This window comes from Lutjanus erythropterus, chromosome 23, assembly GCF_056507025.1.
Source record: "Lutjanus erythropterus isolate fLutEry1 chromosome 23, fLutEry1.hap2, whole genome shotgun sequence".
NCBI classification, from domain to species: Eukaryota; Metazoa; Chordata; class Actinopteri; order Lutjaniformes; family Lutjanidae; genus Lutjanus; species Lutjanus erythropterus.
Window position 1 is genome coordinate 26973325 of NC_139339.1, and position 72089 is coordinate 27045413.

General features: G+C 39.5%; 1 protein-coding gene and 1 pseudogene across 1 annotated transcript; one reads left to right on the top strand and one right to left on the bottom strand.

The window, feature by feature from the left end:
* Positions 1–8370: 8370 nt before the first annotated feature.
* Positions 8371–34364, top strand: LOC146306288 (uncharacterized). Its single transcript, XM_084711767.1, has 7 exons — positions 8371–8778; positions 9308–9476; positions 23387–23531; positions 24471–24499; positions 30554–30682; positions 31970–32003; positions 34296–34364. Exons 1-7 carry the CDS (start codon positions 8451–8453, stop codon positions 34362–34364), a joined length of 903 nt encoding a protein of 300 aa, XP_084567893.1. The 5' UTR covers positions 8371–8450.
* A 37240-nt stretch (positions 34365–71604) lies between these two features.
* LOC146306289 (uncharacterized) overlaps positions 71605–72089 on the bottom strand; it is an 867-nt pseudogene continuing 382 nt past the window's right edge.

The following is a 72089-nucleotide window of genomic DNA, read 5'->3' on the forward strand; positions in this document are numbered from 1 at the left end:
TTTTTATCTTGACAGACACTGCTGGACCGTGGGTTTTCAGGTGTCTTTTGCACTCCATCTTAATTAGGAGTGTAAGAGAAAAGTGTCCACAGACAGGACAATTTGTTGCTTATATGTTTTTCATTTATGTCATTGTGACAATTTAGTCATCAAATAAAGGATATCATGAATACTTTTTGTTGACAGAGTTAACCCTTGGCCCCTTGGAACCCCTTCATCTGGTTGACACAGACTGAACTCTTACTGGTATAACAGTCCGTAAGTACCCGGAGTCGTGAAACCCTGAATCATAAAGTCCCCAAAGACTTACCGCTGCTCTTTAAGCTCATTGCTTTGTTTCTAACTAAAGACAACTCAGATGATGTTAGCAACATTTTTATCAACTCCTCTCTCACCTGGACTGTGACAAAAAAATAGGATTTTAAAAATTAGGGGCAGTGGTGTCATGTAAGCCAAAATTTATGCTGCAGGGGCGCAATTAGAGTCGGGGACGTGTCATTCTAAAGTGTTACCAGATATCATATTATCTGATCAGACCGGCTTCATTAAAAATAGATTTTCATTCTTCAATGTGAGATCACCCATCGGAATCCCCTGTCCCTGAAGTAGTAGTCTCCCTAGATGATGAAAAGGCTTTCGATAGGGTCGAGTGGAGCTATTTGTTCCATAACCTAGAAACCTTTGGCTTTGGTGAGAAGTTTATATCATTGGTCAAGCTACTATATGCATCTCCAGTCTCCTCAGTACGCACTAATCATTCCTCTTCTGAGTATTTCCAGGTAGGTTGTGGTACGAGACAGGGCTGTCCTCTCTCACCTCTACTTTTTAACTTGCCATTGAACCTCTTGCACTAAAACTCAGACAAAATACATAAATAACAGGTATTATTAGAGAAGGCTATCAACAAAAGCTCTCTTTGTACGCTGATGATTTGTTGCTATACATATCTAATCCTACCATTTCCCTCCCACGTTTTTCATATTTTAGACCAATTCCATATCCTCTCAGGCTACAAGTTAAATTTACAGAAAAGCCAATTGTTTCCCATTAATGATGCTGCCCATTGGTATTCATTCTCATCCCTTCCATTTAAGGTAACACATGAGTTTACATATCTTAGTGTCTGTGTTACAGACAAATTTTCTAAACTTTTCACAGCTAACTTTCTCCCTCTTATACATCAGACAGAGCTTACTCTTAAATGTTGGATGCCTCTACCACTCTTTACTGCAGGTCACATCAATTCAATACGAATGAATATTCTCCCTAAATTTATTTACCTATTTCAATCCATTCCAATATTCATACCTAAATTATTCTTTCGCAGACTAGACTCTATCCTTTCCTCTTTTATTTGGAATGGTAAAACTCCCCAAATAGCAAGAAACATTTTACGACATCCAAAATGTCTTGGGGGAATGGCAGCACCAGACTTCTTAGCGTCCTACTGGGCAGCCAACATCTGTCCCATTGTGCACTGGCTTTATGAAGACACTGGCTTTATGAAGACCCTGGCTTTATGAAGACCCTGGCGCAGACGCACCATCATGGTATATTCTTGAATCCTCATCGTGCCTACCCTCTTCTCTGCCAGCCTTGGTCTATGGCCCAGTTCTTGCAGTAGATTGCACTAAAAACAAAGTTGTGAAGTCAACCATTAAAATTTGGACACAGATATGACGCCATTTCGGATGGTTGTCTTTAACTTTGAAATACCCCATTCACTCAAATCACTTTTTCAAGCCTTCCTTACTAGATAAGACATTAATAGACTGGCAGAAAACAGGCATTAAATCCTTCAAAGATTTGTATTCTGAGGGCGTGTTTGTGTTTGAGTCATTTGAACAACTTTGCCTTGAATTTACTTTCCCTAGAAGCGACTTCTTTCGTTAACTTTAGGCCCGTGACTTTGTTCACAAAACCCTGTCCCACTTTCCTGCCCTACTCCCATGCAACCCAGGCGACGCACTCTTGGAGCGGCCTCCATCGTTCAGAGGGATAATCTCCATACTTTATAACAGGATCACACAGGCACACCAGTCACATCTCTCTCATATTAAGGCAGACTGGGAACTGGATTTGGGCGAGAGTATCCCAGAGGAACTATGGCAGTCTATCCTGAAACAAGTTCATACATCCTCTGTATTTGCCAGGCATGGTGGAATACAGTGCAAAATTGGACAAAACAGAAACTGTCTAAATACTTCACAGATGTTAATCCTTCATGTAACCATTGCAACTTATCTCCCACTACTCATGCCCATATGTTCTGGTCATGTGCTAATCTTCGAGAACTCTGGTCTCTCATCTTTAAAACTATCTCAGAATCCCTGAACAAAATTATTGACCTTGTCCATTCATAGCCATTTTTGGCACCCCTACAGAGCCTCACAGACTGTTCAAGTCTGAGGAGAACTGTGTCGCTTTTGCTACCCTGCTTGCCAGGTGCCTAATGTTACTTAAATGGAAAGATGCATACCCACCTTCCTTTATTCACTGGATAAGAGATTTATTGCACTTTCTGAAATTAGAGAAAATAAAATACTCATTGAGGGGCTCCACAAAGAAGTTTTATAAAGTATGGAATCCCATTCTTAACTATATCAAAGAAAAGGTCCAGCTGCCTGCTGTTCCATAAAGGAGTCAGCCATAATTACTTCATACAGTTTTAATGCACTGCTGTTTTCTCTTTCTTTACAAGTACATACCTGATAGCCTGCCATATGTATCTTTGTTACTTTGTACCCAATTATGTCTTTCCAGCGTATTCATCAATTAATCAATACTGTTGATTTTCATTTGGGGAGGGAGCTTGCTTTTTTTTTTCTTTTTTTTTTTTTTCCTTTTCTCTGCTTTGTCTCATTTATTTGCCTAATGGTCTCTCTTTCTTATTTCTTTTTTCTTTCCTCTTCCCTGTCTAGGTTGTTTGTCTTTTGTTCTTTTCTATAATTGATATTGTGTATGTTCAGAGTGTGTTTTCTTCTTATTCTTGCACACAGTGTTGTGTACTGTAATCTTTGTTGAAAACCACAATAAACAGAGTTGTAAAAAAAAAAAAAGATGTGACAAGACGAAAAGAATGTAACAATATATAAATAAGACAAAAATGACGTAAGAAGACAAATATGAAGAAATAAGAAAAAAAACTGAGGAAATGGTATAACATGATGTACGAAAATTGTGCAACAACACACAACAAGCTGAAAATGACCTATAAGACATAACAAGACACAAATGATGTAAAAATGTAACGAGACATAAGAGGCAAAAATGCCATAAAAGATATGACAAGACGAAAAGAATGTAATTATACATAATAAGATGAAAATGACGGAAAAGATGTGACAAGATGAAAAGATGTAACAATACATAACAAGACAAAAATTACGTAAAAGATGAAACAAGACAAATATGAAGTAATAAGAAAAAAAAATAAGTAAATGACATAACATGACAAAAACAATATACAAAAATTGTGTAACAACATGCAACAAGCTGAAAATGACCTGTAAGACATGACAAGACACAAATGACTTTACAAGAAATAACAGTAGAAAAAAGAACATAACATGATGTAACAAGACAAAAACAAGATAAAATAAGTAACAGAACATAACAAGAAGAAAAACAACAACAATATGAAGCAAACAAAGAGAAAGATTGAACTGTGGAGTAAAGGTGAAGTTCAGTTAGCTTTGCACAGAAACAGTCAGTAAAAATGTCCAAAGGATGACTTTTTACTTTTATACTTTGTACTTTTGCCACCTCTGAAATGTACTCACACATTCTTTACTTGAGTAAAAGTACAGATAATTATGTAAAAAGTGAAATGAAGTAGAAGTACTGATTAAACTTCTTTACTCAAGTAAAAGTATAGAAGAACCCACAAGAACCAGAACTGAGTCTGTACTTTCTTGTTATTTTCATCTTGTTACGTCATGTATTTGTCATGTTACACCTTTTACATCGATTTTGTCTCGTTACGTCTCTTACTCATTTTGTCTGATGTCATTTTCTTGTTACCTGTTTTGTACCATTTTCATTTTGTCGTGTCTTGTTCTGTTGTTTTTGGCTTATTATGTCTTTTAGGGTTAGGGTTAGTCTCTCTTTGTCCTCTGTCGTTTTTGTTTATCTATATTATATAAAATATAAAAAAAAATACTCAAGTAAAGTTCAGATACCTGAAAAATCTACAGAAACTATCTGTATCTGTAGCTACTTCCTATTTCTAGTACTCTTTCACGTTGACTGCAGTAAAGAAGTTAAATCAGTACCTCTACTTTTATTTTTTTACACAAGTATCTGTACTTCTACTTAAGTAAACAATGTTTATCTTTTGTGCTTCACTTAAAAATTTTAAGGGACATAAATTCACATAAAGAGACTATTCATACAATGCAAACTAACTTAGAGAACATATTTAATGAAAGGAACCTGGAAATAGTTGTATCTCCAAACACAATACAAGAAGCAGCCTGAATACAGATGAGCCTGCTCTGACGTCATGTATTGTCTGCTACACTGCCAGTAAAAGCTCTCGCTGAGCAGTTTTAACCTATTTTCCAAACTGCTCAGGCTCCATGAAAGATCCATCATCGCCGCTGGCCTGAGTACACACATACATTTCCATGAATGGAAAATAGTCTATCACGATAAATCTCACTGAAGATAGCACACCTCTCGCACAGGCCTGAAACTTTCTGCTGCCTGTCTGACCAGACTTTTACTGTCAGTCTGAAGAGGTTAGCGTAAATATAGCATCAGTTATATCAGAAGTGGAGAGTATTTCTTCATTGAAAGAAGAGCAAAGAGTTTTTCTACATGGAAAAGATGTTTTTTCTCTTCTCCCGAGCAGCAAGAGTTTGATCTGATTGGTTGAAGTCAGCCTGTGTAAGAGGTGATAGATGGATGGTTCATCCAGTCGCCTGCCAAGTGTTTTTGAAAGTGCCTGCCCTTTTCCAAACAGGGATGACTTCCCAGATGGTTCTTTGTAACAAACCTAACATATCAGTATTTCAACTGTTATATTTAAATACATTATATTTGATTTATTTAATTTCATTATTAGGTTATTCTCCTCTAATTCTAATTTTAACCTCATTTTCTATCAATGTTGCTTCAGAATTGAAAGGGTTACTGTCCTGAAAACAGTGAAAATGGGTTATCCAATCAGATTTTTTGTTGTTGTCCCTAGGCAGAGACAGGTTACAGCTGGGTCACTCAATGGTTAGAACTTCATCACTTGGACAGAAGGCCACAGCCTGTGAGTTTGTTTAGAAAGTGAACAGTCGCTTTTTGATTTACAGTGGCTGGAACCAAAAATAAGATCAAAGGCCAGCGATATTTTGCTCGAGATGAAGCAGACGAGACGGATGCTGTTGCTAGGTGGCTAACTTGATAGTGATGCATTGCTTATATTTGCTAAATAGCTATGATAGGTAATGTTAGTGAAGATAAAAATAATGTTTGTAATACCTAAACCATTTACAAAATACTGTAAAAAATGTCTGTGAAATAAACAGTGAAATACTGTAAAATCATGACATCAAAAAACTGTAAATAGAATAACAGTGAAGCAGTGTTTATTTTGCAATAATGTGTTGTAAAATACTGAACCAAATATAACCATTAATTTTAAAGTAAGAATATGTTGAAATTATCTTTTTTTTTTTGTAGAATTTACAGATTACTGTAGTTTAATCACAGAAAAACAATACAGTCAAAATTTCAACATGGCAGTGTTAAAAAAATGATTTTGTCCATGTAGATTTTTTTAAATACAGAAAAAAACTGTATTAAATTTGACAAATTTATAAGTTATATGGTTAAAAATATGTACAAATACAGCAATATTATGTTAATTATAATATTAAGTGCTGTGTCTTGTTAAAAACAATATAAGTAGGTTAGTAGCCTAGTAAAACCTAACTTAAATTTATTTTGCTAGCCTGTCAGCATTTTGGAAATGAAGGAAAAATTATTATGATTTTCTGCTTTTACTGGTTAGCAGAACATTTACCTTTGTATTACAAATCACTGTTGACAGTTGTTCATCAGTTCTTTTGCATCATATTAATTGTTAATAAAATGTAAACTGAAAAAATGAGAAGTTTCTTTTTTTCATTCAAGAATATTGTTGCTGTAAATGTAGTATCTGTATGCTCTCAGACCATGAATCTAACTAATGATTTTTAAGATAAATTGTACATTCCCGCAAAATGTCTGTGTTTCAGTTTCAAACTCACCTCATCCAATCACAGAGCAGCACAGTCTGTTTCTGTTTAGCTATTGGACTCGACTTAATTATCGTGGGAGCAGCTTGTTGAGCAGCCGCTGTCGTCGCCCTCTGACACCTGCTTTCCTGTCTGTCTCCAACAGCACATCTAGAAGCATCGACGACAACACAGACATCTGTTGCAAAGGTAAATGTATAATTTTCTTTTAAGTTTAAACTCATGAGCCTTTTTCCAAAAAATGTACTAGCTTGTCTTTGTGAGCGAGGGTGTATTTTGCAGTCACAACGTGGATTGAGCAGAGGTTAATTGAAGTTAATTAGCTGCTATTGGTTTCATGCTAACACTGAGCTTTTATATTTGAGTTTTGTTTTTTGTCGTGACCCTGAACTGTGGTTTCTTACAGCATCGTCTGAGGAGAGTAAAATCTTGAAAAAGCCGAAGTTTTGTTTTCCTACCAAGGCTGTTTTTTGCAGTCATGGTGTGGAGGAAACAGTTTAATTGAAGGTAATTAGTTTGCTACTGGTTACATGCTAAAGCTAAACTGTGTGTGTGTGTGTGTGTTTTTTTTTTCATGCCATTGTGAAGTTGTTTTAGGCAGCGTCATCCATAGAGGGTAAAAACTAAAAAATGAATTAAACTGATTTTTTGTAATGATGCAGCTGTGTATTTTGTGATGGATATACATAAAGCTGACTATCATTCAGAGACCAGATACCATCTGTACTCTGTGACAAAACAGAATACAAGGTTGCAGTGTCTTAACATCAACGACCTGATTCTTATCCGTTACCATCATACATTGTTAATGGACACCAAGTCATTCCACTGAAACACAGCGTGTTGTCAAAATAAATATGATCTTGACCACTGTAGTGGAGAAACCCTGCTAAAAATGAATGTGTGCTTAGTAAAATGATTTGACTCGAAAAATATGTAGGTAGGTGACAGATGTACAGAAACAAAAGTCATATTACACAGTAGAGGTTCCTATTTCAGTGCCTGCAGATTTCATTAAGATAAACAGAAATGATAATTCTCACTTTATTTTCTCAAAGTAAAGGTCCCTTTTATATGTGTGTATGTGGACCATTACATGACTACATGGTCAATTATTTTGTTTTGTTTCATTTGTGATCTTGACAACTGGTTGTCATTCTTCCTCATTTCCAGAAATGACTGACTTCTAGCAAACATTTCTAGGCACCACCATCACGAGGTCTTGCCTGACCTTCCAGAAATGACAAAAGACGTTTTAGAAGAGGCCTTACAGTCCATTGGGGTGGAGACATATGATGATTTCCTGTTTGTTGAGGAAGCATATTTGCTGACAGCTTTGAGGCCAGTTCAGGCCCGAAAAGTCCGAGCTGCTTTGAAGCAGAGATGTAAGACAAATATTGCTGTACAAAACCAGTGTCAAAAATGGTCTGTGTAAATGATCAATCTGAAATATAAAACATCTTATGTGTGTATCGGTCTCTGTTTTTTTTTTTTTTTAGGCCAGACTCCTGAAACAAGCAGCTCATCTTTTTTCACCACCAGGGCCTCCCTCATCCTTGGAGTCTCTTTCACCCAGAAGTTCTTTCTCAACCTCTTCCAACAGCAGCCAAAGCCCTAATGTAGACTGGGTGGATACCTCCACAATACCCTGGGATAAGTTCCCAGAGGAACTGATGCAGTCACTGGAGAGAGGAAAACGAATGAGAAGAGAGATGACCGGACTTGTGGTGCGTGAGATGATGCAAACAAGTCATTGCATAAGTAAAAGGAACTCTACTGAAGTTGCCAAAAAAATGGTGGCAAAATACCCCAAATCTCTGCAAGATGTAATTGAGGGACATGTGATTGGGCCAGAGTATCACTCTCTTGTAAAGCAAATACAAAATAGGTTAGAGAATGTTAAGAGATCTATGACCCCAAAAATAAGGAAATGAAAGCATCGCACCGAGGATTCTGACACCGATGTAGTCCCACCAGAACAGAGAGCAGCAATCCAGGACACTTATGGATGCATCAACTGGGATGTGAAATTCCTACCCCTTGGAGAGACCCCAGAAAGCCAGGAGGAGAAAAAAAAATGACTGAAGATGATGTCTCAGCAGACTGATGCAAATACAGAGGAGGTCAGACATCTAATGACAGCGTAAGCAAGTCAACCAGGGTAAAAACATAGAAGACCTCCTGAAAGAGTGGCCACTTTGGTTCAGCGAAGTTGCCATGGCAGTCCACTTCAGAGAACTCACTGGAATTGGACTTCAAGAAACATTCACCCGGAATGTGGATCTGAAGGGCAAACGCCTCCTGAACTACATGAATGTGGTTTGTGTGAACAAGGGCAAGAGGTTCGTCCTGGTGTTCTCAGAGTTGAAAGCGATGAGGGGAGAGCTGAGTGGCTGCTCTGAAGATGTTAAAGAGATGGTCCTGCTCCTGCTGGCCTACTTTGACGAGAAGGAAGATGTGATGTTCTGCTATGTGGAGGACACATGCCTGGCAGGGGAAATACAGATGGACCAAGTTCACTTGACTCCCACCATTGTTGTGTGTGGTAAGTGAACATTTTTTTCTTCTTTGTCATGTCTTTCATTCTCTCACATTTCTTTATTCTTGATTCCTTCTCTCTCTTTTCTGTCTATTTTGAATCACATTCATGTTGCAATCTTTTGTAACTTCAACCACTTTAAAGTTATTCAAATTGGCCTTTGAAAAGCCTCACGTTCATCTCCCCTAAACCTGCACATAACTGATGTCTGTATTGATGGTAAGTAATTTAAAGGGGTAGGTCAGGTTTTTTTTTAAGGTTGGTATGCCCCCAGTTTGGAGAAGAAGCAGGAATACCAATTTAAGTTAAATGTGGTGTACGCTTAAAGATAGAAAACATTGGTATTTGACATTCTGATGCGTTTACAGCTCAGATAAATCTTGCTGATTCTAACATTCTCCAAAGTGGGGGCAAGCCAACCAACCCCATGCAAACACTGAACCATCGCTTTAACTCGTCTTAGAATCTTTTATATTATAAATATTATTATATTTTAGTTATGTTTATTCTTGTTGTTCCTGTTTTTCCTTTGTAGGGCAGTCCTGCTATTCTGCAAAACGGTACATACTGAGTGTGGATCGAAACATTGTACACGACAACATACCCTCCTTTGTTGCTGCCCTCTGCTTGATGTTTGGGAGCTATTATTGCTTTAACATCCATTACCCATCAGAGTCGGCATCAACCCTGGAGTTTCTGCAGAGGTCTGTTTTTTTGTATTGGCTTTATTCATCATTTTCACTTTAGTAAACCCAAACAAATCTAAAGTAGATGCTAATGTTACTTGGGAACTTGTCATTTAACTTTTTTAGTATTACTATTTTTATTATCATTACTCTTTTGGGTGCATGTGCCTTTATTTAATTGGGAATTTTATCACTGTATGTCTTTAAAACTCTCCTGAACCAGAGGATCAATATTTTTACTTAAGTACTTGATGTAAAACTCAGACTGGTCAACATTATTTATTTTATTTCTGAATTAATATGCAGTTTAGTTTATTACTGGAAACTATTTTTTCAAGTGTGAGGCAAGAAAAATAATTTGTAGACAATGATATAAATGTCTTTCATCATTTCTGGATGACAATGAATCTTTCTCATACATGGTCTGTAAAGTTTAAAAAAAAATAGCTAATTGATTTGACAAAGTTTTGGATTATTTTAAGATATTGACTCATTATTTTGAAATTCTAACTCATTATTTCAAGATACTCATTGTTTTAAGATGCTATGGCACTATTTTGAGCTTTCATAGGGAGACACGGGCCATAGACAGCAGTATGTGAAGTTTTTATTTATTTTATTAATACAGTTGTCTGTTTTCTTCTGTTTACCAAGATGTTTTTTCTCCATCAACCAGGAGAAGACACACACTTCTCGTCTGCACGTGAACCCAAGGGTCCTTACCGTGATCCAAGAACCTTCAGATCATGAGTGTCATGATTTCTGAACTGTGAGTGGATGACATCATCAGATGCCTTAATGTTGGCAAGTTAAAGTTTAAGTAGGAAGTTTCAGACAAAGTTGTTGATGATACTTTTTATTGCTCTTGTATTTAGGGATGCACAATATGGATTTTTTCAAATAAAACTCATAACTGATAATTACATGGGCTGGACAGTTTTGAAAAATATCCAATTGCTTTTTTTTTTTTTTTGCATGAATATGTACTAAATGTTTTAATACTAGTACTCATGTTCTCTTAACTGCCCTCAGAATTCAAATTCAATGCTTTGACATTCTGTCAAGTCATATATTGATGTAGCTGATATTTGTCTGCTAATATATACAAACACCGATATAGGCCAATGTTGGCCCGTAAATTATTGGCCCCAAAATTTATCGTGCATCCCTATTTGTATTTTCTCACTTGCTTATGTTCATTCATAAAAAATAATGCTTAATTGTCCTTAAGAATGTTTTATAGAGATACTTTGGCTAAGAAATGCTCCCTTTTCCATTAAACTGATATGGAGATGTTATTTAGAGGTGATCTATTGTAGATGTGTTGTATACCAATGATAAATGTGAGCCTGCAAAATTATGATTTGTCATAGTAGTGTACTTTCTTGAGTGAGTAACTTAAGTAAGCGCAAGAGAGGACAAGCGGCAGACTGGTACTGTTGATGGTCAGAGACAGTGATGGTGAATTTGTGGAGGAAAAGCTGAGCAGTAAAGTTGTTAGTCTGGCAGTTAATGTTCAGTTTAGGTTGAAGTTTCATGAATATGTGTAACAAAAGAGACTGATAATTTTTAACCAGTGTACACAAGTTAAGTATTTAAATATGAAAAAGTAAACATCTACAAGAAGTTAGTGCAGTTTTGAAATTGAATTGTCCAAGTGTTCAGTCTTCCTGTACTTTTAAATATTTCTATTTTTCACTGAGCAGTAATACTAAAGTAATGCAGAACATTTTAGACAGTTTAGTTTATTTTAAAGATTGGTATTAAATAAGAGTTACAATAGGATTTTATGCCCTTTTATTTGCAGCTAATAGAAAATTCAATTGCAGTACTAGATGTATTTTCACTGTAAAACTCTTGTTGTTAATACTGTAAAATACAGTACATTATAAAGAACTTTTGAGTAAAATAGGCAGAAAATTTCAAGGTAAATTACGGTCTTATATTGATGCTTTTACATTGAAATTATGTTGTTTGCTTAATATTTTTCAGTGAAAGTGAATGGGATATAGCGTACAATAAGCAACAACTGCATGTAAATATCACAGAAAAAAATTGGTTTAATAACAGTGTGGTGATGCAAATTCAGCAGATTATGGCCGTTGGATTTACAAGTTTAAAATGTATTTTTTTGTAAAGTTAAAAACTGTAAAATTTACCACAGCTGCCAGTTTTTTCCGTAAAAACGACAGAATTTTTTTTTACAGTGTAATCATGAAAAATGAACACTAGAACAGCCAAGGAGGCCATTTTGACTCTTTTCAAATGTGTGCAATAACTTTGTTGAATTAAAGAAATACATTGCTGCTGGTACCTGACTTTTCCTAAAAGTGTCTCTATTTTCATTTAAAATATTTTTAATCAGTACTGATAATGAACTGGCCAATGCTGGTTTTGGCCAGTTCTGCTAACGTATGTGGTGCTAGTTTGTGGCATACTCTTATAAGTTACAGGGCAATACCTTTGTATCTACAGTATGTTTCTGCATGTAACATCCCTAGAATTACTACCCATGTTATTCAATGTGATTATTGTGGTGTGAAATATGTTTGGAGTGCACCAAATGAAAAATGGAGAAGGAATTTTCACTTTCACCATGTACTGTCATTATTTTAAGTTCTAGATTAAACTTTTTATTCAGTGATTCAGCTCAGCACAAGTGGATTTAAAATTTAAAAAAATCTTGTTTGGTTGAAATATGCTTTGTATGAAGTGTAATAATCAAATCTACCAGTGGACATGTTTAATTATTTTATATACATGTTTTGTTTTGTCTTGTCAGAACATTTATGTCCCATAAAACCTAGGTTGTCGAATGTAGTGGTGAGTGTACCACTGGTGATACACAAGCTCCCTTGTGAAGGAGTGTCACAAATATTTAAAAAAAAAAATACAAAATACCATTGAAATGCTACTGAATTTGAAATGAAAATACACAACATATCAGATCACTGAAATATTTCAATATCAGCCTGTTACGTAGTCAGTCATGCACGCAGGTCATCCATTGGCTAGCTTCAAGCTAAAATGTGATGCTAAGATAGTAAGCAGAGGTAAAATGAAGAGAATGAAGATTCAGAAACACTGCAGTCGTGGCTCTGCACGGGAGGAGAACATTTAGAGTGACCATGTTGTAAATGAAATGGACCACAGTCAGTGGTGGCAAAAGGTCTTTTTTACCATCCACTAATGACTGCATACTTCATTAGTTTGAAGACATTTTGAGTTTGAAAAAAAATTACACTTCATAATTATGTCGACATCATCCTGTTTGACAGCTCTTCAAATTATAATAGAATTATAAATGTACACATGAAGCCTCTCATCATCATTAATGATGTATTATTAGCTGCTGTCAGGTGGGTTGGATGTATATCCTCACAGGGAACATCCTCACTTCATTCTGTCTCTGATGGAAACTTCCTCCCCTCCCCTTGCAATCATCTTTTGCCCCTTGCTGTGGCGAGGCATTTTTTTTCACTGAAATAAAGAGGAAATGTCTCGATATGAAAATGGCTTCAGTCTGACCCTCAGGGAGAATTGAGAGCTGTTGATGCTGTGCTACCTGTGTTGTCAGGTCCCTTAATTCCACTGCTGATGACAGTCAAACTCTTCCTGATAGATGGAGGTCTCATGCATGTGCACTCAAATACACACAGGTAGATCTCTGGGTGCTTTTCATTTCGGTAAATTGGTCTCATCTCCTCCACTTGCTTGTCCAAAGAGACGTCACTTACTGATGACATGTTGCACAGCTGTATTAGCTGTCAAACGGACTGCAGCTGGATGCCCACAGAAGCCTTTACATATGAACAATTTCTAAAAACTCACAGTAGTCTTTAATTTTGCAGTTTGTTTTAAATATGTGGATCATTTAAACTTTCTTTTAAATCATCTAATATATTCATGAGTTTGTGTTGTTTGATGATCACTCAAAAAACAGTTAGTCACCTTTATATCCTAAAATGCCAGACACATCACACACAGACTGATGGTGCATGATATTGTTTCATCATGTAACTGTGAGAATAAACTGCATAATTAAAATGATTTCATTGTGTTCAGGATAATGTGGAGTGCGTCATTTATACAACACGCCCCTTAATTGATAAAAGACTTCTGTGTACCAGTGTATACTCGCTCTGGGCTCCTTCAGGTGCATTTAGGCAATTGGAAAATCTTTCATCATGGTGGAGGAGAAACGACTTCTGAGTTGACGAAGGAGAGAGGAGACAAGGAGGCAATATTCAACGTAATGAAAAGCGCCCATTTACACAGTTATCTGTTTGTAAGTTACGTGTGTTTGTTAAATCTGACGTGATGTGTTCGTATGAGCTATTTGTACAAAATAAGTTTAAAATTTAAAATTTAAGAAATCTTCCCAAAATGCATTTTCAAGTTCAACATAACTGATAAGAGACAAGATTTGTTCAAATCTGACCCGAGAAAACATCAATTAAAGCTGCATCTCTTTCAGATCTGTTTGACTCCAGCAGAGGAGATCAAATATCCACTGTGTGCTTTAATATCCTCCGTCTCCGCCTGCTCTTTATCTTGCATGCTGGAGACAAGTCTTGAGCTGAGTAAAGGTCTAATAATGAAAAATGAAACCTGATGTTGACTGTCCATGTGTCAATCCTCATCTTCCATCTGACTGTCAATCATCTGTTTCCTGACATGGATTAAAGAACCGCTGGGCTCACTCTTTCATACCCTGAGCTTTTCTCCAGCTTTTTCAACCCCCGTTAATTTATTGGTTTATCATTAATTGATTATAAACTGGGCTGTAATGAGCCGTGTGCACAGACCCAGACATGGTTAGAGGCGACTGATATTGACATCAATTCATCAGTCACGCCTGTGTTTCTCCCTCCAGTAAACAAACATCCAATTCCTGCATGTTTAGTACAAATGGCTGATTAGCTCTGTGTCTCCTCATCCATCTATACGTCCATCCAGTCATTATCTGTGTTTGCTCTCGTAACTGTGTCTGCTGTTTGGTGCTGGGCAGGTAGTATATGGAGTATACTATGAATGTTTTGTTGGACAAAACAAAGACATTTGAGGACGTCATCTTGGGCTTTGATCAACATTTTTTTTGCTCACATTCAAATGGTTAATAACACACATTTCTGCCAGCCATCTCTGAACCACAGGCAGCCACAGGTAAGCAGATGGGAACAATCACACTACAGCATCATCATCGTCGGATGGAAACGCCAGGCGGCCACAGATTAACCAAAACCAGGAATCAGACGAGACAGGCAGGTGGGTCAGAGGCAGCCAGGGTCAGTGGCTGGAAATCATTCCGGAAAAGAGTGCTGGAGAGTCTTGCATGAGTGTGCGAAGACCAATCTGGCGGCGAGCGATTGAGAGGTTTAAATACTGGCTTGATTGGTGATGAGCTGCAGCTGTGAGACCAGGTGAGAGGAGCTGGGCTGATGAGGTGGGCAAGCTGACAGGTGGAGGAAGCAGAGGCGGGGTGAGCAGAAAAGTACTGAGGGAGAGGTAGAGCAGGGCAAGCAGAACTGTGACATCTCTGATTGGTTTCATTCATGTCATGCCCCAGAACACACCTATAATTACTTAAGAGTAGATACAAACCTTTTGAGCCATATTTGCTTCCAGATTATGCACCATTGTTGGACACACCCTAAATGCACTTGCACTATACGCTTTGGAGCGTGCACTATAGATCAGTTAAAGTCTTATTTATGCATTAAAACTGACGCGTTCGTTTTAAACGATAAAACCATCACTGCATGCTTTAGGTTGACATTAATGTTAAGCAGTACATCTACTAGAGGGCACCAATCAACCCCTAACAAGAGTCAAGAGTTGCCCCAAAGCAGAAGAGGAGCCAAAAGTTTCTGACAATAGCAAACATGGCAACACTGGAGGAGGGTGTAATAATGTACCTCGAGAAAGAAACAAAAGCAGAGGTGGCATTGTGGACTTCTTTTCACTGCCTATTTAATGCCAAATGTCATTTAAAATACTGGATTTTTAAAACTGCATTGTCGTTTCTTGTAGTCATGTCTTGCTTGAACTACTGGCTTCACTGCTACTGAAGTCTTCTGCTCCATTCGGTCCATATCAGTAAACATTCAAAGTTCAAAGTACTCAAAGTTCAGATTAGGAGAACCAATTTGAATGTATTTAATAAAGAGAACAAAACAAAAAAGGTTACACAGGAGTGTAAAATCAGGAGTCCAAAGAAACAAAAGAATCCACAAGAGGACAAAGCCTCAAAAAGGGTCCAGGAAAAAAATGGTACAAGGTCCAAACACAGGAGGGCAAAACAGGAGAAGGCAGGATGACACACATGGGCAACAACAAACTGACAAAAACGGAGAAACACAGGGACTAAATGGACAAAGAACTAATAAGACACAGGTGGACAGGACAGGTGAAACAAATGGGAATCAAAAAGAGCGGGAAAAGGACAAAGACAGGAAGTAAAGACAAAACATATGAGGGAAGACCAGAACTACAAAATAAAACTCAAACCATGACACATGGAATATATCAAAAGAGAGAACAAATCTTCTAATTTCACACACACAAAAATGTTTTGTTTTAGCTTTATTCATTCTTTTTTTAATAAGCACTTGAATGTTGAGGCCCAGGAGCTGGAGCGCTCTCCGCCACAGCTGCGGTGTGAGTCCCAGGGGCTGCAGTGTGAGCAGCCTCGCTGTGTCCTGGCTGCTGTCATGGTCCAGTGGCTCTAGCGTGAGCAGCCCCGCTCTGTTTCCGGGCTCTATGGCAGTGTCATGATGCTCTCTGACTCACAGATCTGCAGCTGAGCACTGATGTTTTCATGCTAGTAGGTAACACCATCTTCTTCTGCTGCTCAATTCCAGTGGCTGCCCTCTTCTTTGAGTGACAGCCTTGTAGTGAAAACAGCAATTGTCGAGACATCTTGTCATTGGTGGGGAAAGAGTTAAAGGGCCCTATGTGTTGTACACAACCAGTACTCTCACTGGAAGAAAATCATGTGTGCATGTGATGGTGGCATCATTAGCGGCATTCTTGTTGGATTCCTGCAGGTCTGAGCAACAGAGGCTCAGTGTGAGGATGTAAAATGCCTCACTCATGTTTGGCCAGACAAATATCCGAGCCAAACTTGATACAGGAGAAAACAGCACCGCACACCAGGCTCATTTACTCAGTGTCTGCAAGGACAGTTGCCAAACATGTTTCTTAGCAACAGAGGTAAACAGCCGCACTTTGATGATGGAGGTAATAAGAGCGTGGATCTGTAAAACGGTAAACAGAAAGCGGAGCAGCAGGGTGAGGGGGAGGAACAGTCTAAGTCAACTCAGGTTCAGATGAAAAATATAAACTGAGAGAACCGGGAAAGGGAAAGTTCAGCATACACAAAAACATATTCACTTTCTTTCTGAGTGTGAAATGTTCAGATGGAGTTCAGCTCAGTCTTATGTCTGTGCGTTAGATACAAAGTGGAAGACACAACGTGGTTGAAGACTGGAAGCAGCAAGCCTGCCTCTCTCTGAAGTTCAAAACTCTTAAGATACAGCCAGCATATTCATTTAGAAGAGTGAACAGACAGTTTCACTGGAACTATTTAGGAATTTTTAGGAATTCATTGACAGCTTGGAGCCAATCAGAATCACACAGACCATGATATAAACCTGAGCAAGGTGCACACATTTGAAAGTGGTGCGTTATTGCAAGAGTTTTCTAACAACAACTCCCTACCTTTGTTAAAATACAGATGCCTTCCTAAACTCTTAAATAGGAAGCATCCTTTGACTGACAGTGTTGGCATCGAGGAGGTATTGATATCTGTCGAGTATTACTACTTCTGATCCTTTGTCTGCTGGTTTTATTATGATGTTCGGATTGTGAGTTGTTTGAGAGCCCCGCGTTCTGTCGGGGGTCGATGTGTGCGCAGGGCTTTTCTGAACACAGGTGACGTTTCTTGGAGATTGGTGTGTTGTTTGCAATATCGAGGTTGGTCGAGGGCAGATCGGAGTGGGGTTGTAAATGGCCGATAACTGCTGTTGATAACTGCAAGCTAGTCTCATCTGCAGGAGCACCAGCGCTGTGCCAGTTAAGAACACAGGTAAGTGACTGTGTATGTTATGGAATCAAAGGTGTAGGTCAGGCTGCAGGGTTTGTATTGACAGGTGTGGGCGGGTGCAGATTTGACTAACAGGTTGGTTCTGGTTCAGGTGGGAGTGGGTATGCAAAATATGCCAATGAAGGACTCTGGCTCAAATCGTCAACAGAAAAAGATGGCAGCAATGAAACTGGAATCTCATTTCAAACCACCTTCAAAAGTGTCTTGGATCCAAAATGCAAACATTTCTTTTCATTTGTTTTGGGGTTTTTTTTTCTTCCTAAAATTGATCTAGATATGCCAAAAAACGAACAGTGTTTTGGTGCGTTCCGTTTGAACTGGGAAGTCAGAATGTCCATGTTCCTATTTAGAATTTTCAACCAGAATGCCCCCTGAAGTCAGGAACCTCACCAACCCCGACCTCAATATCCAATATGGTTGCTCTATGCATCAGCAGCAGTTAATCTGTTCATAAGCACTTGTGTCTAATTAAATTAATTGTACACACAGTACTGTATGTGAACAGGTTGTTGCATTGTTTGTTATATGCGCAAAGTATTGCAGAATACATTGTTATCAAGGTCAAAAATGTTTTCCTGATTTGCTGTACTGGACTCGGGTGTGACGTCATCCCCTGATCAGGCACAATAATAGAAATCACCTGCATGTGTTCGTTTATTATGGGTACTCTTTTCACAATAATTACTGCATACCAGGGGTCTGCAAACTTTACAATCAAAATTCAATAGGTTTTAAGTTTTGAAATAAACTGTGTCTGCTGACCTATAAAATCTCGTTGAGATAATTTATGTTTCTTCTTAGAAACTCGAAAAGTATTTCATGAATTTGAGTTGGGCTGTTAAAGTATGTTGCCTTGAAATTTGAAGTTTTCTAAACTTTTTCTTTTTTATTGTGTAGACCGATGATAAATGAAAATTAAAAACTGAAAAATATTTATTTGCTTTCATGTAATTTTTTTTTTTTTTTTATCAAAGCCACAAGGTTTGCTTTATACATTCTGTGGTCTTAATAAAAACTGAAATGAACAGCAGGTCATTGGTAACTGTATCACAAATTTGAGTGCTTCCAAGCAACCATAATTACATTGAATATTTACATTTAGAAAAGTGAAGAAAGAGCTAAAGAACTGGTTGGCTTAGTTTTTGACATATGACTCCAGTGCTTCCAAAATAACAATAATACCCCAAAGGCCTATTTTCTATCAGAGAGAAAAAAAAAAGGTCTGTCTGTTAATCTCATAGCATTTTAACTCAGCATTCAGCACACTGGCAGTCCAAACACACACTGCCTGTTAAAATGTAAATGATTAAATATGGACATTTCATAATCTACCACTTAAATGTGGAGGCAGAGGGGAGTCCATCAAAAATATGAACTGCTATCAGGAGGAAAAAAGGACTCAAAGGGTGTAATCGCAGACAGGTGGGGGGACACTCAACAGCCAGGGGGACAGAAAGATTGCAGTTTTGTCCACATAATTGTGCTCTTGACTGCTTCTCTTTGAGTTGCCGTCCAGATCAATAATTACTCGTGCAAGCATTTGACTAGTTTTCAGAACCGTCGGAGGTGTGATGAATCTTTTCGTGGAGCCTGATTCATCAGGATAAAGGGTGAAGCAGTCACACAGGGAACAGTTTGTTTTTTGAGAGGCAGCATCAGTTTTCCTCATCAGACATTCCTGGAGCTGCAGTGCAGTCTGAAATGTGTTCAACAGAGACTGAAAAAGAGAGGTGCCAAAGGTTAATGTGAGGGCGGCAGATACAGAGGTGTGTTTGTATCGTGACATTATGAGATGTACGGGTGCATATCGGATAAACACAAATGTATTATTGCAACCTGCAGTTACCGTAACCAAACCCTCCGCTCTGAATAACTCTTCTCTTCTTTGCTTCTTCGACAATAAGATCTTTGACTCATCTTTGACTCATGGCGTGTGTTATAGTCAGACAAACACATGGACATCTGTTCACTCCACATGGATATACGGTAACTGTATCCCTCGCCTTCTTGTAGCTCAATCTGGGCCCTTGACTTCATCTCGCCCCTCCGTTTCCTCTCTGGGTGAGACAATGACCTTCAGATTTCCAGGCTTTGACGAAACTGGACAAAAAGAAGACAGCAACCTTGAAGGCAAAGTCAGGCTTGAATGCTCAGCAGGCATTTTTCCGTTTACTATTGTGTTCTTATCCCATGTCTAGACAGCAAATGTCTCATCAGCATCATACTTGAATGACGAAGGCATTCACATCACAGTGAAGCATTTGTCCGGACCCGTTCTGTCTTGTTTGTGCATTACAAAGCTTCAGCAACAAATGAGCAGCAAAACCTGTTGTGCAGTGTGCAAGTTTACTTTTACAAGTTTTAATTTTTTTTTAATCTAGTTTTCTATCAACATAATGTGGTGATGTTGTCTCGTGGCACTAAATGTATAGTGCAGGCAACACTTTGCCCATGAATAAACTCTGCAGAAGACAGTCCCTCCAGGATTTCAGGGAAGTCTTTTGGATTAAAATGCCTGTTTTTTCAAGTGTTTCATGAGCAACATTTTTACATGTTTTATGCAATGAAATTCTTGGATTAAATTGCAAAAGAAAGTTGCGATTTCGTCTTGTATAATTCATTAAAATCAAACAGAGCTTTTTCCAGGGAGGAAAAAAGTGTTCAAAGTAACCTTATAAAAAAGGTTAAAAAAAAAAAAAAAAAAAAAAAAGGCTCAGGATTACAAAAACTGTAACAAAATATGTAGACAAGGAAGTGCACAAAATCAGAGTATTGATAAATGTCAATAACAGTGACAGATGTGTTCTTTTCAGTACCTGTGATAAAATAAAATATAAATGCAAAAAAATTGCTACAATGATTGGTCAGATTGGCGGAAAAGTTAACACAGTTCACAGAGATTGGTTGAACTTGCGTGAATTGTTGCGATTGCAACATCCCAACTTCCTGGAGGGGCTGAGAAGGAGTTCAGGTCCATGTCTTGCTTCCCAGCTGTGAGTGAAGTGAAGGGAGAGTCTGTGGGACTGACACCAGAGCATGAAGCCTAAATAGACATTTTGGATTGTATTCACACCAGAGACAAGAGATGCGTACAGCTGGTGCAGACAACTGCAAAGATCTAAGTGAAAGTATCAAAAACCCTTGCTTGTGTGGTTGGACAAAGGTTCCCAATTACAAAGCTGAAGTTGGGAGACTCCACCTCCATCTGCTTTAAAAGAGAGATTTACTACTGCAAGTTAGACCATTTTGCAAAAACAAAGAGACACTGTAAAGTGTCCTTGCAGGTGTTGAATTCCACCAAAAGACACTTTTTTTTTCTTTGAAAAGGATAAAAGACAAACAAAGACAATCAAGAGCTAAACTGCTTTGTGCAACAGATGAATTTAGACATTTATCTGAAGTCTGACTTTATGAAACCAGCCCCTGGTGCCTACATTACCCACGTTGCATGTTATTACTCCACCATTGACAATTCAATTGAAGATTTAGGTTATGTTACCCTGTTAGCTGCTAATGTAGCCTCAAGTGACATCACTGTAGGACATTTATCTGACACATAAGTCTTTATAGAATGTTTTTTTTATTTTACATGCAATGCAACATATATATTGTATATATACATATGTATGCATGTTAGATGACAATAATCAAATTAAGCACACCAATACTGAATTTAAATTTGCTCAGAGCCCTCTTCAATACCATATATAATATGAACCATTAAATAGAAAAGACATCAAGGCCTTAGAAAATTCATGCAGCACAGATGCATACATACGTATATATTGAGTTTTTTCTTATGTAGGGCTGTATTTATTCATTTATTGACACCGTCTTTCACTTGCCATATGTATGAATCCTTACAGGTTCATTTAGAAATAAGATGTTCAATATTTGTGACTAAATTTTCTTGGGAATGCAGTTTAGCCTGAGGGGTTTTAAACTCTCACTTTACAATTTACCTATTTAATGTTAACACTTTGAGATACATTTATGATTGTTATTATGTAATGTATAGTGTTTTAGTTTTCTAGCTCTGTGTTTAATACTAGAGTGTGTCAAATAGTTAATTGCTATTGATGTTTTCCTATTCCACAATAATGTGTGTGGCCGCAGACTTACAACCACCCCAATTTGAGATAGAGCTTGAGATCTGTATTCAGTACCCGTATTTCAGGGGGTTACAACGTGTTTGGGTTTCCCACCTCAATTTTGTCATTGCCAATTGAGATTCCCCCCATGTATTCTCCTACTGTTTGGTGCATAGAGGGAGACTTGCTAAGAAAAATGTTGGGCTGTTGCCAGGTTTGGGCTTAAATATGCTAATGAGGGGTGAGTTTGGGTCAGGTTTGGACAGAATTTTGTTGGGCTTGAGCCTTTTCAGGTCAACTTTTCAGGCCCAATTAACCTTCTGAAGTTGACAATGTCGTACATGACATATAAACACTCTTTGTATTAATTTTATAATAATTCTGCAATGCTGTATGCTAGAGACTTACTTTAAAAAGATCCGCAAAGCTGACGACTTCGCCGTTTCAAAGATTGTGTGGTCATAGCCCTTTCAGATGCTTTGTAATCCTGCCTTGAACTTAAGTGAAGTTTTGGAGTTGTTGCACAATAATTCCAAAATGACACTGAACGTCTTTTGTGATTATTTATCTTTTTTGTCTGTGCTGAGAACGGTCCGCGACCAACGCATAATGCTTTATGTGTCTGTTCACCAGTCAGAGTGACCGTACACATCATGTGACTTGTGTGTCACAAGAAGCTCTAGATCTTCAAGTACTGTGCGTAATGCAATCACATGAGGCTCATCCTGTCATTGCGTTTGTAGATCTACACTATTCACTTCCCTACTGAAGCATCAAAATAAGAATAGAATCCCATATATCAAGAAAACCATGTGCGAATTCTCTTTTATGTATTTGGATAGGCATGCACCCAGGACGCATCACGCATAGCATGCCATGGATATATAGTTGTTGTGTTTACATTTTCACACATCATATTTGCCTTCGTGCACCAGGAGCGACATGAGATAAAACTGCAGAATTGACCAGAGAGTCAGAGCGTCTCTGTCATTTCATCCACGGCAGAGTAAGAGTGTGTGCACCATCAGACATGGCATCTTCAGCACAGAAAATCTCTACCAGAGTGATGATGATCAAGAATCGTGGTCAGGGACAGGAGGCTGAGGTGGTTTATCAGGATTAAGACAAAGCAGGTGAGTGGGAGACAGGCAGGGTTGGCAACGGGGAAACAGTCCAAGAAACTGAGCTAGAGAGTCTTGCGTGGAATTCTGAAAAACAATCTGTCAAGGAATGAGAGTGATGGAGAGGCTTTATACTGGGCTGATTGGGGATGAGCTGCAGGTGAGTGGAGTTGGGCTGATGAGGTGGGAGTGGCTGGCAGGTAGATTGGAAAATGACTGAGGCAGAGAGACAGGGGGGAAACTGGGAGAGTAAGAAACTGAGCAAGGGAAACTGGGCCTGTTGAACTGTGACAGTAAGTGGCCTTAAGGTAAGGGACCGCAGAGGCTCCATCAGGTGGATCCATGATGACCCTCTTGTTTTTTGTGAAGGGGAAGGACACACATGAGTTTGCTGTCTGCTCAACAATCCACCAGGCATTCTCAGGCAGCAAACAGAAGAGTCAAGAATCAGGATGGCAGCTGGATCACCAAGGCTGTTCCATGTCAACACCGGTCATGGAATACAACAGACACATGGTGGGGGTTGATCTGAGTGATCAACTCATTCAGAATTACTCATCACAAGGGCATGAGATGGTACTGGACATTGTTATTTCACTTTCTGGACAGTGCAGCCACAAACTTCCTGCACAAGGAGCTGAGCCACGAGAAGCAGGAGGAGACTATGACCCATGGGGCCTTTGTGAAGGAACTGACAGCCCAGCTGTGTGCTGTCACAGTTACAATTCCATCTACCAGGACGAGCTCCGACCATGTACCTGTGCCAATCACTTCTCAGCCTTCAACGAGAAGGCGAGCCTCATTTGGGCGCAGGACCTGTGCACAATGCAGGCAGACCAAGCAAAATCTGTTGGTCCACTCCTTGGAAATGCAAAGAGTGTGATGTGGCCCTCTGCCTCATTCCAGACAACTGTTTTGTGACTTTATGAACAGAAAAATGAGTGTACTTACATATGTAAATAGTTTTGCCTGTGTATTTCCCAGGATGTTTTGGGTATTTTTCCCGATTGCTAAGACTTGAGAGAATATTATTCATGAGCCAAAACCTTTGTTCCAGTTGTTTTACTGTGTGCTTTCACTAAAAATCTGATGAATTTGCACCTGATGTCTTTAAGATTATAACTATTTGTACATTCATGTGTCGTCATTCCAGCTTACATATTCGGATAGCCCAGGTTGTCCTGAAAAAAAACAAACAAGTTGTTTAGATCTTTGTGCATTACAGAGTTAAGGTTTTGCTAACATTTTTCACAAGGATACCAGGCAGACCAAAAATCTCAAAAAAATAGCTTTGACCTCAGAGGGTTAAAGTACTAATTTAAGATGGCTTCTCCTTGTCACAAACTGTTGGCCCAACAGGGGTCCAGTTTGGAAACGCCACAGTTAAACAATATTGCAACTCAGACAGTGTGCAGGAGTTCATTTGCAACTGCACATTACACTTGTCTCTCCTACACACCTCTTCAAATAGATGTTCTTTGTGTGCTCTTTTCTTCTGAAACTGTAACAGGTGTTCTTAGGACCCAATAGCAGCACACTGAACAACTAGGATAATTGGTAATGATCTTTATTTTAACACAAACAGAACAGGAACTGGGTGTCTGACTCGAGGAATGGGTTGAGCCAAACCTGGACACAGGACCAAGGGAGAAGACATGAGCCCTTGGACCCGTACAGTTCTGTTCTCTTGCAGATAGGAGTGACAGAGAGAGGCTTCTGGAGGTAAGGTTGATGAGGCGAGGAATCCAAAACTGGAAGAGCAGGCCAACGAAGTGGAGGAGCAGATGAGGAGTGTGCAGCAGGGAAGTCGGAACCAGAAGGTACTGCGATGACAGACGGACAGATTCTCTTGTTTTTCCTGGTAGGACAGTCTTTATTTTACACCCAAAGCCTCAAATTTGCACAGTAAAGGTAGGTTTAAGGTGCAAAGTAAGAATATGTTATTTCATGTCTATGAAATTTCTTCAAACAATTTAATCCATACAGAAAACCTGTTGTAAACCCTATAATATATTGCAGTCCATTAATTCATCCACTTATCACAGGACCACAGAGGACCGCAGCTCATTTCCACCCCAGGGTGCAGTAACTAGGGTTAATCCAGCAGGTAATTGCACTTGGATATGATTAGAGGAATGCTTTATACTGCACCAGGAAGCAAAATACAGGGGGTCTCAAGCTAGGGTCTCATGTTATGAAACAGTCTCAATTTATTACTGATGCCACTATATGACCTACATAAGCAAGCCAGACCATCAGACCATTTTTTTTATTCCTGCCACTGGGTTGGAGTCACCATGAAATCACATTAAATAAACCAGTGTTTAGATCTTTGAAGCTATATTTTGTGGTTATTATGGCAGAAAAAATACCACTTTTGTCCACAGTGGCCTTCAGAATCAACAAAGTATGTGACTTCCTTGTAGTAGCTTTAAGTAACACCCAAGACCCCCAGGAATTTTGAATGTGGCATGTTGAAAGGTGAAAGAGCAGCACAGAAAATAAGAGGTGAAGAAACAACTGATGTATACGTGGGACACATGGGAGCTCAGGTTGTCAAAAGTTATTTTGCACACTGCACTTCATGATGCACATCTGGCATCAGCACTAATTGTTGCCCTTGAATGTCAGTGACTAATGCAAATTTCCTCAACATCCAGTCATTCGTTGTCAAAATACTACATTGGATCAAATGAACCATATCCAAATTTATATACAGTCATTAGAATATCCATAGTAGAAGCCATGATTTGAACCATTTTAGATCAACTGCAGTCCTCAAAGATCAATGCTGTGTAATACAAACTGTCTTGCTTAACACTCTTATAGCTGGCATGCTGTGTTGTCCCGACGTCTATTATTCAGATAAAAGTGGAAGCCATCTTTACAGGCCACAGGTCTCTGGCAGAGTGTGAAACCCTGAGGCTATCTAACTGTGCCTTATGCATACTCTAGTGCTCCTCTCTGATCGATTTGTTCCATCATCGCCTGAGGCTGTGCAGCTGTAAAGGTTTTTCTGTCAGCAAGATGAGAAGGATGGATAGAAAACTGTGTTTGGGGTGAGGCGCCATGCATAAAGAAAAAAACAAGACGTTGAGTGAGAAGTAGAGAGAGTCAAAAAAACAACAACCCATTCCCGTCTCAGCTCGAGAAATGTATCTATTTGTCACTCTGTGCATGAGGTGTTGTCAGAAAGCCTTTTTCACATGTGGTTGATTAAGTGTAGGTATCAAAGCTACTTTGTAACGTTTGGGTAGCAAAAAATACTTGGTTAACTTTACAACAAAACTACTTACTTAGGTTTAGGCACAAAAACTACTTGGTTAGATTTAAGCAACACAGCTACTTAGTTAAGTTTAGACACTAAAAATACTTAATTAGGTTTAGGCAACAGAGCTATTTGGTTAGGTTTAGATGACAAAAATGTTTGGTTAGGTTTAGGCAACACAACTATTTGATTAGGTTTAGGAACCAAAACTATTTGTTTAAGCTTAGGAAACAAAACTACTTAGTTGGGTTTAAGAAACAAAATATGTGGTTAGGTTTAGGCAACACAATTACTGAATTAGGTTTAGGCACCAAAACTACTTGATTAGGTTCAGGCAACACAACAACTTGGTTAGGTTTAAGCAGTAAAACTAATTGGTTAGGTTTAGGCAAAAAAAATCTACTTGATTAGATTTAAGCAACACAACTACTTAGTTAGGTTTAGACACTAAATGTACTTGATTAGGTTAATAGGCACCAGAGCTATTTGGTTAGGTTTAGACAACAAAAATATTTGGTTAGGTTTAGGGAATAAAACTATTTGGTTAGGTTTAGGCATCAAAACTACTTGCTTAGGTTTGGACACTAAAACGATTTGGTTAGTTTTAGGCACCAAAACTGCTTGGTCAGGTAATAACTTGGCTGTTTGATTCCTGCCTCTTCCAGTCCTTGGGCACATTGCCCCTGATGTTGTACCATCCATGTTTGTGAGTGCTGGTAAAAGCATGAGTACACAGAAGTGCTGTATGAATAATATGTGAATGGGTTAATGTGACCTCTCCTGTAAAGTGCTTTGAGTCGTTGTTAGGACTAGAAAAGTGCTTTATAAATGCAATCCACTTACTACATCTTATAAAATCTTATAGTTATTCAAAGCTCTCCATTTCTAGATTATTTCCCACTCATTAACAATGAGGAGATCATCGAGGAGCCAGAAATTGTCCATACTGAGGAGGAGTAATCTTGTGTTGCCCAGGTCTTCTTCCAGTGAACCCCTGATTGATTCCACTTCACCAGGTGCATTTCAAAAATGTTCCGCTCCTATTTCCATCCTAACTCCTTCCAACAGAGATCCTCCAACAGGCTCCAGCATTTCTTCCCTTGATCTTGTGTTGACCTGTGGTGCTCCCTCCAGTCACCTTCAGATACATGCCAGTTCAACAGCTGGAGGAAAAAGTGGACACGTTAATGAAATAAAGGAGCAGTGTAGGCAAATCCACACCTCACCCAAGAGGCCAACATTCCAACTATGTGGATCAGCAAAAAATGGTGAATGTGTCCAGAAGGGAAAGATGTCAGATGCATTATATGGTAAGTGTTCCTTTTTTTTTTTTTTTTTAACAGTTACAGGCAGTTGTTTCCCCATTTACCTTTGGGTGTCTGTGGATTAGGGAAACTGATTGATGCCATTTTCATTGCAGAGAAGGTTCTTTGAAAGATTTCACCTGGGGCCACGGACATCAAGAAAAGACAGGGAAAATGCATGCCAGTCACGTAGCCATGTGCGGTGCTTCTGTAAATACGTGCTTGTTGGCTGCAGTGTTACTGCAAGCCATCATGACCAGAGATTCCTCAATCTCTGTGGTTTGAAGTTTAGTTTCTGTCCTACATTGCTGTTTGAACTGTCAGGTATCTGCTTAATGTTTGCTTTTAGCTAAATAGGAGCTGTGTTGAGTTACTGCTGATGAAAACCAAACATTTCCTGATTTTGCTGTTTCATAATAAAAGCTTTTAAATATCAAAACAATGGGGTCCTTTTATTTTAAAAAATTATAGGAAATGAAATGCTTTGGTAGACAATTTGAAACTTGTATGCAGGGTAAATATTATCAAATGAAAAGTGCATATACAGAGGTAATGCTGGACTGTTTCTGTTTGATTTCCAATTGAAAGCTTGGATCAGTAGGAACATCAAAGCTCTGTGCCTTGGTGAAATCATTACATTTTGTCTTCTAGAGGTTTAAAACAAGCTTTAGATTATTAAAAGAGGTCTGGAGGTTTGGAGTGGATGGCATACAAGATGGTATCATCAGCATAAAAAATGATGTTGCATGTCTAAAATGGAAATGGAAATATTGTTTACAGAATAAATAGCAGGGACTAATAGTGGTCCTTGTGGGACACCTTTATCAACTCTGGGGCATGATTTACAACCATCTGCAACAATAGTTTGAACTATGTGGTTTAAATAAGCTGTAAGAATCATCAAAGCCAGTGAAAAGCAGGTCATTTAACACAATTTTATGAGCAGTGTCAGGAGCTCTAAATAGCTCTTAAGAGTGCAGCACAGTGACACTTCTACAAAGTCATCAACAACAACAGTTGCAGCAGTTATTGTACCATGATCTAGTCTAATGGATTTAAGTTTTTCTTAACTTTCTTTCTTTCTGTATAAAATGTCTCATAATATGTTGTAATGATTTAGTCAAATTTTTAGCACCTCTAACTTTACTAAAAGTAAAGTGAAAACACTGTAACCAGAGTTTGTCTGCATTTTCTCTTGTCTCAGCATCCCTTTGCTTGTGTACAACACTGTTTAGCATACTGCTGTGTGGAGTGAAACTTTGATGTGGGGTTAAACACAAAGTCCCATTCACTGCAGCAGTTCTTCCTTTGAGGCACAGCTTTTTGATATCCTGCACGACCACTCACTGTTAACTGGAGCTGGACAGGATCTGAGATTTTTCCCTGAGCAGAGCTGTGTAGTTACAGACACACAGGCTGAAGTGTGCAATGTTGCAAAAAAAAAAAAAAAACACCTAAGCACATTCAGCACTAATCCATTTACATTAACAATGAACCAAATGACAAAATTTAGCTTTCACTGACATTTTAAGCAGGCAGCTGTATTCAGTGAGAAAGCTCTAATAAACCCACTGTTATCAGTGCCAAACAGCAAACAGACACAGAGACAAGTGCAAATGTAAACATAAATTTAGCAGCTAAAGCGTAAATAGTAGCATTTTAGTTGGTGGAGACCCAAAACGGAGGTAAAAGTGGAATTATTATTGGACTTATCTTCATCAAATGGCCACAAACATGACATTACATGATAATTAATGATAATGTAATGTGCATTTGCCAGATAGATATACTGTAAATAGGCTATTGTTTTTTCCAGAATTCTCAGAAGTTATGTTATATTTTTGTGTTGTTTTGCCGCCTCCAAGTGGACAAAAAAGTAAAGAAAAAAATGTATTGAATGAATGCTGCTTTACGTATGAAATACCAGCCATTTTCCATCTTGCAGTACTTTCTCCATTTTACTTCAAGTATTGGACTATATTAACTTTGATTTGTTTTACAGTTAATGTATACCCACCCCACTTGCAAAGCTGAGAAACAGAACTGACCCATTACCTGCAATTATCTCTTAAGTGAACAGGAATCATGAATGTAAGCCCTGTGACCCACACTGTCAATGTTTCCATAGTGACAACAGGCCTAGCTTGCGGCTATCAAAAGCTAATGCTTTTTGAAACTTTTAACAAGCCAGCAAAGTATCTTTCAATGTAATTCTCAGTCTCTTAGTGCACCAAAGTCATTACAAATGTCTTTGACGACATTTTGTCAACAAGTTGCTATCTTCCCTGGCTATTTTTGCCTTTATGTCATCAATTTCAGCCAGCAGCTGACTTTTATCGCTGTCAGAACAGTAATGTCCCATTAGTTGGCAGGACATGGGGTCAAATGCGGTGTTTAAGACTTTCACAATAAAGTCCTGCCAACTGATTAGTCTTGATATTATTGAATCAGCAGATGTACATGTTGAAAATACTGCGCAATCATTTTAATTTCTGATTTCTCCAGGGAAAAAAGCATATTAATGTATTGTATGTGTTACTGTGTTATTGTTCTCTCCTCCTCCAGTTCATTGAATGAATTTATATGAATCTATTTTTAACCCATTACATAATGTTTTTGCAGGTCACCTGTCAGTGCAGAACTCTAGTGTACAGCACAAAAAGATATATATTTTGTTCCTCTTTAAACACAGAAATGGTTTTGCTGCACACAGTGCTTAGTTTCATATCTGACTGTAAAATAGTATACCTGGTGTAACTGTAATTTGTGGACTGTAACCTAGACAGGTACATTTGGATTTAATTAAGGATAAAATCCAGGAAAGAAAACGTTCCATTTACAGCATCCAGCACTACGTCCAATTGGGCTCAAACAATGGTGGTGTGTTCACTTGTTATTTTAGTTCAGTGACTGTGTATGAACACCTGCAAATCTTTGGAACAGTCAGACGTCCTTGTTGACTTGATAAAGTGAAGAGAGCGTGGGAGCAGGTAGCTGCTTTATTAGAAGCAGTCCACTGATGTCAGACACAAAAGGAAGCAACTGCTTGTCTCTGCAGAGACTAAAAAGCCACAAAGAATCGTTTAATTAATTTAATTCCAATAATAAACAGACTGAGGGAGAAGTGAAATCATTTGATCTTTCTTTTGTATGACTCCGGCGGGCTGAGCGCCGCTGAGCACAGATAACGGTGTCTCCACACAGCTGCCTCCACTGGAAGGACTCCATCAGCCTGGAGACACCGTCCAAGACTCCACAAGCTCCTCAGCCTCAAGACATCCTTTTGTCTGGCCAGGACGTCCACAAGTGCACCTCCCAGTCCACATCAGATATGTCAGTACAAAAGGAAGAATATGAAATTAGCTGCTTTCCAAAATCATGTCTGTTACTGGACTATGTTGCTGTATGTATTTTTTTTACTTTTGTGTGGTGCTTTCATCGGTGGCAAATAATGAATGAAGAAATTGAGTTTGAAGTGTTTCCCAAAGGAGCAAATCATCTGCTATTTGGTTTCTCATTTCCATAAGAGCCCATCATGAAATCAAACTTGATTTTGTGAGCTTGTTGCTAGTAGTAACAAGCTGGGTGACACCATGTTTGAATTTCTAAAACAGTGCAGACTCCTGGGCCCATCTACTGATCTGACAATTAGACGTTTCAGTACATATATGGTCAAATCTTTAAAGCCCCTTTATCCCTGTATCTCTCTTTGAGTTGATCTCTCCTCACTTACAATCCCACAACAGAATCACTGGACCGTTGTTGTACCAGACCTTCATTGTCACATGGTTAACAATGAGACAGTTCCAGCTTGGTTAGGTTAAAGCTAGAGGAGGCAACATTGTTTTGGTATCACTGGAAATAATTTTTTGATAACCTGTAAATGAAGTAGTCTGAGACAAAACTATACCTATGTGCCTTCTCTTGGCTCTGTTTTCTCCATTTAGATAATCTGGCATGTGACAGCAGACGTAAACCAATCACAGGTCATCTCAGACTGGGCGTGCACGTTCCTTCAGTAAGACCCTGAATCGATGGTGGGAAGTCCTGCTGGAATAGTCGCTATAAAACTGAATTATCAGACAGACAATCTTATAAAAAAGTCCAACTAATGAGCAACATGTTCAGCCCAGGAGTTTGTCACCTCATTCAGTTACTTTTGACTTCATCTTCAGTTGTGTTCATTCACGTATATTGCAGGGTTTTACTGAGGGCAGAGAAGACCGGGCAGAGCTGAGACACAGAGCCAACAGACAGCTGCTCAGAGCCGGGGAGCTCTGCAGGAGAGGGTTGGTGTCAGACAGGAGCTTCTGGAGCAAAAAAAAAAACAACAAAAAACTGTTGCTGTAATGCTGGCTGCTTTATTGGCAGGAGGGGAGCTCAGAGTCTATTTTTCAAACTTTAGGGAATAAAATGAGGATTTATTTTCACTCTTGCATTTCAACCCTCTGCAACCATGATAAAGAAATTGTGGACCAGATGAAAGCTCAGAGTTGGATTTTTGAGATGAAAAAGTGGAAGCAGCATGGAAGAAAACATTACATTAAACTTTTGAGACGTTAAACATTTGGGACTAAAAAGTGGATTTATCTTCATGTTTGCTTGTAAACCTGTGTGCAGCAGCACCACGGAGGAGCTGACCATGCTGTTTACAGTAAGAAAATTAGTGCGTCTAACTATATTGACTGCTGACTTGAGGAGAAATGCATTTGAAAGTCGCGTTGTAAAGAGAGGAGGGATATAAAAGAAAGGATTAACTTTTTCTGGTGAGTACTGAAACACAAATACACATGGGGCTAACACTAGCATTTTTTGCCACGTGGAGTGTCACCACTGATTTGCATTTCCATGCATGTTTTGAAATGTGTCTCTCCTCTGTTGTTACTTTTACTCTCAGGTGTCTGTTTCGTTACACACAGTTGATGTCTGTGCTCACTCACAATTGCCTCGGTAGACTGTTGCATGCGCCCATGATGAGACTCAACAATCAACCATTTTTAGGCTTTCTACCTACTGCAGCTTTAAGATACAAAAACTATTTGTTTAGACTCAGGCAAAGATCATGGCTTGGGTTGGAGAAAGTACGTTAGTCACATAACTCAAGTTTTGTACGTGCGTATGTTATATGTCTGTGAAGACACTCATCCAAGTCAGGGTATTTGCTACTGGCTATTGCAGACAACTGGACTTAAAGGTGATTGAAGACGTTTCCTCTCATCCACACCTCTTGGATGTGAGGCGAAACATCTTCAAGAACTTCAGCAAGTTGCCTACGATAGCCTTTAGCCAAAATCTACATCATAAAAGTAAACTTGCAAGTTAAGTTAATTTGGGTAACTTCCATTTTCAGTTCACATGAACACTATTTCACCTCAAGTCATGCTGTCTAGAGGAATGGCTCTTCAACAGGAGGTCCGGGAGCCTTAGGGGGTCCTCTGAGTTACTGCAGGGGGTTCCCCGAACTATTGTCTGAAAGTACACGTTAACATGGATCCAGCATAATCTTTTATTTGCAAAAATAAATCAGCCTATTTGTTTAAAAAAGTTAGCTAATTATTATTCAGAACATATTAGCCAGTTAGCTGTATTGTTACAGATAAGTGGCCGGCAGGTGCGAGGGTCATGGGGTCACTGACATCCTTTACTGTAAATCACTTCTTTAAACCCATTTTTATAGACTTGCTTTTATGTGATGCTGTCTTTTTAATTGTTTAGTCTTCTTAATCTTTATTTATTTCTATTGAAATTATGTAAGGCTTCCTGTTTATCCTTCTATTCTTTTGTTTCTAAGTATTTAGAAATAAAATAACAGCTTTATTGCTCTATTGTTCTTATCTCCTATATCATCCTACCATTCTCCTTTATCTAAGTCTTATTTCTTCAATGTTCTGGTCTTTTTTTTTCTTGTGTAATTTTACCACAGTTTTAGCTTAATTTTGTCGTTTCTGTTTGTTCTAACTGTCATGGCTCTCTGTTGTTATAGGTATCCTGCTCTTGCTTTATTTGTCCAAGCACTTTAGAAACTATGTGCTATAAGTTATTGTTATTATTAACATTATTATTATTGATTTGCATTTACTTAATAATTTTTTAGACTGTACAGACACTCTTGTGGGCCATGATGAATCGTTCTGCAGCTTCACGAGCAGCAGACTCTGACACACCTCTGAAACCGCCAGTGAAAGTGCAGACAGTGAGGCTAACACAGCTAACATTAGCCATGTTACAGCTGTTGCTGACTTAGCAGCCATGGCAAAGAGCAAATGAGCAAAGACCCGAAAAATATTCAACACAATATACTGTTGTAGTTGAGGGTCCCTGCTCCACCTCTCCATCAGCTATGGGTTCCATGGCCTGAAAAATGTTGAGGGCTCCTGATCAAGACTATACGTAAGTAAGCTCGATACAGAGCTGTCACACAGAAGGTTTTATATGTGGAAAACTATTCAAGAGAGAATTATTATGTGTGACATATATGTAAAGTCTATAGGCTGACCAGGAGAAACACTGTACAGTGCAGAAACAAACCTTGAAGCTACAAAACCTTTTTTACTTAATCGCTCAAAAAGCAATTTTCATTGAATTGCATGGCAATGTTTTGCAGTCTGGCATCCTGTTCCTATAATGCATTCACAATTCCCATGCTGAGTCTTTCTGTTGATTTTATAGGCCTCTAAAGCCGCTATACATTCAGGCTGAACACACACTGTGCATAAAATTGGCTGCCAGTTTAGAATGCACAGAACCTCTTGACTGTAATGTGTCACCTGAAGCACATTTTCAGCATACCAAAGGTTCATTCAGTGACAGTTAGTCTTCAGTGTATTGTTGAACCTGCATTTAACTCGTGGTTACTGCAGCCAACGTGCTCACAACGACCACACAAAACATCCACACGCCGCACTAACAGCTCTCAGGAATTTTAATTGTGTTTCGTTTCTGACAGGGACCTTCGCCGGGCATCGTCAATGTGCTTTTCACAGAACGAAATGGTGAACTCAGCGAAAGGGTGTGAAGAGCAGCACATGTGCGCGCTGTATGACGCGGGATTATTCATAGAACACGGTGGCTGATGGAAATTTATGATGCTGCTGTGGGAACAACAAGGAGGTCCTGCTGAGATGACAGACATGTGGGGTAAAGAAAAGATGGAGCCAAGTTTCCTCCGGAGGTCCTAAAATTCACATGTGCTCCTTTTTAAGCCTGCAGAGGTGTAAATCCTGTCAGCACTTCCACAGGTATCACTTTATGAATGCTGCTGCAGTAAAGTGTACACTTTGAATGGCAAATAAGACTTCCTATGGGAAGAAATATGTATCACTAGAAACTGAATTTGTATTGTTTAACATTTGAATCTGTTCCAATAAACCTGAAACTGTAGGATTATAAAACTGAATTAATTTCCTCTGAGACTGTATTTGATCCTCACTGAAAATTAAATTCACAATTAAAATTCAGCTCTTGCAATTCAATTTCAGTCTACTAAGACACATTCTGGCGTTGAGGAAGAGCAAATGAGCGCGCGTTCTCAGAGTCGGGCCATTCTTGCAAGAGGAGAAACTCAAGACGTCCAAAGTACCGCTAGAGCACACGGATGCAGGCAGAAAGTCTGTTATTGGAGGTCTGAATACTATGTTTTCATCAGAGTCACTGTGGAGTTACAGTGAATGCAGCACCAGTGGGGGAAAAAAAGGGGATCAACTCAGACTTACATGTGAAGCTCAAGAAAAAAAAAAAAGACCCTGCCTGACAGACCCTGTGGTCCCACTCTGGAGCCTGATAGTGGTGCTCCGATTCTGCTTTTCAGCCAGTGGGCAGGGCGGCGCATCCCCAGTTTTTTTCCATTAGTTATTGTTATTATTAAAATTAAAGTTATTATACTACTGGGATTTACTCTGTTATTTTCCTCTATTTCAACTCTACTCCTCTCATCTTCCCATTAGTATTATGTTTTTTGTTATTTTTTATTATCATTATTATTTTCTCTTTTCCTTTTTTCCTCTCCTCCTCTCTGCTCTTTGTCTCTCACACACCCCACACCCACACATACACACACATCTGCCCACCATGAAACCAAACCTGCTGCTATTCTATGACAAGACTCTTGTACTGACCTGTACTTGCTGTTTGTCTTCTTCATGTTGCTCTGTTACACTGTGTTGTTTCATACTTGTTCTTTGTTTTGTCTCATACCTGTATTATTCTGTCTCTCGTCTTACAATCTAAGAAAAATGGAGTAATCACTTTATATGGTTATATACAAAAGTGCAAAAATATCGCAATACATGAATAACCAGTGCAATACATCAAAACTCATCTGAGCTCATACCATAATATAAGCCACCAGGAAAACTGTGACATACAATGATCAGGCATAACATTATGACCACCTGTCTAATATTGTGTTGGTCCCCCTTTTGATGCCAAAACAGTCCTGACCCATTGAGGCACTAGACCCCCGAAGGTGTGCCATGGTATCTGGCACCAAGATGTCAGCAGCAGATCCTTAAGTCCTGTAAGTTGTGAGGTGGGGCCTCCATGGATCAGACTTGTTTGTCCAGCACATCCCACAGATGATCGATTGGATTGAGATCTGGGAAATTTGGAGTCCAAGTCAACACCTCAAACTCGTTGTTGTGCTCCTCAAATCATTCCTGAAGCATTTTTGCTTTGTGGCACGGTGCATTATCCTGCTGGAAGAGGCCACAGCCATCAGGGAATACTGTTTCTATGAAAGGGTGTTCATGGTCTGTAACAATGCTTAGGTAGGTGGTACATGTCAAAGTAACATCCACATGGATGGCAGGACCCAAGGTTTCCCAGCAGAACACTGTCCAAAGCATCACACTGTCTCCACCGGCTCACCTTCTTCCCATAGTGCATCCTGGTGCCGTGTGTTCTCCAGGTAAGTGACACACACACCCGGCCATCCACGTGATGTAAAAGAAAATGTGATTCATCAGACCAGGCCACTTTCTTCCATTGCTCCATGATCCAGTTCAGATGCTCATGTGTCCATTGTTGGTGTTTTCGGCGGTGCACAGGGGTCAGCATGGACACTCTGACTGGTCTGCAGCTATGCAGCTCCATACACAACAAACTGTGATGCACTGTGTATTCTGACACCTTTCTATCAGAACCAGCATGAACTTCTTCAGCAGTTTGAGCAACAGTAGCTCGTCTGTTGGATCGGACCACACGGGGCAGCCTTCATTCCCCATGTGCATCAGTGAGCCTTGGCCGCCCATGACCCTGTCACCAGTTCACCACTGTTCCTTCCTTGGACCACTTTTGATAGATACTGACCACTGCAGACCAGGAACACCCCACAAGAGCTGCAGTTTTGGAGATGCTCTGACCCAGTCATCTAGCCATCACAGTTTGGTCCTTGTCAAACTCACTCAAATCCTTACGTTTGTCCATTTGTCTGCTTCTAACACATCAACTTTGAGGACAGAATGTTCACTTCCTGCCTGATATATCCCACCCACTAACAGGAGCCATGATGAAGAGATAATCATTGTTCTTCACTTCACCTCTCACTGGTCATAATGTTATGTCTGATCGGTGTATCTTGGAGTGAGAGGGAACTCAAATAAAACCTTTACACAGTGAAAGAAAATGATATTGATCAGTTCATGAGCACTATGTTATAGACTATTTAATATCAAAACTTAATCTGCCCATAAACATGAATACAACAAAGGTTGTGAGAATGCTGCTTTTAAGAGTAGAACAGAAAATGTAAAGGCACATTTATCTATCACAATGAGTAACCTGAAAGTTGTCTGAAGCAGCAGAGTGTGACTTTAAAACGCAGGGAAGGATTTAAATTTCTAAGAAGCGACTGAGATTTAACTCCTTGTTAAGACCGGATGGTTGAGTTCAAAGATCCAACGAATTTACGAATAATATTTCCATTTCTAGTATAGTCATCCCCAAAGACCAGGTCGTGAACCACAGGTGGGCCACAGGAGATTTGATTTGGATCATCAAATAAATAAAAGACCATGGAAGGAATTCTGCAGGTTTATATCAGCAGTACAACTTTTCTAAAGTATTTACAATGTGTATATTATTTTACTGGTCAGAGGAAAAAACGAGCTGGATAATGCTGCAAAAATGCACTTATTTTGCTAAAATGTCCTCTACTGTTAAAAACAAAAAGGTTTCTAAGTTTTGAAAACGTTTTACCATCTAACAATTTGCTTTTCTTCTTGAGGTAAACTTGAATCTCTGAGTTTTAGAAACGGCCAAACGTATTTCAGAAATGATTTAGTCAACTCAAAGTGAAAGCGAATATGGTTAATATTTTAATTCAATATTTTGATACATTGAATAAAAAGAAGTGAAAAAGAAGCCCCAGTTATTGCTGCACATAAATGTTGGTGCCTTTGGTTTAATCTCATCTCAAAAAAGGGGATACAGATTACGCAGGCTACCTGAATCATCTGGTATGTCCAGCTCACTCTGTGTCCCCCTCCGTCTCCAACACTCCTCTGCTCAGGTGGGATTCCCCGATAGTCAGTTTCTCATCAAAAGCGCACTTAAAATCTTTTTATGGACATGACATCTGTCACATCACTTCAGTTGTGTGAGTGATGTAACACATGTAACATTTATTTTAACCAAAACCAAACACTTCTGCAAAACCCAACCAAGTAGTTTTTGTGCCTAAACCTAAACAAGCTGCAACCGTTTTACAATGTAAACTACATTTGTCACCTGAGTTATGTTGTTGTGAGTGATGTCAAATCGGTCGTGACGTACATTTTAACCCAAACCACAATCTTTACCTAAACGCAACCAAGCAGTTTTTGTACCTAAACCTAATCAAACCATTGCCTTTTCACAATGTAAACCACACAAGTTATGTCAGTGATTTCTGTGTTCAGGATCTTTGGGGTGGACCTGAAACATGGCTCGGTGATGTGCCAGAGCCGTGGTCCCCCAACAATATATAAGACACACAAACAACACAGTCTCCCCATCCTGTCACCATCCTCTGGTTCTGGTGGCTCAAACATGTTTGGACATGTCCAATAAAGCTGCTGAACGAAGCGTCCATGTTTCCGGCGGTTTTCAGGTTGCAGAGACAGTGAGGCAGACACACCCCCAGCATTTCAGAACAGAGAAAACTGCTTATTTTTTCATGATTTTGAGACCTAATTTATATAATTAAAGATTTTTTCTTAATTCAAATTTGCCTGGGTGATTAATGATATGTTTCTGTGGTGTGCCAAACTCAGAACACATATTTATTCTTGCTCTACAACATCTTTGAATCAGGGTTTCTGAAATCTGTCCTCACAGGAGAAATGAGAGCATTGTCTAAATTCTAACAAAACCTTCAGCACAGTAGTGGCAGGTCGGAAGAGGCCACTATGAATCTTTTTCTGACAGTGATTCATAGATCCCTGAGTCCTGCTGTTAGGGGCACTAGAAAACACAGGGTTGTTTTGTGAGGCCATTGAGAAATAACATATTTTTTTGGTTTGGCTTGAAGGACTTGCTGTTCTGAAAACAAAGAAATGAAGGAAGAAGAAGAATGGGACAAAGAGATGAAGAAAACAGGGAGGGGGAGAAGGACCCTGAAGAGAAAAGGATGTGTTCTGCAGAGGGAGGAGAGCTCTGGTTTCACTGTATATTGTCAGTGCATTTCTTCTCATAGCCCTCTAATTAGAAAAATATGGAGAAGATTGAGTTGCTGCGATGCTAAAGGCTATGTATGTGTATGCATGAGAGCTACGTGTTGTTTTCTGATTGATTGTGTGAATGTGTGTGCACAGATACACATGTTGTGGTTGTATTATGTCAGTCCCGGTGGAAATGAATGCTCGTGAGTGCGAATAAGAACTCAAACATGATCTGTACAATGTGCGTACATACATTTAAGTTTTCCCATGAGGCCTGAGCATGAGAAAGAGCTTCATTCCAGAATGACATGTGCAGCATCTGTACTGCCAGTGTTGTACCAAAGAAACTCCAGCCAGCTTCAGTCAGACTGAGAACAGAATAAAGATTGTCAGGAACACTGTCAGAACCTGAAACCTTCCACCCCTGACTTCCTGTCCACGATGGTTCTTGTCTCTCTGTTTACATGAAGGTCCTCCTTTGACGCTTTGTGATGTGTGGTGCATTTTCAGTTTGTTGGGAAATGTCAGCTCTGTCTCCTAGAAATCACATTTATATAAAACTAATCTAAAATATGTTTTGAGGAAAAAATAACGCAGGCCGAGTTTTTAAAGTTTTTAAAATCCACATAAAACAGAAAGCAGAGTGCTACATGTTTCTGTTCATTGTTGTGTTTGGGTCTTGCAGTCTTGGCCTCGAGTCACCTAACTTAGCTGCATGGCTAATTGAGCTAGCATTAGTTAGCGGCAACTAGAAAAGAGATCTTTCCACCAGGAAATGACCTTGGCACAGTATTCCCTGTCAGTCTCAGAGGCTGTGTTCAGGTTAGGTTTGCAAATTCTTAGCACTTTCCTTAATCAATCATTGGTGAAATTAACAATCAATTAATTGACTAATCATAATTGTAAAAAAAAAATAAAAAAATAAAACTGAACGCATTACAGAGACTATAAAACATATAAACACATGAAGGTTTTTATTTGATCATAGATTGATTAAATTTTACTCACCAATTAATCCAGTGGTTCCCAGACTTTTTCTGGCATGCCCCCTTTCAGAAGCTGCACGCCCCCACACCAAAATTGTTATGAATAATAAATAAATGGGGATGGAACTGACAAAAAAAATGACTGAATGTTGAATTTTAGGTAAATAAAGGTTAGCAGGATAGAGTCATCAAACACTTGTTTGTTTATTTCCTCTACAGAGATCATATTCATTCAACTTTGTTTTATTCTTTATGTCTCCCCTGGTCTTCCGTGGCTCCCCAGGAGGGCCCGCCCCCCGGTTTGGGAAGCACTGGCTTAATTGATCATGAATTAATCATTATCATCCGTAGCACCGGTCCAGCTGTGTTCACTGGGACGCACAAAGCACCCATTGTCTGCATCTAGAAACCAGGCAGATAGTTTTAATTGACATCTTAGTCAAGCTAATCAATGTTAGCACTGCTTATAAGTTAGCAGTGTGAGGGTGTTAAGTTGTACTGATAACACAGCTGCTTTGCTTCTTGGTACAACTGTTTTGCAACATAAACTGCAGCTAGAATCAGACATTTAAGTATCATCATGAACTCCACCTGGATTTTCTTTTTCTGTGTCGGGTTGTTGGGACTGAAGTGAGCTGAAGTGAACTGCTGGGCTGATTTGGACTGAGAGTCGCTGAAGGTAAGTTCGTAAAAGACTGTTAGGGAGGCGGTGTTGCTCCTGTGTCCGTTTGTGGGACTTCGATAGAGGGGGGGGGGGGGGGTGATCCGGCACTGGTCACAGGGTCAGTTTCAGGTCCACCCAAAAAAAACCCCTGAAGAGTCTAACTTCAAAATTCAGTACTACATAGAAAATAGCCACTGAAAATATGTGAAAAGACAAACATGTCGAATGTGCTTCAAGGAAAAACTCCCTTTGTCCTTTTCACAGACTTTAACACAGTGATTGGTGATGAACTGGCGAGGATGCAAGAGGCCCCAACTAAAATCTTGCCCAGGGCACCAGATTGGTCAGGACCGGCTCTGGTTACAAGTTTAATGGGATCTTCATGACCACTGTGACTTCCTAGTTTAAAGTCTAACTCGAAGAACAGCACCTTATACACAGTGTCTCCATCACTGCAACAGGAGCAATGGGATTAACTTTTACCATAAACCATACAGTATAGACATTAACAGACTGACCACCATCCATGGATCAATACAAAAAAGACCAGACAGCTGATCAGCTGATGTTAATAGTGATTATTTTTCTCAGTAGTGTTCTTTGCAACTCAGACATCAGGCTGATGTGACCATGTGAACTTCATATCAGCAGATCATATCACTTATTTTCCAGTGTCTGAGCCACAGAATAGATCATCTCTCACTCTTACATATGTCTTTCTGACATACAATACAGCATGGTTGGTTGAAGATCTCATCACCTCATCAGCTCTGGGTGAAAACACACTTTTCTGCTGCGTTTTCTGCAACAGTGTGAGAAGGAAGAGAATGATGCGGTGAACTCGTGTGCTTGTCATGCAGCTGATCTGATGTTGGAGGAACTGACAGGCTGAAGCAGAGCGTATTTCAGCAGCTCAGAAGAAGGTATGTAACGTAAGACAGATTCATGTTTTTTGGTATCGTTCCCAGTGATACTTGTATCACCACTCAAAACCAGACATACTACTGTGCTGATGCTGTCTGTATCCAGGTGCCTGCCTCCTAGAAGCAGCTAGTTAGGCAGAAATACATGCAAGAAGGTGCTGCTAATTAACTAAAATATAAAAGAGACTCTTTTTTCACAGGAAATAGCAAAATAACAACATAATAACAAATACATTTCAACTACATATATAACTATATATTTTAACCACAATCAATTGGGCTCATTTACAGAGGACAGTATTTTTTCTTCTTTGTAGGGAAAAATGACACCAAGAGAATTGTACAAAAAAAAAAAAACACCCAAAAAACTCCAAAATTAAAGAAAAGAGCAAAAACTCAGCTTCACACCTGCTGCTGCCTACTGTCATATTACTGAATGTAGTTTCAGATATATGAAATACAATTTGACAGCCACCAAAACAACATACAAAACAATGTATAGACTCTGTAACATAATAATGTGGTGGTGGCTTTATCTGCAGAGACCCTGCGTGTATTTCCTTATTTTTTCTCATTATTTTGCTGCTCAGTACGTTTCACCAACCTGAAACGTTGGTATTTAACATCCTGATGCGTTTATGAACAGCTCAGACAAATCCTACTGACTCAACCTTTAAAATTATGAACCAAAACATGACAATTACCAACATAAAACACAAATTTGTCAACAGACACATTACAAACACTGGCAAAAAGAAACATTTGTATTTTGGCACATTAAACAGCAGACATAACACACTGCTCAGTCCAGCAGTGCATTTATTTCATTTAAATGGATCCATGCATGATGGGAAATGTGGGCTGTTGCTACATTATTTTAACCTACATTACAAACCAGAGCAGATAAAAAGACAGAGCAGCACATTCTGCTCCACGCAGGATGGGACTGGGAACAAAATTTGGCAGTGGCAGTTTTTCTCTGTTCTTTTTAATCTTCCTGGACAGGTGTTAGTGTGCCATTTATTTTATCACCCACTTTATATACGTCTACAGCTGCTTTTATCTGGACCAGACAGTCAAGGGTATGTCTTGAAACTTAAGCAATAGTTCAAATGAAATTTCACTCAATATCTCCTCCCCCCTGTGCTGATGTGAGGATGGGTGAAGAGCTCCAGTTCACAAAACACTCCTGGAGCTTCAGTGGAAAACAGTGTTGCAGCCAAATCCAGAACAATTGAAGTGAATGGTGACCAGTTTTAAAATGTAAAAAAAAAGAACACAAACAAAAAAACACAAAATGTCTCCATACTGCTCATGTGGTGTAATCCAAGTGTCTGTAAGCTGCAACATCAAAATTTGACCCAAAAAGACGTCATTTACAGCATGTTTTTATCCTGAATGTCAACTGTAGCCTCTTAGAGCTGATCTAAGCACACAGCTGAAGCAGGTACACAGGCTCTCACCCAAGCGACGCAACACAAAATATACGAGATACCTTCACATCTGTGTTTACATGTTACCTGGAAGGTAGCGCACTGTTGACTTTGCAAACTTTCAACAAAGAAGAAAATGTCCAAGGACTTCTACATAGAAGAGGAAGATCATTTCTTTGCTGCAGCCATATTTTGTTTGAGCCAGAATGTACTGATGAGGAACTCAGACAGATGGACAAGGCAGCCGCAACTCAAACACACCCACATGCAGCCGTGGACGACAGTTGTAGTTGTACAAAATCCTTTCCAGATTGAGAAAGACCCAACTTACGTACCTGCTTCAGGTGCGCGGCTCTGGTCTGAGAGGCTACAGTTGACATTTAGGATAAAAACATGGTGTAAATGATGTCTTTTTGGGTCAAATTTTAATGTTGCGGATTACACCACATGAGTAGTGTAGAGACATTTTGTGTTTTTTTTTTGGTTTTCTTTTTTTACATTTAAAACTGCTCACCATTCACTTCAATTGTACTGGATTTGGCTGCAACACTGTTTTCCACTGAAGCTCCAGGAGTGTTTTGTGAACTGGAGATCTTCACCCATCCTCACATCAGCACAGGGGAGGGGAGATATTGAGTGAAATTTAGTTTCTGGGTGAACTATCACTTTAAATGCTTCCTTTAAATGAAATAGTTCATCACAGCTGTGGTCAAAGAAGTATTAGCATTTTATCACGTCAGCCTCTCTGACCTTTTCCTCTCCAGCCATTTGTTTTTTCAGTTTTTTATCGACTCGAGCTCCGCTCTCTTAATTTCTGTTAATTATTTCCCACTTCACTGCTGACATGGATGGACTGATCCACTTGAAGCGGTGGTGACCAGATGAAAATGAGAGAAATTCAAGACAGGGAGTTGGAGGTGAGAACGTCATGTGAGATGGATTAAAATAGAACAATATAAATTAGCATAATACGATATTAATATTATTACAATTACAGATTCTGAGGATGATATGAAGCTCAGTGTCCTGGTACACAGGACAGGTGTGTCACAGTCATGTTAAAGCTTTTTTCCAGCAGATCAGATTGCCATTAAGCTGTAGCACATTTTTTAGATATTTTTTGACACAAATGTCTCCCACAGTAGCAGCTGCACTCTCTGTCATGTGGTTTAAAACAGGTTGAATGACATCGACAGTCTGTTATAATAGTCTAATCAGAGCCATAAACACAATAATAGTAGTCTTACATATTTTGCAAAAACAAACAGGATTTTTTAAACAATTATACTATACTATTATTATAATGTTTAATTTTCAGGACAAAAAGGACAAGAGTTGCTTTTTTTCAGAACACCTGATCCAACATCAGGTCAAATTTATTTCTTATTTTATTCCATTTTTCTTTAATTTTCTTTCTTTCTGCTGGAAGCCTCCAGCCCATCTGGCATTAACCAGAATTACCAGATTGCTTGTAGAAGCCTAGGTTGCAAAATTTAGAAAAATATATTTATTCCTTTTATTTATATATTTTTTTTAATTTTTGCCTTTTCATTAGGCAGCAACCTCACGTTTACCTTCTGACAAAACAGACGTCTGTGAGATATAGATGAAACGTGAGCCCACAGAGACACATGACTGCAATATCTTTTTACCGTAAGTGTTGCAGTACAGGGGCATTTGTACCCTCTCTTCCATTCTATAATGCCTAGTCATACTGCAGTTATTTTGATGAAGTAGTGTAACGCATTACTCTACACAGACAGTAATATTGTAACTTATTACTTTCAAATGAAAGCTAGTTTTACCTGGACTAACTGTACGTGTGGCAAATGTGGTGATAGTGACTCATGTTGATATTTAAAGGAAAACTTTGTATTAAATGCACATACACAAGTCCTTAAAAACATCTAAAAATGACTAGTCTTGGGAAACTTTTATGCAGTGTTCAACAGAATTAAATCAGGCTTCAGGAATTATTGTAGGCGTCGCAGGCATCCAACATGTATTTGTATTTGATGTGGGTGGCAGCTGAAATTAGCCGTGTTCCAGTTAAAGCTGAGATCGTGTGGGCTGCAGTTATGTTTGGTGACACACTGGAGACCCCGGTGGATGCTGAGAGCTCTTCAATGTTCCCTGGAGACGGCTGAGAAAAACACTGGGTTATTTTTAACCTGCGTTGGGTTATTTCATGTGACGTATATTGATTAATGATGCTGATACCTTGAAAATCTATTCAGCTGCCTGCCCGAGACATCCGTCTGTCCGTGTGGTAACAAAGACGCCGCCGATTGTCGCTGCTCCTCTCTGGAGGTCACTTTACATTGTGTTGTCATATTATCAGCAGTCAACAGTGACAGTGATCTCATACTGAGTTACACACTCTACTGGTCATCTTTTCTAAAGACAGAGAATAGGATGTTTATGATGAATTATTCATCATTAATCATCAATCATGCATGAAGTGATAATATGTTTCGTGTATTATTTCTCCGGAGCTTGCAGGTTTTCTCATGGTTTGACTTGGTCTGCCTTATTAGTCTAGAAATGTCAGTAATTGCATCCAATTTGACATTGTTTTGTTTGGTGGAGTCATTTGTGTAATAAGGAGACGGAAAAGAGCAGCTGTTTCGAGTGAGAGCCTTATTGTTTTATTATTCTGTTCATTTAAATTGTTTGTGCTTCATAAATTAATGTTTCACATAGCTAATGTACTGCCAGGATTTTTAAAAATAAAACTTAAACTGAGAAAAAGACATTTAAATAAAAATTTAAACCCTTCCAAAAAAGAACAAATACTCAAGTAAAGTACAGATACTCAAAAACTGTCCTTAGGTACAGTACTCAAGTAAATGTACTACTGTCCACCACTGAGCAGGTCCCATCTTACCCTAACACCCTTTTGCAACCCGCCCTTGACCGTCGTCCTGTAAGGGAACGGGTTGTGTTCAGCCAGAGGAAGGCTTAGACCTTCCTGGTGCAACAGGCCCCTATGAGTGTTCTACACGGAACACTCAGGCTACGAGTACAATGATCGTAGCCATGGGCCTGTTGGCAACCCGCCCCTTAAGTCATCCTGTAAGCAGTGGTGGACAAAGTACTCAACCCCAGTACTTGAGTCAAAGTATAGATACTCCTGGTCAAATATTACTCAACTACAAGTGAAAGTTGATCAGTCAAAATTTTACTTGAGTTAAAGTACTAGAGTACTTGCTTTTAAAAATACTTAAGTATTCAAAAGTACAAATTTCAAAGTACATTTTCTAATATCAATACACGCTGTATTGTTTTCATGATGCATTTACAGAAGCTTGTAACTCTCTGAAACCACCTGATGATGCACTGACCTGCATGTAGAACCACTCTGCTACACAAAGTCTATAGAAACACCTATAAAAACTTCAACATAGAAATACAATCAAAAACAAAAAGGACAGATATTGTCATTTTCTGATGTAACTGTATTAAAATCACATCATAACATTAGATTGAAGATAACTGTGAGGAGTCCTCCAAGTTAAATAACTGAGATTTCTTTCTGTCTTCAGAGGCAGTATATATACATGAATTATGTGGTATTTTTCACTCCAATAAAAACAATCCAACTTTAAAAGCTACCTGGAATAATGAATAATTGTAATAACATCTTGAGATTTAATTTTGTCTTTCTCCTGCCATCACCATTACCGCTTTTTGTTTGAATGACAGAGGGAGAGCTTGCTTGTTAGTGCGCCTGGACGTATTTCTGCTTTTACATCAGTCCCATTTGAGAGGAGCTACTATGATTGGTTTCTTTCTGTGAGGAACACAGCATGTGACCAATTGCATTTAAGAAAAGAAGAAACAGCTGAAAAAGTAACAACAACCTTGCTACAAATGTAGTGGAGTCAAAAGTACAATATTTGTCTTTGAAATGTAGTGGAGTGAAAGTAATAAGTTTCCAAAAAAACAAATACTCAAGTAAAGTACAGATACATAAAAAATGTACTTAAGTACAGTACTCAAGTAAATGTACTTCACTACTGTCCACCACTGATTATAATTTAAAAAACTAAACATACTAAAACTAAAGCAAAACTGAACATGTTTAAACAGTAACTAAACTGAAAGAAGCAAACCTGTGAACCAAGTGAAACTGAATGGAAAACAAAAATTGCATAAAAGTAAAAGAAAAATGCAAAACTATAATGATGATGAATCCATTCACTATGAATCATAATGACAGTTTTTATGACTTGGCTCCCTCAACCAACAGATTAATCACAGTGTCTGCATCACTACATGTGGGTCACTTTAGCATCTCTGTTCACTTCTGCATCGTTGAATGTGTCATTTAAATAGCAGTTCACCGCAGGCTGTCGCACCTGGCTCTTAACGGGAATTGGAGATGACACTGAATGGTTTAATTAATGTTACGCCCAAAACACACTCGTGATTAATTAAGAGCTCTACTTTGTGCCCAGATTATGCACTTTAACCAGCAAAGTGGAGTCTGACACGTCCGAGTAGCACAACATTCACAGTGGAGAGGATGGTATGCTCACTTTTCAAGGCAGCTGGATTCCCGAGCTCACGCGAGAATCCATCGCCAATCAGCGTCCTAGGAGGGACCACTAGCAGCTACGGGCGTGGTTTTAGGTGTGACGACAGCGAGAAGCGTCCGTGGAAGCGACTCGTATCATACAAACAATGGCTGCTCCTGAAGACCGCAGATACTGTGATAGCATCAGTTATTTCAGAATTGGAGAGTTTTTCTTCATTTCATTTTCGCTTTTCTCCCGACCAGCTTCAGCAACAATTTCATCTGATTGGTTGAATCAGTCAGTGTTAGACAGGTAGTTCATCCAATCACTTGCCAAGTGTTTTTTTTTTTAAGTGCCTGCCCTTTTCCAAACACCTTCTAAAGACAACTTCCCAGATGGTTCTGTGTAACAAACCAGGTTAATACAATTGTAAATAATATATATACACAGACATTAACGGACTGACCACCAACCAGGGATGTGAAAAAAAGGCTTTTTCTCTGCAGTGACCCGTGACTCATCTTACAGATGTGACAGCGTGAGCTTCACTCCAGCAGCTCTCCAGTATCTGAGCCACAGAACAGATCGTCTCTCGCTCTGATGTATATTTTACTAAGATATCATCACTTCAGAGGTCTGAAATCAGCTTCATTTTTCTGCTACATTTTCTCTGATAATGTCAGAAGGAAGGAGATTATATGTCGCACTCGTGATCTTATCGCGCAGTTGATCTGATTCTGAAGTAGCTGGCAGGATGAAGAACAGGAGAAGGTCACCCTCAGGTTTGGATGAACAGCTTTACCTCCTCACAGCTCACCTTGCTGCCTCCTTGACCTGCTTATTCCTTTTCTAAAGACACGACATGAGGCTCTTATCAAAGTGTAATCATTTGAAAACATACATCTCCCCATCACTCCAGCAGTCAAGTGTGTTTTGTGAGATATCCAATTTGAACCACAGGATAACAGAATTATAGCCAAGTCAAATCCTCAGTTATTTGATTCTCCACATGCTGGCTGGACTCATTCTTTCATCTTAGACTACTCTGTGTTATGTCTCCAAGGACACTGAGACACATCACATTCACTCCTCTGCTTCTGCTTTTCTTTATGCAAGTACTGGTATATATTCTGTCCTAAGACACTTTAAATCTAATGCATCATTACTTTTTAATCAAAATTATGTTAATCACTTTGAAATATTACCTTGTGCTTGTGTGGTGGAGTTATTTCTAGAATGCACATTTAATCACTAAACGAACAAACCACATAACCAGCTGGTCTAAACTGTTTAAGTTGGAATAAATCAACGTACTGGCACTTTTAAATAAAAAATATTCACATTTATTCTATTTGTTATGCTCCCCTGGCTTATTCATCCCTCTAATTTACCCTTGCATTTGATACATTTTGTGGAAAGAGTGAATGTATTACAGAGGCCCTTGAGGTATTTTATATGCAGGGATGAAAAGCTGGCAGGTACTTTAAAACTATACTGTATATGTAATGTAATATTGTATAATTTATTAGATAGCAATTTGATTCTTTTGCATAACAGACACAATTAAACCACAAATAAGTTCCTCTTACTTAGATATAGAGTACCTCCTGGTAAATCCACCGTCATGTTGACACCGCTTGCGCTGCTGGGCACCTGCCTCTTAAAAGGTGATGATAGCTGACTTTCTGATTGGTTTATTGCATGTTCGGCCTAAACTCGCCTGTGAATTAATGAGGGCACTTGGGCACACCTGATAGGTGTATCCCGCTTTGCGCTGGTGGCGCAAAGGGCGGGGCAGGGCAAAATATCACTCCCGTCCCTGGCACAAGATGGCAAAGGTGGATTTGGACACACCTTGAATAAATTAAATCCATTGCGCCTCCCTCTTGCCACTTGTGCTTTCGATCGGCGTAAGACACGGCCCTAAGGCACAAGCGTATTTTACTCCAATGCGCTGAGCACAAGATAGCAAACACACTGGGCCACGCCTTCGTTTTGCCTTTGCGTTTAGACCTTCCCGACCACAGCGGCCCAGACCCAGTACAAGTGTGTTTGCTATCTAACACTCATGGCAAAAATGGCACTTGCGCTGGTGTAAGATAACAAAATCACTTGCGCTGGCGGGAAGATAGGGCGTTAAGTGGTTAAATAGTTTCTTTTCTGTCTGTCTTTATGATCCTTAGTCTGCACGGGGTCTTTTATTTTGAAAATTAACTGGATTCTCCCTGCCTTTTCTGTGTCTGACTTCCTGCCAATTTGATCTGCTCTGTGCTCACTGGTGGGCCATCCGTCAAAAATAGACTAGAAGGGACACTACAAGGCGGCGGGCCCTCGACAGTGAGGGGTAGGGCCAAGGAGGAGGAACTGGGACTGGGCCTTACGAAGCCTTCACATGATAAGAACTTTGTCCTGAACTCACAGTGAGGTAGGGCACAGAGAGGCAAAGCACAGCGCTACAGAAGTTACATCCTGTCTGCCTGGTATACAAACAGCTGACCCTTTAGCTGTGGATTTAGCTAAATTCATAAACTTTATGATTCACAAAACATATATCCCAATGGTTCATGTTTCACCAGGCATTACATTTATGCACAAGATCGTAGCCTGGTTTTAATGTTGTGTTATAGAGTTTAGGGAACCCTGAAACACTTTTCATCAGTCGTGTCTGAAAGGGAACCCTTGATTTGCAAAACTCTCACAATTTTATTGTAGGTTGTTCCTTCCTTGTAACATTGCAGAAATGTTAAAATGATCACTCTCGTGAGATCTTCCATGGGTCTGGGGTTCCCTTCAAGACTTGATCATCAGTCTCTCCCTCCTCTGCTTGTGTCACTTCCACACATACAGCTGTTATCTCATTGGTTGTGCTTTGAAAGGTCAGTGGCAAAGTTCAACAACACCTGCTCTAATGTGGCGTTTAGAGGGCGTTACTTATGCTAATAAGAATTAATTGTCCACAGCCTTCCAATTTAAGTGAGATTTATCATCCAGCACACCGGGGTAAGAGCAGATTTGGGTGGTTAAGAATAATCTGGAGTTCATTTCTCTGAAAACATAGGAGACAGTTTAAAAGAATGTTGCTGCATGTGACTACAAATTCTATTTATATGACTGTATAAAATGTATTTATTTGTATGACTGGCACTTGAACATGCACCCTCCAGTTTCTCCACAGACTATATTCAGATCAAAGAAGCATCTGAAGAACACATGCACTGGCAGCAGGTGCAGTTGGCAGGTAGGTAGAATAGAACTGTACTGGCAAGATAAGAGCAAATGTCACTGAGTACATTCACTCATCCACTGTACTGAAGTATGTGTTGTGGTTAGAGCTTTCACCATACAAAATTCAGAGATAAGATAAGCCTTTATTTTCTCATTTGTCTTGGACATTCGAGAGAACACAGGCGACACGACCACACACATGTTCAATCAAACTACAGTTAACAGACAGTATCACACCCAGATCCATACGCCCCCAAAAAGCATACACACAAGACTATTGCACAAGGCCCTAAATCCAAGTAGTTGCACAAAAGTCCTATATAAACATTTTGTACATTTCCCTTCCTTCACCCCTCACACATACACACATTTCATCTCCTACTGTTAAGTAGTAGTTAGGTAGTAAAATTAAGTTTTTTCGTAAGTTTTACGAGTTTTCGTAAAACTGATTGTGTTTTTGGTGGGATGTTAACGGATAGCCTCTCAAACGTGAACTAACAAATGATGGTAAAAAAGGGAAGAAGTTTAAAGGGATAGTTCACCCAAAACTGAAAATTCAGTCATTATCTACTTGCCCTCATGCTAATTGAAGATCGGGTTTAGTTTTTTAAGTTTGTAAAACACTGCTGGAGTTTCACAGGAAAACAGTGTTGCAGAATCTCCGAAACAATGGAAGTGAATGGTGACCAGTTTTCAAAAATTGACCAAACTGACAAAGACTAAAACCAAAGACATTTCATGTCCATTTTTATTTCAGTTAGGGTTTTGGGTTTTTTTTTTTTTTGCTTTTTTTGGTACACACTATTGTTTCTGTCAGCCTTCTTTTATTTTTTTCTAGTTTTTTATTTCAGGTAACAAATTTGTTTTTTCACACCTAAGTTCTAGTTTTCAGTTTAATTTTAGTTAACTATAATAATCTTGAATGGGTTGCACTTTAAAAAAAAACAGAATAAAAACATAAAATGCCTCCATACTGCTTGTCTGGTGTAATCCAAGTCTCCTAAAGCCTTGACATGCCAATTTGACTTGAAAGACATCATTTGCACCATGTTTTTAGCCTGAATCCTCACTATATGTAACAGGTATTGGCTGAACCCAATTGCAGCACCAAAGCACAGATATAAGTTTGGTAATGACCTTCATGATAATACTGGCTGAACAGGAACTTTAGCAGATACAGCAACGCAGTCAAATGTTCATTAGTCAGGTAATGGGTCTTTGAGTCTTTGACTTGAGAGATGAACCAAGCCAAACTGTGAGTGATGGCGTGTGCTCATGAACCCATACAGTTCTCGCCCGTAGCAGGCGATGGCACAAGGAGGGAGCAGGCAGGAGACGAGATTGACAAGGCTGGAACCAGACAAGAGGTCAGACAAAACCATTGAAGCCAGGTGGAGGGTTTGGAACCAAGTGAGTTGACAGACAAGGGAGACGAGCTGATAGGGGACAAGCAGGAGGTAGGTCATGGCCAGGTGAGGGATCGATGAGCCGACAGGTAGGTACACAAAGGACGCTCACACAGGAACATGTGTGGCGACACAATGACAGTCTCTGAGCCACAGCCGACTACAGGTAAGCAGGTAAAAACACTCACTCTGTAGCATCGTGGAGCAGAGATGACCAAGGATGCCCAGGTCAGTCTCATGGTCAGGGACAGAAGGCTGGTGCATTTACCGGGAGATGGATGAAGCAGTCAGGTTTGGCAACGGGGAATCAATCCAGAGATGAACGCTGGAAAGTCTTGCATGGGAACGAAGAACAATCTGGCAACAATCACACCAGACAAGCAGTATGGAGGCATTTTAAGGGTTGTTTTTCTGTTTGAAAACTGGTCATATTTCACTTCCATTGTTTGCTGGAGTTTCGCAAAAAACAGTGTTGCAGAATTTCCCAGTGTTTTGTGGACTAAAAAACTAAACCTGAACTTCAATCAGCATGAGGGAGAGTAGATAATGACTTTTGGGGAACTATCAGTTTAAATTAAGAGGTGAACATGGCAAGGCCAAAATTCACCTGTAAGCTTCATTTTGTCTTCCTAAATACCTTTTTTGTCTGAGAGAGCAGAGCTGAATGTGTGACAGGTGAGTCGGGGGAAAGTGCACCTTAAAAACAATGAGAAGGTCTCCTGCACGCCGTCTGCCTCCTGAAATGTTTTATTCAAGATGTTTCGTTCTATCCGGCTAATCTTCAATTTAGTTTCACTTTACTGTCTCTCCACTGTGTCGTCTCTGCTCTGCTGTTCACTGACTTCACTCTGTGTGTGTGTGTGTGTGTGTGTGTGTGTGTGTGAAGACCTGCCCTGACACAGAGGATAAAGTTGCAGTGTGATAATAAGTGACGCCAAAACATGTGTATTTGTCCGTTATTTATGATGTAACAGGATTTATATAGTCCTACGCAAAAACGAAAAAAAAAATTAAGACTTTAAGATTTTTAAATTTGATACATTATTAATTCTTTTAAGACCCTGCGGGTACTTGAGAGTGGGTGATAAAGATGTGTCATCTTATGTCACACAGCGCAAATGACACATCAGTAATTGCCATTTACAAGGACTTCTAAGAGCTTGTTGCAGCCAGCTGTTCTGAGTTTTCTTATGAGAAAAATTAGTACGAACTAAATGATCTCATACATTTCGCCCCCGTTTGTATACAAACACAGGAGGGTGGTTAAAGATTTGTGACAGCTCAGGGTCTTGCTTAACAAGTCAGGGTGAGATTTCTCTAGAGCTCAGTTCCACGCTTGTTCCACCCAATCGAGTGGATATCCTCGTGAGAGGAATTTAGATTTCATCCTCTGATTTTACAGCAAGATCTTGTGTGGTCTCACATAATCTCCTGTCTGTCTGTCAGAAAAACTGGCTTTTTGGCAGACCTCTTGTAAGAAGAGAGGGATGTGCGCTTGTAGCAAGCTTGTATTTTCTCTTTGCTAAAGTCACATTTAAACTGAAGATTGTTCTTAACCCCTTTCACCAAATTTATCATTCATCTCCTCTGGATCACCTTTAAAGATGCAGAAAATGTCGCCAATGAATCTGTAACTTTTTAACAGTTAAATAAGTTTTTGTCAGATTGAAAATAAAAAAAACATGTCAGCATAGTTAGGAGTACAGATTGAACCCATGTTTTGTCCCAGAAATCTGTTGAAAATAATCATTATCAAAACTGAAATGATTATACTTCATGATGAAGGTGGCCAAGTCTATTATGAACTGGTTTTGGGTATTTTTGCAGGATCTGGGTTCTCCAAGTAAGAGCTCACTGACTGTTGGCCCTCATCATGTGGTTTGTTTGTATAAAGACTGGCTGCATCCAATGTAAGAAGAAGAGCATTCCCAGGGAGATCAGTTACACAAGGGATTCTGTAAAATCTTTTATTCAGCTGTACAGCTGGTTCAATAAAGAAATCAACAACTTCTAATAGAGGAACTGGTGGCGAATTTATCTATGCCACTCTGTGGCAAACCGGGGGATTCATTAATGATTAATGTAGTTTAGTGAGTGTGCAAAACACTGATTAATTGAATGTTGACAAAAGAGAAAGTGAGTCTCAAGTCCAGCCACATTCTTTAGCAAGAAGGCTTGGATCTCTGTTCTATCAGTTTTCTATCATAAGTCTCATTAGACAGTTGGAATAGAATCTCTTGTTTGTCTTTTTTTGTGTATATGTGTCTGATGCCTTTCCTTTTCACTTGATAGACTGGAGCATTAGATAACACTGATTTGTGATATCAGTATGTGTACTTGCTTTTTTGTTTGTTTTTTTTTACTTTTGGGGGATTTCATGTTACATGGACATCTAAAGTCTTTGTAAAGTAAAAAGTTTTTTGGGCGGACCTGAAACACCCAACACACTCCCATCACTATATAAGCTCCACGAGCTAATACAGTTACAATCAGTTACAAATGCACCTTCAACAACTCGACTGCAATGAGTCCAGATCAGCCCAGCAGTTCACTTCAGCACACTTAAGTTTCAACAACCCGACACAGAAGAGAAAAAATATACCATCCTGTCACCATCCCCTGACTCTGGAGGCTCAAACATATCTAGACATTTCCAATTAAGCTGCTAGACAGAGCGTCCGTCTTTCAGGTGGTTTTCAGATCGTACTGGTGTTTGACACTGAGAAAGCGGAGTGGACACACCCCGGCATTTCAGAGACAAAGATAGACAAACTTTCTGTAAAAAAGCAAACTACACACTTGCTTGTGAGTGTTAACATGGCCATAGCGATGAACTAGAGGTGACACAGGTGCAATTAATGTGCCTCTGGTGAAAGCCCACTGTATAACATGGTCAAGACATGATAAGATATACACGTCCATCATAACCAGAGGTGGGGACTTGAGTCTCTTGACTTGGACTCCAGTCAAACTTGAGTCACAAATATGAAGACTTTAGACTTGACTTGCCAAAATCAAAAAGGCTTGCATCTCAACCTGGATTTCAACACCACTGACTTGTGACTTAGTCTTAGTCTTGCAAGATGTCACTTTCTAAACAAACTTTGGAATTCAGAAAAAACAAACGACACAAGAAAATAGTTCCTACATGAAACTGTTCACAACAAGGTCTGTGGATTATCTTCAGTAAATGGGTCATGATTTTTAGAAAGAGACACTGCATTTGTTTTTCAAATGTATTTTTTGGTGCTTTGAGCACCACAAGCTGAGTGCCATTTAGTCCTATTATATCTGAGAGAAGGCAGACATCTCTATGGCTATTATCTCCAAAAAACTGCAACTCACACCAAAAAAAAGTCTTGGATAAATAGCACAACCGGCCATGGGATAAATGCATTTCTGATTTGGGGTTGAACTGTCCCTTTCTCTGTATCCACCAAGTACAAGCACAGATGTTTGGGTCACGGTTTTCAGGAAATGGAGGCTGACTTTGATCCCCTCTGCCAGGGTTTGGTCATGGTCACACCTCCCACCCCACACCCCCATCCATTCATCCTTCCACAGACCCCACAGTGCACCATGAAATGCTTCCTGACCTGTTGTAAAGACAAGATGTTGTGTCAAAACATAAGCCCCTGCTGTACTCATCTGAGCAGGGACCATACCGTACATTCTCACAGAACTGTACCAACCTGCTTTTTTTCCCATCAGCTCAGTGTGAAATTTGACATGCGTGTGAAAACGGAGGCAGTCAAAATCTAATCTGATAGGTGGAAAAATGCTAACACCAACATATGGGCCTTTTCATGGGATCATGCCTTCTAAAAAGTAGGTTGCAAACAGGCAAAAGATACAGTTCTACTTAAATTCATTTTTTTCTTGCTGATGGCATTGTTGCTTCTTGTTTTGTGCTATGCTAACATCATTGTTGCACTACTTCTCCAGTGTTCAAACATCATTTCCAGTCTGTAAGGCGTGTAGTGTTAGCATTAGCATGGCAAACTACATGTTCCAGTTGGAAGAAATACACACAGGAACACACACTCTACCTTGTCCCCTTCATGCATTTTTCTGGTCTAACTGTCCGACTAAAAGAAGGAGAGTTCAAAGTCTTTTATAGAGTGAGAGCCCCGGAATGTACAATGTGTAAGCCAGTACAGATGTACATATTTTTTGTGTCCATTAGTACTGCAAAAAAAGGCTCTTTTAGTGGGGCCAAATAATTATGCAATCATCATATTTCTATGTAAGGACAAATTGAGTGGTAGATATAGAAAACTTGTCAAACATCTGGAAGATCAAACTGAAACTGAAGCTTTCCTCACCAAAAACCAACATCTGCAGCCCAACATCAACATAACAACATACACTGATATTCACCAAAGAAGCAATCCTCACCAGAGTAACATGTCAAAGTAATATGACCTGGGGCAGACACATCCATAACCTGGAACTAAACAAAAATAATAGACTAAACCAGCCACAACGCCTGCAAACCAGAGCAAAGCCTTGAAACTGGCCTGACTCCCATTCTACATCAGCAACCACTATATACACTCGATGACAGGAATCCAAACCGTAAGACAACACCAAACAATACCACTGAAACACCTGAAAACAGCAACAACCAACCCTACCCCCAGGAAAACCATCAAGGCAGCACAAACAAAACAGCCCCCTTTCATTCATCTTACAGCTGACCAAAGCCTCCTCCCAGCCCCTCATGGTCCGAGCATCTGAACACAAAGCACCATCCCATCTACTGCTGCCTAACCACATTCAATGTGATTGATGTGCACACTAGCTTTCACTAGACAAGCTCTCTTTCTTTGCAAACCTCTAGAGTCCCCCCGCCCCGCCACCAACCAGGACCACTATGGATAGAAAAGGGCACAAGCCCTGAGCTATCCCTCCAGGCTCATGATCTATCAGTACCTCTTTTTGAGAGTGCAGCTTGGGCTTAAAGGCAGCTAGAGCCCTATAATGAAGGTCTAGTTTTGGTACTTTTTCTTGTGTTGGTTTGACACAAGATTCCTTAGGATCCTTTGAAGAGTTTTGGTACCTTGCAATGTGCCTATAGATCTACAGTCAATCTAATTGATAGTGAAGAAAACTTACAAAGCTGACGATTCTTAGGCGAGTTCTGAGGCATCTTTTTTCCATGATTTCTTAGGATTTATGGATATTTATTTATTTATATTATAATGATATCCTCAGGAAGTGTGAATGATATCAATGTGTTTCATGTCTGTGAAGAAGGACATCACTCTGTACCTCCCCTTCAACTCTCCAACTCCCTCCTGTGGAGGTTTTTGATGTCCTCTTTTGGGTTTGTCCCGCTGAGTGTCCATGTCTATCACAGACCACTTGTGTTGCACGAATGGCAACTGCACACAGACAAGGCAAGTTTGCAAAAGTGGCATCAGTAACTTGCCATAGATGTTTGGTGCAGTTTGTCCACCCTGGATGGAGGCAGGTGGATTGTGCAACAGCAACCAGAGGTATCTCTCACACTGGACACAGCAGGTCCACTGGCTGCTTAAACATAAATCCCTATCTGCTCTCTTTGTTTCTTTTAACCTCTGAGGTGGGATGTTTTGTTGTGCCATTCTTGGCAAAGTTTTTTCAGTTGCTAGTGACAAAGTAGATTCATTCCGCAGATACCAGGATCGGTCAGATCAATGGATCACCAATGTACCGTTTAAGCCCTGCAACATAACTTCTAAAACCATTTTTCATATCTTTCCCATTTTTCACAGTGGTATTATAAAACTGACAAGGAGCATTTGGGAAAGTCCCTGCTTTGTTTCTTGAGTTTTCCAGCTCATCAGTTTCTGTCTCATTAGTTTCAATAGGTCTCCTTCCTTTTTTTTTTTTTTTAATTTTCCTCCTCTATCCTATCCGTCTCTTTCCACCACTCACCCACGCTTTGACCACCCAATAAATCAAAATTTACAAAAAAATCTGATACATCTTGAAACAATTTGTCTGGCGCAGTAAACTACTAATGTAATGTGGTCACAGGTGCGTGTATTGTAAGAATATGTAGTATTTTACAAAGGCTTTGAAAGTGTCTCAACCAATAATAATCAAGGACTGGAACGAATTATTTTAACTGATTTTATTGGATTTTACATCTTATCCATACATACAGACCAAGATGCATACATGCAGAAATATGAAGATTAAAGTGACCAGTGATCCATTTTAAAAGAATGTCAGCTCATGACTAAAATAATTAAAATAATAATAATAATAATAATAATAATAATAATAATAATAATAATGAGAACCAAATGACAGTACCACGTTTTGTACCAAACTGTCTAGTAGATGTTAATGTATTTTACTGAATACATGAAAAATTTGACCTGCTAGTAACACTTGGAGATCAGCAAAGGTGCTGAAATTCATCCTCCGGGGACCATAAATGCCTCTACAAAATTGAACTACAATCAACTGACCTTTTGCTAAGCCCCGCCCTCCTTAGTTATGGGTGCTATGCCTGCCAAACCCTTCCATTCTCACACTGCATTTATGCAGTTTACAAAGGGAGTAATGGATGAAACACAAGGTCTTTGTATCCTCAGAGATATAAACAAAAGCAGCTTCTCATTTCTAGCTGATGATCATGGATTTTGTTGAATAAACTAATGACTCACAAGCAGATAAGTGTAGCTGGCTGTTGTAAGCTAATACTGACTTGACTTAACTCAGCTCAGAAGTCTCCAGCTGACGTTAATGTTTTGATCTGACATATTTTAAAAAGAAGAACCCTGTGAAAGTGTAAATCTTAAGTTAGCTAACAGCTGCGTACATGATATAATGTTATAATGATATAATATTAATGCAAAAGCTAGCTTACATCTCAGCAAACCCTGGTCAGATGGTGAAATACAGCAGGTATATCTACATTATAGATGAGATAAATGCACTCATTAATGTGAGGAAAGGAAGCACAGCGACTTGATTAGTGCAGCGGGCCTTGAGATGGGTCACCCAGCCAGACCAGCCAGACCATGGTTGCGGAAGACTGCCGGGATAAGAGCTAAGCTAAACTAGATTAGTGTGTTACAGAAAGATGTATTGTCATCGGCCGATATCCTCCTCCTCAAACCCCCACAAAACAAATGTAGATGCAGTGATATCTAACAGGCTTGGTTGGAGGTAAAGTTACTGTGCCAGTAAAGTAGCGTTACTTAGACGGAAATGCTAATGTTTGCAGCTTATGTTAAAACAGATGAAGACAGAGTTTAATCCATTCTCCACATGCGTGGTCTTGTGTTTCACATTTTTGAGAGACTACAAAAAAGGCGCCACCGTATAGACACAGGAAATGCTGAGGATTGCTCTTCTCAGAGCCTCCTGCATGCCTTCAACATGTTACGGCTAGTTACAGTTGCTAATCTATTATTGGACAGTTGCTGTTTGTAGGCGGGGCTTAGTGAAGGGGTCAGTTTGTTGAGATGTTTCAACCTGGGCCAAAGTGGTGGATGGACCACTGTGGTGCACTAACGTCCTTCGTCATTTGATCCAGATCAGGCAATGAGATATTTCTGTTGCATTTAGAAAACAAGATGAAATCTACCTTTTTACTTCAAGACGCTTTAAAAATATGTTCAAGTGGATTTTGGTTACTGCTATTTACTATCAACGTCAGCTTAATGCTTGGATTATTTGGCCTTTACTTGCTACAGACTTTCCCACATCCCATTGAAATTCATTAGGTAGAGTGTAGCTAGTGAGCCGTGGCTGGATTAGTTTGTGGCCCTGTGCAAAACTGAGCTCCAGGGCCCCTCACAACCAACTCTGTGCCTCCCAGCCTCCATGCATGTATGAGTACTTTACACTTTAATTACTAGAATACTACCTGAGCCAAGATTTAGTGTGCCAAACACATTAGTTGGAACGTGTAAGAACTGAAGTGAAAGAATGGAACTTCCTAAATATATTCAAATTAAACAAACCAGCTGACACACAAAGTGGCCCCCGGATGTCTGTGCCTGTAGGATCATTGGCAGTTGTCCAATGTGCCTGGCTGCTAATCCAGCCTCAACGACAACAAGTATACCACCTTATCTTCATGAATAATGACCACGACCTTTTAAAAACAAATACAGCACTTATTTCTTTTTCAGGTCAGTGAAAATTGTGGAAGACATTACGATATCATGTCTGCTGGTGAGAGGAGTTTTGGGCTACAAACAGCAAATTAAAAGAAACAGTCCAACATTTTAGGATAAACTCCTAATTCCATTCATCCTAAGATTTAAGATTGATAAGCAGACTTTAGTCTGTGAGTTAAGTACAGAGCTGGAGTCTGGAGCTGAGCATAAAGGCTGGAAGCAGAGGGAAACAGCTATCTGAACATCAACCTAGTTTCTTGTGGCTATTTTTGAGATTTGTTTTTAACAGTTCACCCCTCTCTGGCTTTAAGTAGATGAGGCTCAATTGGAAACCAAATTAACCACCTTTGAATCAAAATTTGTTGTTTGCTTTAAGGGATGGTTTGGGTTTTCTGAAGTGGGTTCTTATCCATACTGCCCTACAAAGGAAAGATGCAGTAACTTTTTCTTCTTGTCAAAAATCACTTATAATCATTTTTGTGACACTAAAGACATCCTTTGTCATGTGGACAAATATCTTCTCTTGGAGAAATTAGAGGGTTGAAGTTACAGTAACTGTACAAAGCCGTAGTGAAACCGCAGCACACCACTTCAGTTACTGTATTGTAACATAAGAAAACCTGCAAGAAAATGAAGAAAACTCCTGCTGCTTCTCCAAACTGGAGGCATGTCAACTGCCACCTACTGTAGGTAGTACGCTGACTAATTCGGTGTCTGGACAAACATGACGCACCTTTTTTCAGTTGAGTCTCAACTACTTAAAAACACAAACTGACATCCTGTGTTCTGTGAGGTGAAATTATTGTTTTTGCAATGGAGTCTGGTGTCTTATTTGGCTTATACAACAGTGGTTTTCCCGTCTGCAGAACACAGGAGTTGCTGGTCTACCACTGCCTTGATCAGTTAAACCAACTGATCAAGGTAGCGGTAGTGGTTTTTCATTGAAAAAGTCTGCCTGACAGCAAGGTAAAGTGGTGAAAATATTCTAAATATAGCATACACTTAAACTGATATCGATGTTCTTAGGTGTCTAAGCAATGTACTGCTGAGGACAGGGTCAGCAGCAAAATATATTTTAACTTCCTACACCAGTACTCCTGCTGTGGATAAGTACCTCATACAACCACACTTCAAATAATCTGAACCATTCCTTCAAGATCCGAAGGCCTTGTCAAATAAAAGCACGGCTCTGCACCAAGGATTACTCATAAAATATGTTATTTTTTGTGATTTGAGTGAACTGGCAATTTAACATGTCAGTGTTAGAAACTGACTTAGTTGCTGTGGGTCTTCACCCTTGGCTGCCTCCTGACCGAAATGCTCTTAATGTCACGGTCACATGAATTCAGATTAAGATCAGTCATGCGTGTTTTTGTTGCTCATCAGCCTCTTACTCAGGTCCTGTAAGGTCCTGTCCAGTCTAATGATCATTTAGCAAAAAGCCAAGGCCTGAACCTGAGCTGACCAAGAAAATGAGGACCCCCAAGACCTGAAAGGGGTCAGGTTACAATCAACTCAGCTTCATATCACTTTACAATAACTGCAACATATTTAGCACTCAGTATTCAAATGTCTTTTGCCACCTGAAGGTGTCATCTTAACATTCATGGGATGAAACGTGGTGTGTGCAAGTCTGTCCTCAGCTCTCCTGTGCACCGCGGGGCTGGAGCTGCAATCAATCCCTGGTCAAATGACAACAGAGGGGCAGACAGACCGGGAGAGGAGATTAAAACCAGATGTGAGGGGTTTAAGTCCAGAACCCTTTTCTCTCAGACTCCAGACGGCTTTGTTCCCAACCACAGAGGACAGGAGAGACAACAGGGAGGGGAGGAGGGAAGGTGCGTGGATCCTCTCTGTCTACTGTCTCTTTCTCTCTCTGGCTTGTAAATCAAATGGAAATGACAGAAGCTCGTAAAACCTCCTATGCTGCTAAAATGCTTTTATAATCACTTGAAACTGAATTATTTTCCTGATGAAAAATTCAATAAGTAGCATTGGGAATGCATTTGGTGAATAAGTAATGAGTCATAGTTGGCTCAGCATTAGCTGTATCTTATTGTAGAATTCAAGAGTGTTTTTATACTTTTTTGAAATGTCGGAACCTCCCACACAAGTACTATCATATTCTTATAATCTTATTGTTATTATCTTCACCAAAAAGACAGTACTTGCCTTTTTTTTTAATGATTTATAGTATAAAGACCTATATGTTAGCTCTTGTGGTTGTGTGAATAAAGTCCCTGATTTAAGCCAAAGTCATACTTTCCACATCCGTGAGCACTCAAAGGTTAACCAGGGTCTATGTGACATAAATTTTATCATCAGACAGTGACTGTAAGCTCTGCTCTAAATTGTGTGTGAGATATTCATGTGTTTTGCATTAATTTGAATGGACAGGATAACATCCTATCTAGAGTTATTAACAACTTGCAACAGTTTCATTTCATTTATTTCATTTCATGCATTTATTTAAGTGTATATTAATGAACTTTTATATGTAGATATGCAAGATTACAGCCAGAGGCTAATTTCCATTTGTGGTCCCTTGGCAGGTTGATGTTACATAACAAACATCACAAATTACAAATGTACATAAACTTCACAGCAGCAGAAAATAAATATGACAAGAACTAGAAAATTAAAATAACAAAAACTGTACTGTAACTGGCAAAGACACATGAATAACAAAATAATAAATGATTTTGAGATGTTGCTCAAGACAAACCAGGAGGAAAGGAGACTGTAGGAGTTAAATTGCTAGTGTCATTGCATATTATGTATTATGTAAAGTGTTGGTGTGTATAATTTGAGAACATTTCACAATTCTACACTTCTCCTGCTCTCTCTCCCTGCTGCGAGTCTGCAACGTGTTTTTTTTTCTCTCAGGGGTGAAGCTGAAACAAACTGGGATACGTTTCCCAGTTCTGATGTACCTTGGCGTTCTGTGAAGGTTTCTAAATTACACCAGTATTAATTTTATTCTGTCACTCCCTTGTTTTTGATTCTACAAAAAACAAAACTTACATCAATGTGTTCATCAAAGCTTCCTGTTGCTCATGGTAGAAAAATTTAGGCAAGTCTCCACATGGACTTGGATGAGCTGTGAGATTTTGGCAGTCAAGGTCAAGGGGACCTGATGTCCCTCCCAGTCCACGTCCCAGTCTGAACAGACAAGGATGTAAACCACAACTTGACTGGTTTGCGAAGCCATACAATTGTGAGGGGTAGTATTGAAGTATAATCTCAGCTTTTCACTCATTATTTAATATTTTACAGTAAGTACGCACAATTATAGTAAGTAGGCATAGTTTTGCTGTTCTTTGTGTTTTGCTTCCTGTTGACACACGTTTCAATGCTGTAAAAGTAACAACAAGCAACAACATAATGAAGCTTTCTTTTTTGGCAATACTGCTGGGGGTTTAAAGCAATAAAAGTTTATTTGCTCTATTATTTGCATTATTCAACTAACCATTTGGAGCACAGAGGCAGGTACATATTACTCTTAAAGCAATAATTACAGTATGTCTAGGTTTATGAAAAACACCACATCATTACAGCTCCTTGCGGTCGTCCGTAGCTGAGTGATGAAGCACCGTCGGTTGCAGAGTGTTGAGAGTTTCCCCGTTGGCTGTTGCTCTTTAAAAATGAATTGGTGCGAACTGTTTTCTATTACTTCCTTTGTTTACAGCAGTCCGGTCCCATTCACCGACTGCAGCTTATTCCAGGCTCCGACTCGCCATCGGGAGCACTAGAGAATTCCCTCTGGCCTGACAGGCTGATTGAAGTGTCAGTGTTAAAAATGGAATGGCCTAATCAAAGAGAAAACAGCACAGGGCAGCTGGCTATAACCCCTCAGAACTGCAGATTGTCATAATGGTAAGATCTCTCTACTGTAAAATTCAGAAATATAGTTAAAAAAAGGCACCTTTCCTGGTCCAGCTACTTCTCTGCCTAGACCAGCTACTCTTCTCTCATCCAGACATTTCCTTTCTTTTTCTCTGTCTGCTCTTCTGTGTTGTTCTGTATCCACATTCAACAAAATCAATCCAAAAGGTCTGCTTTCTACTGTTTATGTCCATGTAACTGAAAGAACCTCAACATGTGTCTCCAATTGAAGTTGGGTTCAGCTGTGGTTGGTCTGTTTTACACAGCTTACTGTAAATCAGCTAGTTCTCAATGTTTCAATGATCTGTTCATTCAAAAATGCTTTATTGGGCTTTTACTGCTGGCATGCTGTGTGCAAGCATTTGTAAGTAAGACTGAAAAAAAAAGAAGAAAATGTAAGCACTGTAGAAACGTGTTAATTGGCTACATGTTCTGTGAAAACAACATGGATAGTGTTAATGGTATGGTCCACAGCAGACAGATGCTGTGCTAATTGTGTTTAGAGTGTTGTGACAACAGATTGGACAAAAGGACGTTAGCGGTTACAAAACAAACTATAGTAAAAGTTTTGAAGCCACCCTTGCTAGTCGGTACCAGAAATACTAATTAAATAAACTGTTTATAAATATTTTATTCATGTACAATGTCAATTAACTTTTGCCTCTAAGGTGTTATGCAGCTAGTTGGGGTTGCAGCCCCATCAGGCAGCTGCTCTCGCCCAGCACGAACACCCCGATGGCCCACCCAACACTGGATGTTGTTATCAGCAGTGTCCGGACAGATGACAGCTCGTAAAACCAGTGCGGTTTGACAGTGGTTTGATACAGAAAATGGAAATAAGGTTGAATAAACTAATATAGTAGAACTACTCGACTGGAGCAACATGTGATCACATTCAGCACAGACACGGACATTAATCTGCGAGCAAATCAGCTGCTACTGCGAGCACTGCTTAAGGCAATACTTCACCCAAAAATGAAAATTCACTTAATATCTCCTCACCCTTGTGCTGATGTGAGGATGGGTGAAGATCACCAGTTCACGAAACACTCCCGGAGCTTCAGCAGAAAACAGTGTTGCAGCCAAATCCAGTACAATTGAAGTGAATGGTGACCGATTTTAAAATGTAGAAAACAAACAAAAACAAACAAACAAAAAAAAAACCACAAAATGTCTCCATACTGCTCATGTGGCATAATCCAAGTGTCCGTAAGCCGCAACATTAAAATATGACCCAAAAAGACGGCATTCCCAATGCTACTTCAGAAGACTAAATGTAAACTGTAGCCTCTCAGACCGGAGTTGTGCACCTGAATAGCTTAATAAGTGTTTATTTCAGTTTTACATGGACTTACATGGAATTTTATGTTTCCGAAGTCACTGCGGTCATTGGTGGATGATGTTGAGGACAACAAGTCTCTCGCTGATGATAACAACGTGGCCAAAAAAAGAGGGTAAACTATTGGCAAACTCCTTGAACTGTGTGTCATGTTGGTTCTTGAGATGTTTGCTTGTGTGGAGCGGCTATTTTTCGTGATGTGGTATTGGGTGTGGGATATCAGAGTAGTTTTATGAGTAAAAGTACATGAGGACAGTATCGTTGCATCCCTACATATATCATATATTTCAGAATTCTGAAACAATCAGATAGTCTGAGATTATTTCAGAAACTGATTGTGATTTGTTCATTCACTTCTGAGATCATTAGCAGAACTGCGTGGTGAAGAGACGAAAAAGATTAAGTAAAAAAGTCTGTTGCTTGCATGCATGAAGCGCAAACTGTTTTTATGCTTTCTACCTACTGCAGCGTCAAGTGCTTTATGTCTAAAATGCATGTTGAAAGCTAAGGGTAAAGTCATATACATCTCCAAATTTAGTGATTTTAAATCTCTCATCAGAAACTGAAGGAGGGAATGCTCCTCCATGATTTGAGACACCTCTCCTACCCTTCACACCAAACACACCATCTGAAAAACAAACAAAAAAAACACTGAAAATTATTCTGTTGTAGAGCTTAAAAACACAGCTGCCCCTCCCAGCCTCAGAAAAGTTGACATTTTGAAAGCAGTGTTTTTTACTGGACAGCAAAGACACACAAATGTGGATGTGCACTTAAAGAACCAGTGTGTAATAATTACAGGAATTTATGTACATAAATGAGATATATTATATATAAGTATGTTATTTATTATTATCAATCAACGTAAACTCATAATCTATATGTTCCCGTTACTTTAGAAATAGCCATTTATAGTTACATACGGTCGGGTCGCCTTACGGAGATCATCATCCTGCGCCGTCTATGGCAGCGTAGAGTGGACAAACTGCACTAACAGTGAGTCTTGGGAAGCCCATGGTGACCTTACGTAGACGCCGCAGCGTAAACACGGAAGTAGACGGGGAGGATAGACGCGGGTTGCTGGCAGACCATTTAGCGTTGTGAACCTTGACTGGCACAGTTTTGATAAATGGAGGATCATACATACACTGTACCAGAACAAAAAGCAGCGGACAGTGAATCCCCGTCATCCAAGAAGCGGAGACGCAAAGAAAGTAAACGCAAGCATGACAGGAAACGGCAAAAACACGAATCAACATCGGCATAGCGTTTACACGATGGAAACCGCTGACAAACGTTTTCCCAATGACTCCGAGGTTGCCTGTTTTCTGCTGGACAGGTAATTCATCCTACACACATAATTGTAGTTTGTTGTGAGATAGCGTTCGCTCGCCATTTTGTCTGCTGACGGCCACCGTACTCTTGGTGAGAGAGGGGCGGTGTCGGGGTAAATCCTCTTAGTTGCAATCTAAGGTTTGAACGCTAGATGCCGCTGGAAATCACACACTTCTCCTTTAAGTATACATGTCTAGATCCACAAATCACATATAGACATCGACATATTTCTGTATACAAATAGACAATGCTTTATCATTTTTCTTTAACAAAAAAAGTCTATAACTCCAGCCTTAATTAATATATTTCTATTGCACCATAACACTTGACACAAGCATATAAATAAACTGTGATATCACTTAAGAATTTATTACTGTTACACTTCTATAAAATTAAATGAGCCATCCACAACTTCCATTGTTTGGGAGATTCTGCAACGCTGTTTTCCTGTTAAACTCCAGTAGTGTTTCGTGGACTAACAAAATAAACCTGACCTTCAGTCGGCATGAGGGTGAGTAGATATTGACTGAATTTTAATTTTTTGAGTGAAGTATCCCCTTTCACACACATATATAGCCTTCCTGCTACACATGTCCAAATGAAGCTGCTCTTTTGTTTAGTGGTCAGGGTGCGCACCGCGTCCGCCGTGAAGGCGTCATGCTTGTTGTGCACTAAACAACTGGATGTTTTTCGTGCATACCATTCTGTTCTTTCATGAAATATAAACACCACAGTGTAGAAGAGAGGAACTGAAACTGATCCCTTTTTTTGGTATCAATCCTGTTGACGCCAGAATCGATTTTCAAACATAAGATGTAGTATCAGAGGTATCGATATTTTCAGGATCGATCCGCTCACCCCACAGGCAGCGCATCCTTGAGATTGTCCTCCAGAATGAGTCTCTCTTGTCCAGGGAACACGGCCGAACACATTGATGGCTCTGATATCTTTCTACAGAGGAGTATACACAGCCTTTGAAAAGGTTGCCTTTTTCACCAAGTTTATTGTGGAGGTCAGGGAAGGACTGAGAAATCAGAGTTTTGAGATTGTCAAGTGCACTGGAGGAATCTAGAGCTGAAGATTTCTCTGCCTGTATTTAATTTTGCCTTCTACTGAGTCAAGGAGAACTCCTGTCAGCCCTCAAGTCCACTCTCAGCTTGTGTGGTTCTGCAAGGGAAGACATTTGGATGCAAGCTGATGCAAGCGATATTTAATGTGTACGTTGTAAGAGTTATTAGGAAAGCAGGAGTATTTACCTGCTTGACTACATACACTCATAATGACACATGGAAAATATTCATAGAGGCTCTGACAGACTAAATTGTAACATACACCTATAGTGGATACCACATGCAAAAGGGTTAGGCTTTACATGCATAATCACATTTTGAACTATGAGTTAGTTGCTAATGAAAATGCAACAAAAACTTATTAATCACACTTTGGACATGCAATACCCTGTAATGGGCTTGGACATTGTTGAATTTGTATCTAGTTATGCGTGTATTGAAAGAACTGCAGTTACATCCAGTGACCACTACTTTTGCTATCTTAGACCTCAATACACACAGAGTGTCCACCATTACCAGTTGTTACACCATAGTTGGTGTCTCATTAGATTCTGTGACTTGCAGTGTTGGAAGAAGTACTCACATCATTTTAAGAATCACTACACGAGACACTATAATACACTAGAAATGCACCAATTCCAATTTTCTTGGCCGATTCTGATTTCCAATTTTTTTAAGGGTCTGACCTGCCGATACCAATTTTGGCTGATTCTGATTTTCAGTCTTGTTTTAGACACACACTGTTGTGATAGTATAGTGAAAACTAGACCCATAAGTGAGACTCAGACAGCAGTTCAGCTTGAAGTGGATTTATTTTCAGTGAAAGCAAGCAGGGAGTTTGGCAGGCTGAGCAGGGTTAGAAACTGGTAGGCAGGCTGTAGGGGCAGGCACAGGGAAACAAGGTTAAGGCAAAACATTTAAAGCCAGGAAGAAAAAAAGCAAAAGAGCAGCAAGTGTGTGCACCTTAGCCAAATGCACCAGGGGATATGTTGTGCAGCCAGACCGCTTGCGCCACAGACTTTGTGCTTCGACCAGGTTTTAGCTGATCTAAGGCGCAAGTAGTTTTTACTGCAGTGCGCCAAGCCATGACAGTAAATGCGCCGGGCCACACCTTCATTTTGCCTTCTTTTTTACCTGGGATTTCCACCAGATGTGGCTTTGTGACGTTGCGTGCGCGCCGTGGTTTTGTCCCGTCATACAAGCGCCTGTAATTTCCACCAGCAGCGTTTCAGAAGCGTTTCAGCAGCGCAGCATTTTGCCCATCTCATTATGTATACTTGCTCTGATTTTGTTGATTAAGTCCTCTTTCCTTGCTCTTTGTGCTTCTACCATGGATAAGCAGGCTACGTGGTTAAATAGGTTATTTTCTGTCTGTCTTCATGATTGTGACTCTGCATGGGGTCTTTTATTTTGAAAATTAACCAGATTCTCCTTGTCTTTTCGGCGCCATACGTCATACCCGTTCGACCTGTTCTGTGCTAATTGACGTGACATCCATCAAAAATAGACTCGGTGCATATTCTCAGCGGAGTGGAGCAGTAAGCCTCTTCCGGGAAGCACCTGGAACACTCTGTGGCGCTTCTGGTGGAAATACAAGCATTGTCTGGAATGGCCGCAAATTGGCCCGAGTGCCGCGGTGCAGCAGTGATGAACGCCCAGCCGTGCCTGGTGGAAATTAGGGGTTAGACCTCCTTCCTGTGACTACTGTTTTAAATTAAAACTTGCTTTTGATTGACAGGGAGATTAGTCACCAGGAACTTCCCCACTGTGGAGAGGTGCAATTTGGCCACTGCACCAGTTTTGGCAGGTGAAGGAGTAGTGTGCTAACATATAAGTGCCATACTCTATGCTTTGCCAGCAGCTGTGAACAAACTAAGTGGCACTGCATACAGATGAAGCCTGTGTCTGGAATGAGCCTATTATGAAAGCTGTAAGGACAGCAGGATATGAACCAGAGAGCCTTTCACAAAGGCCCAGAGAAAGAGATCTGCTGATGGGTGTGGTGACCTTCCCACTACCAAAATTCCCCCTCCAAACCCAGGTGAAGGCTCAGCGCTTAACAATACGCTGCATTCGTCAGAAGACACTGAAAAGGAATCTGTCTAAAGCTCCTTTTTGTCTGTTGTCCCCGGCAATGCTCAGAGGTACAAACCTCAGGTCGTGCAACTGAACATCCCTGCACCCTTAAACAAGCTGTACAATCCTGAATACAGGTCACAGTGAAGAAGTCTTTAGGGGTTAAGCACTGAAGAACAGGTCAGTCAGTGAATATGATTGAAGAGACATGTCAGGAACATCACAGTCACAGGTAACAAGGATAGCTCAGGTACAGAAAACATGTTCTCCATGGGAACAATGTCTTTCTGAAACTTTCTGATGAATTTCTGGAAGCTGCCTTTTCTTTCTCTGCTGCTTCTTTCAATTCTGGCTTCTGAAACTTACTGTTGTGTTTGTATATTGCTTGTTTCTCTCTTACTTGCTGTCGTGACATTTCTAACTTGCTGTTTGTTTTACCTCAGTCGTATTGCACATGTCCATAAATGCAATAACCCAGAGTTTGTGTCACTATACTTCTTTTTTTCCTTTACCATGAATTCACCCATTAATCCTTATTTAAACTTAATTTAGAAATGTGACATAGATGTATGAGTCAATAAACCAAAAGTTTGTATACTTAAAATGTATTTTGTGTTATTGTAATGCTTTTTATTTGGTGAACATCAAACATGTGACATCTTGAACTGAGTATTTTGACTAAATAAGCACTATTTATCTAGTTGTTTAGTCAGAAAATGGCAAAAAAAATAAAAAAATAAAATACAGCAATCAGTTTCTCACAGCTCAATATGACATCCTCAAATGTTCTGTTTTGTCCTCAACTCAAAAATATTCACTTTACTGTCATAGAAGAGTTAAGTAACCAAAAAATATTCACGTGTAAGAAGCTGAAATCAAAAAGTTTTGACTTTTTTTCTTAAAAAAAAAACCCCAACCTTATTAGTCAATTATCAAAATAGTTGGCGATTTATTTTGTAATTGAGTGAAAATTGATTAATTGTTGCAGCTCTAATGATAACTTACCTGCTTTTCATGGTTGGTACAGATAACAAAAAAAATTACATTTTGGTTTTAAAAAGTTGCTATAACCTGTAGTTTATGCACACCTGAGTGTAAGATAGGCTCAGATGTAGTTAGCAAAGATGGATGAATAAAAATGACAAATCTGACATCACTATGACAACAAAAACAAAGAGCAGTTCTGACCGTTAAATGTTCATTTATTTTTTCTGATAAAGTGCCTGAAAAAGCTTCACAAACACCAATATAGACCGATAATGTATTGGCACTGATATTTTGGGCATCCCTAATAATATTTTGTACAATGTTCAATATCTTTACATATGACTACAATGAGTATATATTGTTTGTTGTTGCTGTGTTTTTAGTCTGGAATTAATGACTGTTCTGCAAGTTTTTGCACTTTGCAAAGTGACCCCAGTGGGCCAGATTGGACAGGCCGGTTCTTGCTTGTGATCTGTATGTTTGACAGTAAGGTTTTATTATATTTAAAAAAAATGATTGTTTCATTGACAGACTTCACTCAATCACATCAATTATTTATGATTAAGTATGAATTCATCATTGTCACTGTCATTATTTCAGTCATGGAAATAACAGTCCATTCCTCCAACATACTTTTTTTATGTTTAGCCCAAAGAAACAACTGAGGGAGCCAAATTGGTCTGGGCTATTTTATCTGGAGGTGTTAGATCTTTATGATGCTCAGCTTCACACATTTCAATTCCAGTTGTACTACTGAAGGATGGTGTAGTGATTCCGTGTCTCACCAATAACTCTCTTCACATGGATCCGATCTGATGCAAGTCCTCATGTGGACCCAACTGCTTTTTCCCTTTAATAAAAGCTGGGTTCTTAAGCTCTGCATTGTACAGAGCCAGTGAGTCTACCACATCAAACCCTCTATCAGCCAGCATCACATCGCCTGGTGTGAGGCCATCTAAAAATCCACTGTTTTCAGTCAAGTGTTTGTCTGATGTTCTGCTGCCCCATCTGTTTTATATGACAGAAACTGTTCCTTGTGGTGTTCTCCCAATTAGAGATTTCATTATATGGTGGTGTTTGTATTTTGAGTAGGCCTGTGCTCTTGCTCTCAGGTCTCAAGGCTTTTCAA

What these genes read in the sequence shown, in the direction of transcription:
- LOC146306288 (XM_084711767.1), top strand. Translation starts at nt 8,451, where the DNA reads ATGGCAGTCCACTTCAGAGAACTCACTGGAATTGGACTTCAAGAAACA. An exon ending in ACCCTGGAGTTTCTGCAGAG is followed by an intron (nt 9,477 to 23,386) that starts GTCTGTTTTTTT and finishes CTTTCTGGACAG; the next exon opens with TGCAGCCACAAACTTCCTGC. An exon ending in AGCTGACCATGCTGTTTACA is followed by an intron (nt 32,004 to 34,295) that starts GTAAGAAAATTA and finishes CGTTTCTGACAG; the next exon opens with GGACCTTCGCCGGGCATCGT.